The 72089-nt window shown below is 38.9% G+C and overlaps 1 non-coding gene across 1 annotated transcript; it reads left to right on the forward strand.

The window, feature by feature from the left end:
• The first annotated feature begins 47505 nt into the window (after positions 1–47505).
• LOC115032240 (small nucleolar RNA SNORA17) lies at positions 47506–47636 on the forward strand. The gene has a single exon (XR_003837894.1). It is a non-coding gene; the product is annotated as a small nucleolar RNA SNORA17 (small nucleolar RNA).
• The last annotated feature ends 24453 nt before the right edge of the window (positions 47637–72089 follow it).

Below are 72089 nucleotides of genomic sequence, written 5' to 3' on the forward strand. Positions count from 1 at the left end.
AAGGATTCATATTTCTCAGCTATATGAATTCTTGTATCATAGTCACTTTTTTATTGGATATTTTATTTATGTACATTTCAATGTTATTCCCTTTCCTGATTTTCCCTCCACAAACCTCCTGCCCCATATCCCCTCCCCCTGCTTCTATGGGGGTGTTCTCCCTCCCACCCATCCACTTCCACCTCACCGCCCTGACATTCCCCTACACTGGAACATTGAGCCTTCACAGGACCAAGGGCCTCTCCTCCCATCACGTTTTGCAAAAGAAACATGAGGTTTGTTTGGTTTTTTGTGATGCCATGTGCTTGGTAATGGATCTGAGAGAATGGGGTGCTTGGCAGCTTCTTGAAAAACATGTAGATGCATGACTGTACATCTCTCCACACAGGAAAAACAAGTGTGACAATAAAGACTGCTCAGTGAGCACACTTACACACATGCACACATCCATAGTCTCACACACACACACACACACACACACACGAACTGACATGCATATACCCACATACCAATACACACATGCACACACCCATACTCACATGCACAGACACATACATACATACATACATATATACATACACACACACAGACACACATACACTGGCATATGCACATGTACACACACACACAGTCATATACACATTTTTACACACACACTCATAAAGACACACATTCACTGACATGCAAATGCACACAACACACACTAAAAATGTGAGGTTGTCAAAGAGATACTTTGATACTGTAGATCATTATCTAGACTTTACACTTATTTTTACAAGGTTTTTTTTTTCTCATCTGTTTTTCAAGGTTGTTTGATAGGTATTAAAAGAGAGACTTAAGATTCACAGGTGTGGTGGCACATGCCTTTAATCCCAGCACTTGGAGGCAGAGGCAAGCAAATTTCTGAGTTCTAGGCCAGCCTCGTCTACAGAGTGAGTTCCAGGACAGCCAGGACTATACAGAGAAACCCTGTCTTGAAAAACAAACAAAAAAAAAGATTCACAGTTCCATTTACAATTTACAATGACATCTAGATAGGAGTCTTCCAATTTCTGGGGAAAAAAATCTCATTAATATACAAAAGGTAAAAAACTAAAGTGTAGCTACTGAAAGTTAAAATTAATAATCCATACATTTTCAAAGGCAAATCCATTAACTACCCATAGGTAAGGGATCATAGAACTGAGAAACACAGTGGGCAGCTTGCCCATTCATCAAACAACCTCATGCAGGGATCACAGATTTCCATTTCACTCCCTAACTGGACAGCATGTAAACAGATGCACCTTGGATATGTTGCTCTTGTTACATTAGCCTGAGCCACAGTCCATACCAATGTATAATTGGTCAAGCGTAGTGGAGCCTCTGTCTGTTTTTTTCCTGTTATCTATCATAATATATCCATGGTCTCCAAAACAGGAAGAGGCTGTTAGTGTAGTGATGGTGCTTAGTAACTGCTGATGGCTGATCCCATCAGGAAGTTTGTAGAAAGAGGTACAATTAGGGTAGAAACATAAAATCTTAGGCTTCTTACAGTGCCAATATTAATTATTACTTATTAATCCCTAATGATACAAAAATTCCAAACTACAGTAATTCATGCATTAAGACAGTCCACCTGCTATGAATAAAATAAAACACTTGGTGTCAAATAAATGCATCCTTAACAGTTTTAGAAGCCAAACTTAGCATTCTTTTTGAAAGACATAATGACTTGGGTGAATCAAGGGAGCAGAATAGCCATTTTTGTGGTAGCACAGGTGTAAATTGACACAAGATTTTATAATATTGCACTAGGAAGTTTCAAAATGAATCATTATGATTGCTTTAGAAATACAACAATAAAGTAATTACTATAAGCCATAAGGATCTTGAAACTACAAAGGTAAAGCCTTGGAAAAATCCTCTTTCCAATTCTTATTTAAGGGCATTCTAAATTTTCAGATGAGGCAGAAACCGAAACCTAGTCAGTGCTATTTCAGAGAAGCCTTGCTATGATGTTGTAGTCACTTAGACATATAAGCCAAAGGAACATTTGATATGAATTTAAATCCACAAACACTAGACAGTAGTTGTGGAGCCTTTCGGTCTACAGAGACGTATTCTACATGTTTGTTGTCATAATCTCTCCTTGTCATAATCAGTATCCTTGGCAAACCAGTTTACAAGGGAGAAAACCAAGAGTTTATTGGACAGAAAAAAAATCAAGAGAGTTTTAAAAGAAATGTCTCTTGACAGATTTAAAACAGCCTCCCTGTTTGATTATAATGAACCAGAAAGCATTGCAAATGATCAATAGAGAATAAAGACAGAAGTTATCATCTTGCAGACAGGGCTGCATCTTAAGTAGCTAGTCCTGAGTATAGTCAGTAATGGTCAGGCAGGAGAATCTTGTGACAGTTCCATGAAAAAGTCTGCAGAAACCAAGAAAAACAAAATGAAAACGGCAGGCGGGGAAAACAGTTCGAACAAGACAATCAAGCAAACAACAGCAAAAAGACCTAACTCTGTAATTTGTGTAGATGCCAGTGGTTTCATTTTTCTTGTAGGAAGATCTGTCTGCACAGAGGCAGCACAGGAGGAAGTGGAGATCTTGCTTGGGCACAAAAGCCCCCTGCTCAGTGGCTGGCTTTCATCCCTTTCCTCTTACAGCCACTCTACTCAAGTAGCTGCAGAAATGAACTTAGACTACAGCTGTTGCTACACTTACGACATTAATACACCTTCCTCCCTACCGCTATATTGGAAATCATAAGTTGCTTTTGCTTTGTGCATGCTCAGTATCCTTTGAATGTGAACAAATTAACTGAATGGCTTAAAAGGGACACGTGAGAACAAGCCTTAGTTTCAGCTTTTAAAGCTTCCAAGAATGAAAAGAATGGAAGGAAATCAACACCTTCCTTAAGTGTTCCTCTAGCACTTGACTTGGTTGTGAATGAGAGCATGCCTATAATATTGTTTGTTTTAAATTGCTTCAATTGTTTCGCTCTGTTTACTTTGAACTTCCTGGAATTCCAGATCTGTAAGCTGCATTCCAACCCAGCAGCGATGGACCTAATACTGAAGAGAAAATCCACATCCTAAGAATGAGATTACCTCGTTTTCCTGAGAGTTAAGTTCATTGGGAAACTTTGAAAGATGAAGGAATTTCAGAGTTATTTTTCAAGCACTTTGAGTTAAACAATTTAAGATATTTGACAACGTTCGTTTATTGAACATCTGATACAAAAGCAGCAGGGATGTATGTGTGTACTGTGCAAACTGCTACCCTTGGGAAACTCATGATTCCATGAAGTAGATGTCTCTACTCAAGCATAGTGGGAGAAGAACGAGTTAGTTCTCTTAACACTGAAGGGGTGTCAGTCAGCTAGGACAAAGAGACTAGGAAGAATTTATGCTTGGACCTGAAAGCCTTTTTGTGACAAGAGAGAGTTTACCAATACACTGAGAATGATAGGAAGAAAATTGGCCTGTGCTCCTTGAAGATGACATCATCAGGTTTATTGACCTGTGCTACTTATAGATGACTTCATCTAGCTGCCAGCTAGTCCAGCAACCAACTGAGCCAGGACATCTTGACTAGGAAGATACAAGCTGGGAAGATAATGTCACACCCAGCCCACCAACCAGTGCTTGCAGTTACAGCCAACCTAGATTTTGTATTACAGGAGGAAGTACAGCACAGGATTGCCAGTAAGCTCAGTCAGTGGCTGCAGCGAGAACAGGAACGTGAGACAGAAGGTGAAACTGGACTTCTGGACATGGAGAGTGGAAGGAGTTTTCATGGAGAGAGGAAGGCATCTCAACAGAGATGTGGGGGGTAGGAGAAGGTGGGTTTAGGGAAAGAAACTAATGGGAATAATTGTGGCACCCAGTTAAAGAATATCAGAAAACAAATAATTTCACTAAGTGTATTTTAGACTAACCATATGTTGTGAGGACACCAGAATGGCACCCTGTATGATGGAGTATGTAACCCCGTTTAAACTAAAATATTTATTCAAAGCTATTTAAAATATGGCAAAGGCAACATAAGCATACTTCCTTTGTGTATGTGTGCTAAAACTTTTAAATGTTTGCCTATGTTATCTTAATTAAAATATAATTACACCACTTCTCCCCTCCAATACCACTCATATTCCCAACTCCGTGTCAAATTAACAGCCTCTTTTCTTTGATTATGATTGTTATACATATGTAAATATTCATGCATAAGTATATAAATACAATCTTATTTGGTTCTGCTTCTTGGTACATTATTTCAGGGCTGACCACATTGTATTGGATAATCAATTTTGGAGGTTCATTCAAGGAAGAGAATAATGCTCCCTCAGTAGTCATTGGTTGATTGTAATTTTTTCATTTAGGGATAGGACACCCTAAGATTTCTCTCTCCCATGTTCATAGGCCTATTGATGTTCAGGTCTCATTCAGGCAGCTATATTGTTGTGGTATCATAAGTGAAGCTCCCCTGTCTTGTCTAGCAGACATAATCTTCCAGAAACCTTCTAATCCTCTGAGTCTTGCAATATTTCTACCCCACCTTCCACAATACTCCCTAAGTCTTAGGTGCAGGAGTTGTGTTGTAAATACATCCAACAGGGCTAGGCTACAAGCTCAATTGGTTTACACAGTTGTGGATTTCTGTAATGGTCTCCATTTGCGTAGAGAGAAGTTTCTTTGATGCTACACTTACCTTTTAGTGTAAGAGTAAGTTTTACAATATAGTTAGCAATTGTGCTGGTCTAGGAAAGCAACAATAGGTAGTAGATTATTCAATCAATCTATATTTCCTTGGGATCCTAGTAATTAAATCAAAGATTTAAAGGTATTAAAATCTGCATGGATCAGAATCCTTTGAATGTGAACAGGGGCAGCCTAGATACTGTTAGCCAGGCAAGATAATGATTCTAGAGGAGGCCATAGCACTCTAATGTCAGTATAGGTGGCTCAAGATGAGGATTACCAGACAGTCAGGTGGAGTCACCATGGTGAAATGTGAGGGAGTAGATCTGGGAGCAAAACTGCTGTGCTGATAATGTAATAAGCCTTCCTGAGTGATTTGTCATTAAACTGGCCATACATAAGATTAATAAAAGGAGATGTTAATGAAATAAGATTAAAACCCAACAAAGAGCTGGGTGTGGTGGCGCACGCCTTTAATCCCAGCGCTCGGGAGGCAGAGGCAGGCGGATTTCTGAGTTCGAGGCCAGCCTGGTCTACAAAGTGAGTTCCAGGACAGCCAGGGCTACACAGAGAAACCCTGTCTCGAAAAACCAAAAAAAAAAAAAAAAACCCAACAAAGAACTTGTTCCTATGAAGAGATAACAGTAGGGTAGTCTAAATGAGAAATGTTCCCCACAGTCTCAGACATTTGGACATTCTATCTCCAGCTGCTGGTGCAGCTTGAGAAGGTTTAGGAGGTGTGGTCTTGTAGGAAGAAGTGTATCACTGCATCAGGCTTGGTGTATCTATTATCTTACTCACCTCAGTTCACACTCCATCTGTTTTGTTCTTATGTTTCAAGATGTGAGCTCTCAGTTTTCTATTCCTGCAGCTATGCCTGCCATTTACTTCCATGTGATCTCACTGTTATGGATACTAACCCTCTAGAATTATAAGCCATAATAAACCCTTTCTCCTATAAGTTGCCTTGGTCATGCTATAGATAGTAACCCTCTTTTAAATCACTGTTTAAATTAAACTCTCTCCACTCAGCTGCTGGATAACCTCGATATTGAGCTTCACTACTTACCCTCCCTTTCTAGACCTAGTTTTGGAAAAGCTGACTAAACAGTAATCATCATTTGCAGAGAAACAGGTCGGACCACTGGTGGCCTGAACACTCTTCAGCTGTGGTTGCCCTTCATATGAGTAACCAAGGCAGGGATGCCACTTTAAGCATTTTACATCTTCATCCAAAACTACCACAAGCTTTTTATCAAAATACTTTGGCCATTGTAACTAACTCTGCCAAGCAAATTGTAAAATGTGAGCTGAATGAAGCTACACTAAGAAACTAAGACTATGCTATTGGGGATACCTGACAGCCAGACTATATGCTTGCTAACACACACACATTATATATATATATATGAAGTCTTCATCCATTAAAGAGTGTAGAGTCAATCAAATGGCAAAGGAGAGGATTACAAATATGTGTAATCCTACTGGAACTGCTTTGCCAAAACAGAATTTGAACATTACCAATGAGTGCCATGAAAAAAAACAAATGGTCCAGACTATTCATTGACAATACTTCAAAGGCAAGAGATGTAAACCAACTTACTTGAAACCCAAATGCTATAGAAAAGCAGTGCCTAGAAGGAAGCAGCCTATTGTCTGTCCACACTGAGTGCTTGCTTCTGTTGTTACATAAACTATTGCTGGGCTGGAAAGCAGGATTGCTGGAGAGGAAGTGCCCATGACTGTGGGCATCTCAACCGGGCAGCAGGTGAAATGCACAACAAGAGCTAAGTTAATGTACCACAGAGTGCCGCTTCGGCTGCGAGTGCTGGAAGGAAACCGCCCAGAGCTTTCAAAGAGAGAAAAGTACTTGGGAGCTTGTTTTAAAGCATCACAAAGCTCTGTCATCTTTTCTGCCCCTTTTATGTGCTCTGTGAAAGCACAGAAGGATTTCCATTTCCAATGTGGGTTTGTGAGTATTAGACCAAGAAAGCTTTTGAGGAGACAATGCTCTTCAGTACAGCCCATGCAATGGCCATTTGACTCTCTCAGCAATCTGACACCAGCTTCAAGAACTCCTCTCTTACTTGTGAGCTCCAGGTACTGCTGCAGACATATCCTAATGAAGTGAACCATTTCTTACAAACATTAGTACATGCTCCACATCCTTCCTCCTGTGGACTGTCTTCAGACCTAAGTTTAAAAACCTCTCTCTCTCTTTCTCTCTCTCTCTCTCTCTCTCTCTCTCTCTCTCTCTCTCTCGATCGCTCTGTGTATGTGTGTTTTTGTGTCTGTCTGTCTGTCGAATGACCAATATGTTTTCATCAATGAATACAGACTTTGGCATTTTCTTTAAGGTTGTTTGGGAAGAGTTCCATTGTTAAGCTTACCTTCACCTCTAAGTTATCTGAGCTGACCACAGTCCATTAAGGTTGTCATTTTGTCTGAGAACCAAGGGCAAAGGCTGACAGGTAAGGTTTCACCCTTATCTCTGTCAGATCAGAAGAGGAAGTCTAGCTGGTATCCCTCTAGCTGCAAGCTGATTATTGGCCTCTCAGTCACAAAAAGGGTGATGTCTTCTCTCCACACCTGAAGGCATGTGGGGATCAATTTGTGTGGTACTTACGGACTTGCTAAAAGGGATGACTGGCTATTTCCCTAATCTGAGTGTTTGCGTTTGTCCGTGTAGAGAATGCACAATAAACAAGGTGAAGCATAAGCTCCCAGGGGGTTGTGTTGGTCAAGAACAGCTGCTGACAAGATGAGGATAAGGCCATTGCACATCTGTACTTCACCACTCTCAAACATAAGGAGTTGTCATTTACAAAGGTATGGGTTGAAACTGACATGAGCAGGGGAAGGCTTTCCACCTTCTAAATTGAAATAGTCCATCTTGTTTAAAATATTCTTCCTCATTGGAAAACAATGTGATGCTCAGCATACAGACACAATTCAGCAGCCTATACTCACGGAAAGACACAAAGAGAACCTTGAAGATGGGCTTCGATTAGATTTGTCAGATTTGTAAAAGACATTAGTTTTGCTTGCTGAAATCCTGAGAAGAGTTGGCACTGAGGAAAGGAAGATCCTTTCAGCACAAGGATTTTCCTTTCTTGCCTATCACTCGCTGTTTTAGATACATGCTTTAAACATAAAATTTTGTGATTTTTCTCCCTTTACAAAAAATAGTTTTTTTCCTCTTACCTAGTTTATACTGGTTATGGTTTCTCTCTCCTCTATTCCTCCCAGCTCCTTCCCATCTGTGTCTACTTCATGTGTCTATCATGATAATAAAATAAGAAAAAGCAAAAACTAACACAGAATAGGAAAAACTAAAGTAAAAGAAGGAAAAGAGAACAAAACAAGTTGCAAGAATTGGAGACCCACCCATTTCCCCACTCAAGAATCCCATGAAGTACAAAATAATATATGTGCAAAAAAACTTGTATGGTTAAAAAAAAAGAAGAAGAAAATATGTATAATAAAGGAAACAAATTTAAAATAATACGATACAATTTAAAAGAAAAAGAAAGAAGCCTAACATGAGATTATGAGATAAAGAACCTCCAAAAGTGTCCTTGAGCTTGTTTTCTGTTGGCCATCAACTGCTGGGCATGCAAACTACCCTTAAGAATAATTTGTTTAGTCAGAATCCTTCCAGTTTCTATCTGCACCTGGAGCTGATCCTGTGCCACAGAGCTCTATACCCAAATTTCTCCCAGAGAGAACTGGTCTCCCAGGAGTACTAACACATAAGCTTGCAGGAGGGACAAGCTACAATCAGAGACAGCAAAACCAGCTAACACCACAGATAATCAGGAAGCAAGAGGCAAGGGCAAGAACATAAGCAGCAGAAGCCAAGGCTACTTGGCATCATCAGAGCCCAGTCCTCCCATCACAGGGAGCTCTGGATACCTCAACACACCAGAAAGCAAGACTGATTTACATTCACATCTCATGATGATAATAGACAACTTTAAGAAGGACATAATAAACCCCTTAAAGATATACAGGTAAACAGGTAGAAGCCGTTAAAGAGGAAACACAAAAATCTCTTAAAAGAGTTGCAGGAAAATACAACCAAATAGGTGAAGGAATTGAATAAAACTATCCAGGACCTAAAAATAGAAATAGAAACAAAAAGGAAGACAATCCTGGAGATAGAAAATCTAGAAAACAGATCAGGAGGCATAGATGTAAACACCACCATTGAAAGTCTTTTTCTTAACAGTAATATTTGGTTTTTCCCTGCGGCGCTGGGCTATCTAGTCTCTGATTGTTAGTCACCAAAGCAGTGTAAGGCATGGCTTCCAGGTGGTGGTGTGAGCTTTAAGTTCAACCAGATGGTTGGTTACTCCCACAGACTTTGTACCACATTGCACTAGCGTATCTTGCAGACAGGACACTATTAGAGATTGAAGGTTTTCTCACTAAGTTGGTGTTTACATTTCTCTTGTGGTAGCATGCACAGTACCTTCAAGTATCAATAACACTATCCTGTAGGTTTGAAGGCTCTTTGTAGGTAGCAGTTCGACTTCTCCATGTTCCCATGAGCTGTGTAGGTGCTGTCTTTAACAATGAAGCCTTGCTGTCAATTTGGAGAGAACAACCTATAGTCTTGGCAATAATTGTTTGGGGATTCTCATGGGGTCCCTTTGAACAATAACTCAGTTGGATGTAACCCAGTCCTGGTACTAAAAGCTTCATTTTTATGACAAGAAATTTCCAGTGAGTTCTGTTTCTCCCACTATTTGGCCATTTCATTTAGAACACCTGGAGATATCTATATATTTTAGAAAGCTTCAACTAAACTAGATTTCCTTACGGTCCTTCAAATGACCCTTAGGTTTAGCAGTTTCTCCATATTCCCCCTTTAATCTCCATCTTTTCTCCTCCTCTCCACTTGAGCCACCTGTTCCAGTCCCCCCATTCACCCACTGTTTACAAAAAAATGCTAATTAAGTTAATTTTCTTAATTCAGTTTTTGATAAAACCATTGTACTATGGGGCTACAATGTCCAGTTTTCAGACAATGAATATGAAATAAAAATTAAACTATATTTCTGGCTTGAATTACTAACATCATATTCCAATATCTGTACACTTTTATCGTATTTATTTAATAACATTACCAAAATAAAGTAACTACCATAATATCAATTATGTTTATTTCATTATTTTCATTTAATACAATGTCCACATCTTTCATAAGACAATATTTTATATGTATTCATTTATTAGTTTATTGAAACAAGGCATGTAGCACAGACACACAGCTGAGCTTGCCTACCTCGGGTTCTGGAGTGCAAAATAACCATGACCGCTTGTATCATTTATTTCTAGCAGTTACTAAACAAATATTCACTTAAGAACAGTATCAGAAAGTGAAAAAAAAGATATAAATACAGAGGAAAAAAACAATACTTTATCCCTTGATTTGTTTTCCTATGTGACAGTTCCAAAAATAGACCTAAAGGCTGAAGCATAAAAGAAGAAAAGCCAACTATTTAACCTTTTAAAGCATGTGTGACAAAGAAAGAGACTATAAGAAAGTAAATGTATCCTTTGTAAATTACTTTCTTGACCTTCAATAGACTTCTTTTATGGGAAGATTGTAGCAAAAGCTCAGAGTCCCCCTAAGCATGTGCTATATCAAATACTTAAAGTCAAGCTAAGAAGAAAGCATAAATACAACAAGAGCTTTGATTTAGGGCTTGTTTTCTATAAAATTACAGTTTATGTATCTTTTTATCCCAGTGGTAAATGCCAAATTTTTGTCTGAATAAAATGATTTCAATCAATTTTCAGTAACCCACTTTTCAGAGCACTTCCTATCTTATTATAAAGATTTGGCTTGTTAATTCTAAAACTGGAGACCCACAGTTCACACTAGCATAGACCTGCAGGAATAAAGTGTGGAACTCTATCAGGCGAGAGCTACAAGGACATCCCCTGTGGACAGGGCTTTTCAATAGAGGAATAGAAGCCCCCTTCACAATGAATTGAGGGGATCTATTTGTGGTTTCAGAGACACAGTTTTGAAAGCTCCCAATTGTGGTTTCAGTATCAAAATAATGAAGTGTCAATGGTATTTCTCCTCACAGTAAAGAATTAATTAAACAACGGCTGTAATGATCTGGCTTCTAATAATGCTGTTTCTGACACAAGACCCTTTTACCTTGGTTCTGAATTGTGTGAATCCTTGTGAATGCTTTGTTGTAAATACTCATCTTGCTTCCCCATGTGTGATATGAGTTTCTATGATCATAGGATTACAATTGTCTCCTTACTCCTTTCAGAGAATTTGTATAGCTCTATGAATAAGAGAAACGCAAAGAATTTTGCAGATACACTGTTCACCCGGGGCACTATGAACACTGATGGCCCTTATTTTGTTCAAATAGCAATATCTTTCAGAAAAACTGTCAGGCCAAGGAAAACTTCAAGCCATACCTAAAGACAAGGTACAAGGACACCAAAGAACTCACTTATGGAAGTCAAGTGATCTTTTCCCAATATGCCTTCTTTTATCTAATAATCACTTTAAAGATTTTTTTTTATAAATAAATGGTTTTCAAGTGAAATCAAATGTTAATGCACTGAAAAATATCTTATATAAAAATTTCTGATAATCTAATTACCAGCTTCTTAAATTGTGGGTTACAAACATATGGTGCCATGTAACTAAATGTGCACATTTAAAAAAAAGATTAACAACAGTTAAATATTTCTAGACACATATTAATCAAAAATTAAGCAACAGTCAAAAATGTATGTTGAATCTGAGGTGTTTGAGGCTGGGCTGGCCCATGCTGCATCATGAGGTTTCTATGTGTGAAACTGATGATCCAATTTGAATGTTTGTATCTCCCTTCAAATATCATATGTTGAAATCTAACCAGTAAAATTATAGTATTTGAAGGTGGAACCTTGAGAGATGATAAAGCTGTAATATGTCCCATTATTCTTTTCATTATAGGAAGTCAGAGTGAACTGGGAAACTAAATCTCTGGACATATAAGCCTACTAGAACCTCTAGCTTGAATTTCCCTGCTCTGAGAACTGTGGGTAATGAATTTCTAATACCTATAACCCACCTAGTCTACACAGCATTTTGTTATAGCAGCTCAAATAGACAAACACCCTTGTTATCTGCTCTTGGCTTAAAATGAAATGAATGTTTCGAAGTAGATGACTTCAAAGGAGATTCAGAAAACCATTTGTCTTTGCCTAGCCCATGGCGTGAAGCAGGGTTTTTTTTTTTTTGTTTGTTTGTTTTGGGTTTTTTTGTTTGTTTGTTTGTTTGGGGTTTTTTTCCCCTCAAATATAATTTTAAGGCTGAAAAGTTGAAAACAGAAAATTTTGATTTTATCTTTCTTCTTTTTCTGTGATTCTATATCCTTTACTCTGATTGCAAACATCATGTTTGAAAGATAAATTTAGTATGCTAGGCTTGTAAAACCAACATTATATTTATCTTGTCTAAGCCATGAGGAAGTTGTTCCTATCTTGAATGTAGCCTATCAGCTGGCCCAAGAAGGATCACTTCCTGGTACAGTTCGTGTGTTCTTTTAAAATCGCTGATTATTGCAATATAATTAACTGACTCAGCAATTCTTATGGGGTAATGGGTCACAAGATTAAATGGCATACCTGCTAAATTCTGCTTTTGTATGAAACTCTTATCTGGATATCTGTTGCAAAATCAACCCTTGCACTAACCCAGACAGGACATGAGTCAATTTGGCTCCCCCAAATTATAACTGTATGTTTTGCCTTTATAATCCTTTGGCTAAAAATAGCTGGGGCTTTACTTTAAGAACTCTCTCTGATTTGTTCCTGGTCAGTCTCTTATTAATATAAAGCCCCTAATTTACTAAAATCAAAACTTGAGTCCAACTGTTGAATCTGAATGATTGGAGACCCACAACATTTACCTTCTGATCTCCTGATCCCTCTCCCTGCTGTCTCAGAGGACCTTGTCACTGAAGGACAACCTGATGGTCCAGGTCAAAGAACAATTATGTTTATTCAGGTTAATGTGGAAAAAAGATATCTCCAGATTGTGTTGCAGTTTCCTCCAAAGATAGAAATATGCCATCCTACGGATAAACTCCTTAAGCTTGAAGGTAAATGACTCAAAATACCTTCAGGAAGTCCCTGAAACTGACCAAGTTCACTAGGGTCCTCCTTCCTAAGAGTAAATAAACCAAGCTGCAATGAAGACTTTCCTACAGGCTAAGCTACTGCGTGTCACTCTCAGATAAGCAAAGTTGCAAAGTAGACTCAGACCAAAAGGGTTTGCCTGGAAGAAGCAGAACACAGATGAGCTGCCTGAAAGCAGTTTAGACTGAGTCACTTGAAGGGACACTCTCCAACCTGTAGGCTGTGCAGTGTTTTCCAGGTTCCAAGCTCTTGTGAGCTGTCAGAGTTTTCGGGTTGGCTTTGGTGATGCAGTTGTCTTTGAGTCATTTCTGCTCCTCTAAGTAGCTCCCTACCCATATTTCTGTAATTGTTTTTATTATTATATTTTCATTATTTAAAACCATTTTCAAATTCAAATATACTTTGATCATATTCTTCCCTTTCCCCAAGTCCATCTTGATTCTCTTCCCTTCCCTACCCAAACAACTTTAAATTCTTTAATTTAAATAAAAAACAGAAATCCAGTGCAACACCTACTCCAAAACCAAGGAAACGAAATAAAACCACAGAAACTAAATGAAACCATATTTTAAAAAATTCACTAAGCTGAAACAAGTTAATCTCTCTCTCCTCTCTCTCTCTCTCTCTCTCTCTCTCTCTCTCTCTCTCTCTCTCTCTCTCCCTCTCTCTCTCCTTACCTACCTTCCTCCCTCCCTCTTTCCCTCCCTCTCTCTGTGTGTGTCTCCCTCTCCTTGCCTTTCTCCCTTCCTCCTTCCCTCCCTCTGTCTCTCTGTCTGTCTGTTTTTGTTACACACACACACACACACACACACACACAAAACAAAAACAAAATGTGAATTGTAGTTATATGATGGTCAACTATTCCCAGACATGAGACCTGTCCTGGAGTGGTTGATAGTCCCAGTGTTGCTTTATTGGAGAAAAATATGTAGTGATAAAAACAAACAAACAACAACAAAAACTCCTAATGATGTTCTGCCTTGTTCAACTACCAACAGAGAGGCATTCTCCTGCAGCAGATGGGAACAAATGCAGAGATGTACAGCCAGACATTACACAGAGAATGAGAGACCTTAGAAAACTCTGCCCTAAAAGGGATGTCTCCATCAAATTCCTCCCCTAAGAGATCAGAGAACTGTGAGGAAGAGGAAACGGAGAGAGTATAAAAGCCAGATGAGATGGTGGACATCAAGGGAGTAATATGAGATGATCTCATACAAACTCACCGAGACTGTAGCAGTGTGCACAGGGACTGCACAGATCTGCACCAGGTCCTCTGTGCATATATAATAGCTTCCAGTTTAATGTTTTTATGGGATTCCTGAGAGTGCTAACTAGTAGAATTCTATTTTGGTGTCTTATGGTCAGTTCTTTTGCTTCTGTTGGTTTGTCTTGGCCAACTTTAATGTGAATGTGTTCGTTTTTTGTTTTATCTTATATTTTATTTTGTTATATTTTCTAAAGTGAATGAATGAGTGAGTGAATGAGTGAATGAATGAATGAAAAATCTATCCACTAGCATAAAGGTTAACAACTGAATTGGTGTTTATATCTGCTGGGAGAGTTAAAATCAGTTTTCTCCAGTAGAATATATTAAAATAAAAATACATACATACATACATACATACATACATACATACATACATAGAACTACAACACACTCTACCAAACACTAACCTGGATATTTACCCAAAGGCAATGGACTGAACACTGGTAAAAATACTGCATTCCCATGTTTATTGCAGCATTATTCACAATTGTCAACATATGAAAGCAACTTAAGTGTTAATGAACAAATGCACAAGAAAACGCAACATACACAAAGACAGAGGAATAATAGTGTTTTGAAAGAGGAATCTGCCAGAAGACATTATGGTAAGTAAAATAACCCAGATTCAAAAAGAAAGTATTGCATGATATCCCTTAATGTGGGATTAGGAGACTTTTTTCAGATACATTTTAATGATGAAAATGGTTACAGTGGTCTGGGTAGGTAATGAAGGCCACGGGGATTAGGAAAACCATGGGGGGAAGAGGGAGGATTCAAGTGAAGAATAGCAAGTAGTACATGTGTATAATGAGCATTTTAGCTTCTGGCATATAACACTAGAAATAAAATCAGTAAACTCACATTCGTGACTTTTATTTGTTACAAAACCAACTTTACTGGTCATTGTCACACAAAAAGGTAAAATGTTAGCTGTAAGTGACTGGCTGTGATAATCCTGTTTCTGTTTGTAAGTTTCCTGTTGCACCATGCTGCAAACCTCAAACCCAGTAACATTTACTTTCTTTAAAAACACTGTTTTTCCATTTGAGAAAACATGAAGTTCAAAGCAGCCTTTTCTTTTGAATGTTGTTTTCAAGCTATAAAGGATGCAGGCTATTAAACCGAGCAGCAATATGAAAGGGAGAGGCCCCACTAAGTACCAGCTTTCTAAATAGGAGAATCACTCAAAGCAAGTGGGATGAGTGGGTCTGCATTTCTCTTCCACATCGGGATCTGCCAGGAAGAGAAATCGCTGACTTTTTCTCAGATTTAGAAAAATACTAATACTGTATTTTAGCAGGGATTTATTTACTGTGAAAGGCTTCCAGTTGTTTTTCTTACTGCTTTAGATGTGTTGTCTTTACATGGTTCCTACTTTAACCACATAGCATTGCTGAAATAGTTAATGAATTACAAGGACATATGGTTTGACAGTGTGTAAAGCTTGTCATGGTGTTACCATGTAACTTAGGACAACCTTGACATCAAGAAGTTATTGTGTTTGTCATTGATACTAATTTTTTCTATTTATGGTTTGCCACATTTATCACATATGGATATTACAAATGGCAAAGCCCCTGAGTCTATATTTAGTGAATAAACTGACTGTTCTTTAAAACATTAAAACATCTTGCTTTTGTAGGTGAGCCTCATGAGAATATTGGGTGTTTATACTTCCAACTTCAAGTTAAGAAAGAAAAGAATTTTCTAGAAGGTTCTAGAGAAATTACACAATTTTCACTGTTAAAAATTACTCATTTTTGAAGATTACCTACATGTGTTTACTTATATAATGGTAGTCATGCCTTGAGAGTTTTTAAATTGCAGTTTTAGAGTTTAGTCACTAGTATGCATTTTTTTTAAATCAAAAATAAGCCTTTGGCAGTAGCTGTGTCAGCATCAGCTGTGAGAGTGACCCCTACTCTGCCTCAGGAAGAGCCTGCCCACTGAAGGCAGACCTTTGGGTTTAGCCTTGCAGATGTTTCTTTTCAGTTCAAGGGACGTGGGGAATTCAGATTCTGTAGGCTGGGCAGATTAAAGAAAGTCTGGGAAACCCTTCTTAGCTGAAGGAATTGAGTGAGACTTGATGCTTCATTTCCACACTGAAAATAATCCATGTCTTTTCCAGACATGCATGGCCAATGTTGTGTGTGTGTGTGTGTGTGTGTGTGTGTGTGTGTGTGTGTGTGTGTGTGTGTATGTGCTTGTGAGTGTGTATATATGTATATACACATGTGTGTATGTGTGTGTTTGTATATATGTTTATGTAGGATTTTGTACATGTGTGTATGTGCATGTGTGTGCACACATGTGCATGTGTGTGTGTTTGTGTGCATATGTCTGTGGGGTTTTGTGCATGTATATGTATGTATGAATGTACAAGTTGGAATTTGAACCTGTGGGTCATCAAGTAGTAGATGATCACTTGCTATTTTACTGCACTTGATCTTGGCTAATAAGCCACTTGGTTTTCTGACAGGGAAGGAATAAATGGCATATTCAAGTTGTGTGATGAGACATTAACAAAATGATTATTGGCAAAGGAAAGGGCAAGGTGAAGACAAAGCACAATGGACAAAATCAGTAAAAAACCATAAAGCTCCAAGCAAGTGTAAATCCAAATGTTTGATGGGATAGCTGCTGTGCTGCTGAGACAAGAGACGAATACTAGGTAGGAGCTGCAGACTTCAGAACAGATGGGTTGGCAAGCCTAAAAGCCTGCTCTTTTTTCTGAAGGAAAATGGAAGAGCAGTGGATCTAGGGGAAGACAACAGAACTTTAATTTTTAACAGGTGCCTCCAAAATCCACTCTCTGCAGCAGTTTCTATTTTTTTTAAAAAAAAAAGATAGTATTCTTGCTCCTCCAATTGACAGCAAACCACTTCTCATATATTTATATATAGATATAAGTATAGATATAGGTAGATATATATATAGATATAGATATAGATATATATAAAGAGAGAGAAATATATCCAAAGCAATACATATATTTTCCAGTAGTGATTAGTATACAATGATCTTAAATTTCCTTTTATTTTTATCTAAAATAATAAACATTTTACTTGATCAATCCTACTCCCCCCCCCTCTCTTCTCTCTTCTGTATGTTTTTATCTTCCATAATGCTGGGTTTAATAAAAAATTATTTTTCAAGTATTATCTTGAGACATGGTCCCACCATTTAGCTAAAGCTAGACCTAAATTTACAATTTCTGTGGCCCTGAGCTTCCTGAGTGCTGGAATTATAGATGTGTGCAACCATGTCCAGCTACACATTTAATGTGTTCTCCATATAGTCTAGATGATAATTATTTTTGGAGAATTTGTACAGTATGTTCCAATCACCATTTTCCCTTTCCCATCTCCTCCCAAATACACCCCCACCTCTTCACTCACCGTAGTCCATGACTTCTTTCTCTAACTCTTTAGAGAACAGAGACAAATAATAAAAGTTAAAACAATAAAAAAACTAAAAACTGTAAGAAATATGCATACAAATTCAGACACACACAAAACAAACCCCATAAAAGCATAAAGTCAGAAACTATAATATTCAAACAAATAACCAGTAATAGTTTTTAAATGCCCAAACAAAGCAATATGAGACCAAAATAATCTACAACAATATCATTGAGTTCCATTTGTGTTGACAATATTCTCTTGGTCATGGGGCCTACCCATAATGTGGTTTATATACTCAAAACAAATTTCTCATTTGTTAGTGGTTGTTAATGGAAGATAGCATCTTTGTTAGGGAAAGGAGTTCCTTTCTACTTCTTCATCTCAGTGCTGGGATGCTGCCTGGCTTGAATTTGTACAGACCCTGTGTATGCTGCCATCACCTTTGCAAATTCATATGTGTGTCTATCTGTTGAGTCTGGGAGATACTATTTCCTTGGAGTCATTCATTTACTCTGGCTCTTAAAATCTTTCTGCCTCCCTTTCTACATAATTTTCTGAGCTCTGTGAGGAGGGATTTGATGAAGATATACCATTTATGACTGAATGCCCTGAAGTCTCATGGCTACATATTGTCCACTTGTGGATCTCTTTATCGTTACCCGTTTACTAAAAAAGGAAGCTTCTCTTATGATGGATGAGACACTGATCTATGGGTAAAGCAGAATGTCATTAGAACTCAGTTATCTTCTCTTAGCAGAACATTAGTATTTGACTTTCCCCTAGTCTCATGGCCTACCTAGTCTCAGGTTCTTGGCCACAAAAGCAGTGTCAGACATGGGTTCCAGCTTGTGGAATAAGCCTGAAATCACTGAGATAGTGGTGGGTTACTTCCGCATGTACGTAGGTCACCATTACTGATTGTATGGTTTCTAGCTGAGTTGGTAGTTACCTTTAGCCCCTGAGAGCATGCATAATGCCGTCTTGTTCTATAAACCCTAGAACATGTTGGGGGGGGGGGGGAGTGAGAGGCTCTAGTTTGGCATTGGTTTGACTTTGGTCTGTTCAATGAGATATATAAAAGTGTTATTATCAGCAATAGGGCCTTGCCATCAGTTTGTGGGGAGATCAACCACTAGCCTTGGAATTATCCTGAGATGCTTGGAGGTTTCCATGGAACTCTTCGGTCAACAACTTGATTAGATGTAAAGCATTACAAGTACTGAAAGCCTCATTTGGTGAATAGAGATGTCCAGTGGGGACATTTTCTCCCCAGTTATTTGATGAATTCATTTAGATGTCTTTCATATCTGTATATACTTTAAGAAATTTCTACAGTAGGTTTCCATATGATCCCTCAAGTGGTCTTAATATTAGTTACCCTTCCCCGTATTCCTGCCCTTATGTCTCTCTTCTCCAGTGATATTCTCCTGCTCCACTCTTCCCATCCCCCCATTTCTCCATAATATCTATGTTATTTCACCTTCCTTGGGAGATAGTTCCATTTCCTATAGTCCTTGGATTTATACCAAACCTTGATAATTATATACATTGTAACATGCCTATTACAGGCTTAAAAGCTATCATCCATATATCAGAGAATATATACATTTGTCTTTTAGCATCTAGATTACCTCATTCAGAATGATTTTTTTCAAGAATTATCCATTTACCTGCAAGTTTTATTATTTCATGTTTCCAAAAGCTGAATAATAATCTGTTTTATAGATATATTCTGTTTTCCTTATGCACTCATCTGTTATTGGACAAGTGGGCCATTTCTAATTTGTCAGGAGCCATCATAGGAGAAGCTATTAACTAGCAAGTGATCTTCTTGAGATTAGTTCAGCTCTGGTAGGCAAGGCCCAAGAGAAATCCATTTTAAGGAAGAGTCTTGCTATTAATACAATTTTCTTGTTATTATTAAATGTATATAACAGTCACTAGGTACTAACCCATCCTTTTGAGAAGATCTCTGAAGACCTATAAAGTTGTACTATCTTGTAGTGATGCTATATAGACAAATAGATAATAATTATATAGAATTCCTGATTTGCTCCAAATAACTTTAGGTAGAAAGTTTTTAGAGATGGTCTTCGTTGCTAGAAAGATGTAATAAAGTTAGAATCAAGAATAGAATGTGTCCACTCCTCAGAACAGTAAGTAAAGGCCACATAATAAGAAATACAATGAGCTATCATAATCACACTAAAAGAGAAATAGACTTGGGACAATTTTGTGTTCAAGGAAAAATAGGTCCCAGGATAAAGTCACAGGTGTGCGCTATATAAGGCAAGGCCACATAAAAACTGTTGCTTTGAACTTTTAATGAGTATATTATAATGAAACACCACTTTGAACTTAATATCAACATCTTTCTCTAACTCCCATTTTATGTAACACTTTTACCTCTGAGATAATTTTCTAAAGAACTCTTTGTCTAAGAAGGTATTAAAAGACCAAAAAAGGAAATAAGGTGGCTTGTTGAATGGTTTGGCTTGAGGAGCTTTGCCCCATGCATGCATCTATTTTTTCATCCATCCATCTACCCATCTATCCAAATGTGTATGCTTGTTTGTCTATATGTTTGTGTGTAAAGTATTCGTGTATATGTGTAAGCACGTATGAATACTTGTGGAGTTGATTGTGACAGACGGTTGTGTCCGACCAGAGTATGGGTGTATGAAGGATTGAATGTACATGTGTCTGTACAAATTGACCTGAATACAGCATCATATATTTCCTTTCCTTCCTCACTGGTTTACAAAGAGATAATCAGCCAGGCCAGGAAAGGGCTTCTGAGAGCCTGGCCAGAAAAAGGAGTACTAGCAATAAATTCTTTCACTGAGTTCCCTGCTGCTAAAGAGTATGTGTTAATTGCCAGACATTAGTGCTTATTAAAGCACAAGAAATAAAGAGTTACATCTGTAGCACTTAATGAAGCAAACAGTAAGTTTTCCTAGTGCTTATTTAACAATAAAGAGGTGAGTAAATCATAGAGAGTTATAATATTTAATAAAGCACAGAGTTAGAGAGAAAAGAAGCCAGTGTTTTTAAATCATAAAATAACCCAGAAAGTTTTTAGAATCTTTTAGACATTATCAGCAGGCATTCAGTATAGTTAGAGAGCTAGAAGGCCAGAGACCACCAATCTTTAAACCTACATCTGGAGACCATGAGTCTTTTTTTTTTAATTTTAACTTTAATTTTTCATTTTTTATTAGATATTTTCTTTATTTACATTTCAAATGCTATCCTGAAAGTTCCCTACATCCTCCCCACACCCTGCTCCCCTATCCACCCACTCCCACTTCTTGGCCCTGGTGTTCCCCTGTACTGGGGCATATAAAGTTTGCAAGACCAAGGGGCTTCTCTTCCCAATGATGGCCGACTAGGCCATCTTCTGCTACATATGCAGCTAGAGACACAAGCTCTGGGGGTACTGGTTAGTTCATATTGTTGTTCCACCTATAGGGTTGCAGACCCATTCAGTTCCTTGGGTGCTTTCTCTAGCTTCTCCATTGGGGGCCCTGTGTTCCATTCTATAAATGACTGTGAGCATCCACTTCTGTATTTGCCAGGCACTGGCACAGACTCATACAAGACAGCTATATCTGGGTCCCTTCAGCAAAATCTTGCTGGCATATGCAATACTGTCTGAGTTTGATGTCTGTTTATGCGATGAATTCCTAGGTGTGGCAGTCTCTGGATGGTCCTTCCATATGTCTCAGCTCCAAACTTTGTCTCTGTAACTCCTTTCATGGTTATTTTGTTCCCTATTCTAAGGAGGAATGAAGTATCCACATGTTGGTCTTCCCTCTTCTTGATTTTCTTGTGTTTTGCAAATTGTATCTTGGGTGTTCTAAGTTTCTGGGCTAATATCCACTTATCAGTGAGTGCATATCTAATGACTTCTTTTGTGATTTGGTTACCTCACTAAGGATGATATCCTCCAGATACATCCATTTACCCAAGAATTTCATAAATTCGTTGTTTTTAATAGCTGAGTAGTACTCCATTGTGTAAATGTACCACATTTTCTGTATCCATTCCTCCGTTGAGGGACATATGGGTTCTTTCCAGCTTCTGTCTTTAAAGCAACATCTGACACTACAACCCATACAGGCCAGGCAGGCTCCCTGCATCACTAATTTCTGGCTATTATGAATTAAACAGCAATGAACATGGGTGAGCAAGTGTCTCTATAGTACCATGTAGAGCCCTTTGGGTTTGAAACCAAGAATAGTATAGCTGGAATTTTTTCAATTCTTTAGTCCACTCTTTATCCCCCTCCTGGTTTACTTCCAACTGTCCCACACTCCACACCCTCACCTCCTTCTCCTTCTCCCCCTCCCCTGGTCCCAAGAGGATGTCTCCACCCCATCTCCACCCCATCAGGCCTTCCCACTCCCTGGGGCTTCTAGACTCTCCAGGGTTTAGGTGTATCTTCTCTGGCTATGCCCAGACCTGGAAGTCATCTACTGTATATGTGTAGGGGGCCTCATATCAGCTGGTGTATGCTGCCTGGTTGGTGGCTCAGAGTCTGAGAGATCCTGGAGGTCCATTTTAGTTGAGACTGCTGGTCTGCCTATAGGGTCACCCTCCTCCTCAGCTTCTTCCAGGTTTTGTCTAATTCAACCACATGGGTTACCAGCTTCTGTCCACTGGTTGGGTGTAAATATCTGCATTTGACTCTTTCAAATGCTTGTTGGGCCTTTTGGAGGGCAGTCATGATAGGTCCCTATTTGTAAGCACACCATAGATTCAGTAATACTGTCAGACCTTGGGGCCTCCCCCTGAGCTGGATCCAACTTTGGGCCTGTCACTGGAGCTCGTTTTCCTCAGGCTCTTCTCCATTTTTGTTCCTTGAGTTATTTCAGACAGGAACAGTTCTGGGTCAGAGTTTCTTGACTGTGGGTTGGAAACCCCATTCCTCCACTTAACTCCCTATCTTTTTACTGGAGGTGGACTCTACAAGTTCCCTCTCCACAGTCTAGGGCATTTTATCTAAGTCTCTCACCTCCCAGGTCTCCGGTACGTTCTAGAGAGTCCCCCTACCTCCTACCTGTTCCCACCCTATCTGCTGGCCATCAGGGCTTCAGTCCTGCCCTCCCCTGTCACCTGCCAATAGCTGGACCTTAAGCAGATCTAGTCTGCTTTCTGAGGAACTTCCACACTGATTTCCATAGTGGCTGTATATGTTTGTGCTAAGTGTTCTCCTTTCTCACATCCTCACCATCATGAGCTGTCATTTGTTTTGTTGATCTTAGCTATTCTGACAGATGTAAGATGAAATCTTAAGTAGTCTTGTAGTGCATTTCCCTGATGACTAAGTATCACCAGACTGTCTTGACTGGCCAGCTCCCAATAATGACACAGAGATCTTTTATTATTAATTAATACTTAGTTAGGCCTTATAGCTTAGGTCTGATCCCAATTAGCTCATACAACTTAATAACATATTTATACTAATCCATCCTTGCCATGCCTATTACCTCTAATTCAATCCCAATACATCCGATTTCCTCCTGGTCTGACTGGCGAATGCCTCTCACCTGATTCTTCCCCAGAGTTCCTGTCTCGGCCCAGAAGTTTTGCCTCCCTTTTCCTACCTAGCTATAGGCCGTCAGATTTTTATTAAAGCCCACCAGAGAATGCTTTAGGCAGAAGAGGAAAGACAGAGATAAACAGTGTGCAAAAAGATTATCCCAACAACTGAGAATGTTGAACTTTTCTTTCAATATTTCTGTGTTCCTCAGCCATTTGTGTTTCATTGAGAACTCAATTTTTAGTTCTGTACCCCAATTTTTCATATATTTAATTTTTTTACTTACTCACTTTACATCCTGCTCACTGCCCCTCTCCCTGTCATCCCTCCCATAACCCTTTTCCCTTCTGCCCATTCCCTTCTCCTCTGAGCAGGTGAGACCCCTTGGGTATTTCCCCACCCTGACACTTCAGATCCCTGGGAAGCTAGACAGTTCTTCTCCCACTGAGAACAGGCAAGGAATCCCAGCTAGAAGAACATGTTCCATGCTGTACCCCATTTTTGATTGGGTTATTTGTTTTCCTGATGTTCAGGGCTTTTGGTGGTGGTGGTGGTCTTTATCTATTTTAGATTAATAATATCCTATTGGATTGGTTGAGAGAGATCATTTCTCATTCTGTAGCTTGCAACTTTGTCTAAATTATGGTTTCCTCTGCAAAAAAAAAAGCTCAGTATCATGTGGTCCCATTTATTAATTTTTGATCTTACTGCTTTTGATATCAATATACTATTCAGAAAGCCTTTTACTGTGCTAATAGGTTCAAGACTATTCCTCACTTTCTCTTCTATCAGATTCAGATTTGTGTGCGTGTGTGTGTGTGTAATTCATATACAAAACTGCATTATATTACCCAGAACCTCTGCACTTCAGAGTACACTTCATATAAACTCCTGTATCACACAAAGATAAAAAGGATAGGACTCGTCACTGAAGCATGTTTTGGAATAGCAAATACTTGCAAAACTAAATATGCTTTAACATAGAGCTGTGATAGAATATCAGAAAACTTTTGACAGAATGTGAATCAAATAATTATTTTCCTTTAAATGTGTTAATTTAAAAAAAAAACAAGTGACAGAGCAGTTTATAGAATATGTTGTCATTTGGAGTTTTCTACAGCTTGGGTTCTTTTCTTGAGGTAAAGTATTACTGTGTGTCCCCATATTGTCTAGAAGTCACAGATTGAACATTCAGCAAACCCTCAGAAAATGCACAGAAAGAGACATGTATGGCAGCCCTAAGAAAGAAGTTACAAACTGTGATGATTTGAATATGTTTCACCCAAGGAGTGGCACTATTAAGAGACATGGCCTTGTTGGAGTAGGTGTATCACTGTGAGAATGGGCATTAATTCCCTCATCCTAGCTGCCAGGAAGCCAGTCAGAACAAGAGGTAGAACTCTCAGTTCCTCAAGACCCTTGTCTGCCTGCATGCTGTCATGCTCTCACCTTGATGATAATAGACTGAACCTCTGAACATGTAAGACAGCCCAATTAAATGTTGTTCTTATAAGAGTTGCCTAAGTCATAGTATGTAGGCAAACACTTTTTGCAACCACGTTTAATACGGGTTCATCCTCTTCTCTGGACCACCACCCAGCAGAGGGTGAGGGAGAGAAAGGTTATTAGGCTAGGGGGGAAGTGGCCCTATACAGCAATAGTTCTGTGAAGATGAGCTCAACCTTCTTTCTCAGCAGTTCAGCGGTGTCTGTTCACAGCAGTAAAACCCCGAGACACAAACCAAGCATGCGTGGAGATGGATTTGACACCCTATGCTCATTGCTAACTTGTATTGTCACCCATGCTAATAAATGTTACCTTGAAAGATTAAAGGATGAATTATAATCAGGCTTTGACATAATAAAGAACTTAAGGTTCTCTCTCTCTCTCTCTCTCTCTCTCTCTCTCTCTCTTTTACTTTACAACAATGAAAACTAAAAAAGCTAAAGGAAAACAAATGCCAGTTATTTTGCTTGTAATTATTAGAAAGATGAGGTCACAGGGAAAATCACTGTCCCTGAATGTAGACTAACTACGGAATAGAGAAAAGCAAGCAAGCTCAGTTAACCTGAAACCACAGTTGATGGTACCAACATTAGTACTTAAATGATAACTTTGATAAGCTTCTGGGAGTGAAGTGTGGACTACTATAAGCATTAAAGACCTGAGCACTATGGTTTTAAAATCCCACATTGAACTCCAGAAACTTCACTGAATTCTCACAGGAAGGAACAAAAAAAATTTCAACTTTACTGCATACCACAAGTTTTTATTTCCCCATCTATTCTAATGTTCTATCATTAAGTGAGTACATATTAAAAACAGAATGTCTTCTTGGACAAATGACCCTGCTTGTATTTATTATCATTTTCCTTGCTCTGATATCTGGTTTATGTGGAACCTGTAGCTTTCTTCTGTATATTTCTGCCTTCAAGTAGCAGTTGCTCTTTGTTGGAAATATTAAATTGTTTGCATAGGTGGATGACCTAATCCCATCTAAACCTGAATTTTGAAAAGGCTCGGGGCTGGTGAGATGGCTCAGTGGGTAAGAGCACCCGACTGCTCTTCCGAAGGTCCAGAGTTCAAATCCCAGCAACCACATGGTGGCTCACAACCATCTGTACCGAGATCTGGCGCCCTCTTCTGGAGTGTCTGAAGACAGCTACAGTGTACTTACATATAATAAATAAATAAATCTTTAAAAAAAAAAAAAAAGAAAGAAAAGGCTCTATTTTCACTCAGATCCTAACAGACTAAAACATAAATCTACCTTTGGAATTTCAGAGGAAATATATCAGCCCACAGCTAATATGGATAATTAAATAAAAATGACCAATATCCTTAAGGACAGAGAGGAAATTTATATGGTTCAGTAAATTCATGAAAAAAATTCATCAAAATTCAGTATTATTAGTTTTTTTTAATTCAGCAAATTTGTAATAAATGAAAAATTATTCGACTTGATAAAGAATACCTCTAAAACAATATAAACCACAGCTGTTACAGATAATGGTGAGTGGCTGAAAGGAGGCTGTGAGGTTCTCTCTCACCACTCAATGCAACACTATAGTTGGCATCCTAGCTAGCTATTTTAACAGGCGTGAAAATGACGTAAGTTTTGTGTAGATTGAGAAGGAAGTAGTAAAACTCATTTGCAGATGGCAGGTCTGAATGTTTTTTAAAGTCTTAGGATCAACCCCCATCTATAACTAAAAGACAAGTATTGGTTGTATGTCACACGGCATAAATCAATTGCTTTCCTATGTACCATCAATGAAGACCTGCAATTTGAAATAAATTAAAAGAAAAATAGATATCATTCTTATAGGGGACAGAAAAGGAGAGGGAGAGAGAGAAGACTATGATAAACCTAATAAAGTGTAAAAAAAAATCTATATGATATGAAACAGGTAAAACAAATCAAACTGGAGAAATTGCCTGTGATAATTATTAAAATATCAGTTTTCCTAGCTTGGTTTACAGATTTTGATCTAAATAAATAGTCAATCTCCAAAAGATATATTTTATATGCTATACTCTGTGGATACCCTTCAGCCTTTTAGCAGTTCACCTATTTCACATCTCCTAAGAAATTTTTGCTCTCTTCTAGCTCTCTACTCCACTAAATCTACCATTCTTTCAACAGGTATTACTATTTTATGTCCCACTCACCCATCCTATATTTTATCTCTCCCATGACCAAATCCCGGCTCCCTCGCACATTCTCTTACCACCAATCAAGTGCACCTAAGGGCTCAGTCCAAGTAATTCTGTGCCCATTACAGATAGTTTCCATGGTTAAGTATGCTAAAGAAAAAAGTCTTCCTAAATCCACAATCCCTATATTACACAAGCTCAAAAAAAAAGGTGCTTAATGGTGGGGCTGGGAAGAAAACTCAGTTGTCAAGTTCTTGCCTAAGCACCAAAAGTATCCTTGGGTTTCACCTCTATTACATCATGCACTCACATGCACACACACACACACACACTTTTTTCTGTTAGCTCTTAATATTTCATGTGCCATACAAAAATATTTGGTCAATAAAAATAAACAAGTGCAGAGGATGCTATCATAGGTAGATTGGTACCCATGGAGATTCCAGGTAGATATGGACTACAGCTCTCAAAATGACTTTGATGTAGAAAGAGTCCAGATGCTCAGTAAGCCATAGACTAGCATGAGTTCACTCTACTACTGCAGCAGCACATGCTATGAAATAAAATAAATGAGCTCAAAGCAAAAGAGAGAATTGTTCTTCCTCTACTTAAAGTCTCATCCCTTAGAAAGGACACAGTAGCATAGTAGTACAGTGTGGTGAGAGGACAGTGATGTCAGGAGTTGGGGACCACATAGTGCCAAGACTGCACAGTGGGAGAAGTTGGGCCTTCGGTGGTGGCCAGCCCACACAGGGACTACCTGAGAGTGAACCCCCATCAGTGCAAGGCTGTGTTGACTTCTGCATATAGATATATAATTTGTGTCTAAAGTTAGAAAGAAGAATGGTTTAAAAAAAAGAAAGGAAGGTAATGCTGAAGAGAGGCCCTTTGTTTCATAAAAGGGAGGAGCCACAGAAGCACATAAGAAGAAAGTGGCTTCTAGCAGAGAGGGTTACACAAGTTCCAGGTGCTTCAAGGTCAACAATAAGTTAATGTGCTTGAAGCCAAATATCCACACAGAGAATTGTAAGAAATTTGAAAATCAGGTGGTGGCCTGGGATATGTGCTTTCAAATCCCAAACTTACATTACTCTCGGAGTAGAGTTCCTTGAATAATTTTGTAAAATTTTATTAGAATTGGCCTGATCCAGTTCCATCCATACCCATTTATCTCGATATCATCTGTGCCTGTTTCCCTTACAATTGAAGGATTCCTTAGTTTTAAAATAGGCTGGTATGGTCTTTGGTGCCATTTATATAATAAGTTCACTGACTTCTGCTGTTAGTATCTAAAAGATGTCAGCATATTTCTTATTTGCAGAGCAACATACAAGCATGACAGAATTTTTTTCTTAACATTTTATGAATTACAAATTTTGTTAATAAAACTCAAGAATAAGATGAATGCTAAGAGTTTCTTGTTGTTATTGTTAGAAGCAATATCAGAATTCTCTTTGTATGTTTTGTGGACATCTGCCCCTTTTTTTTCTGATGGAGTAGCTAGCACAGCAAAAGAATGTTTGAATTAAAAAATAAAAGCTACCCAGAATGCCAGTCACTGAGGAATGGAATGGTCCTTGAAATTAGCATGGTTCTTTTGTTTTTGCTGAAAGCCCAGCTTTAGACGAATGTTACCTAACCTGGCACCTTAATCCCTTTCTCGGCCATTCTTAAAGTCAGCCTTCTTGTTGGCTTGAATTAGACCATGGTAACGAAAACAAAGGCTTTGCTCGGAGCTCCCAGAGATGAGTTATGTGACAAGGCTAACCAGGTAATTCTGTGTTTTGTCTGCCAAGGTTTGCTTCTGACACCAGCAATCAGGATGCAATTAACTCAAGGGATTGATGTTGTTTCCTTTCCTAAGTGCAGCATTCATTTATTAAAACATGAATAAGCCTTTCGAATTCTGTTTAGGATTTGTTGCCTTTAAATCCTCAACCTTTAGTTGCAAACAAAAGCAGAACAGATGAACAAAAGAGAAAGAAGAATGTCATCAGAAGAAAAACTTCTAAATAGGATCAATACAGTGCAGCTTACGTTTTCTCTATCCCCCACTTCGTACAAAAATAAATTATTTTGATTATTTAACCCTCTTCTATTCATGTGGCTATTTGATGAATTGAGGTTTAGTTTTATAATCTTTTTGGATTTGCCCCATGTACTGTCCTCCATATCTGTACTTTAAATTCATTTCCATCTTTTATTATTCAATTATAGTTTGTTTTATTATTCTTTTTCTTGTTATCTTACAGATTATAGCATATCTTCCTTCACAGTTTGAGTTCACTGAACAGAATATAGGAAAATCCCAGAGCAAAGAACTGGAACAACCTTGTGTCACATGAAGAATGAAGCTTGGAACCATATGTGACAAATGTAGTATGGAGAGGCACACCTGCATTAAAGCCATGTTTTCCAAGAATGTGTAAAAGCTTGGGGAATTTTATGATATAACATTTTAAAGCAAAATAAAACAGACATTAGAAAACATAGAAAAGCTGTCCATTTCATTATACTTATTGTGTATGTTTGCCAACTCTGCCTAAGAAATATATTTTTAGATTTATTTTACTTTCATTTCAGATGTTTGTGTGAGCTCTTGCATATTTGTACAACATACATGCATACCTTGTACCCTTGGAGGCCAGTAAAGGGTGTCTGATTCCTGGAAACTGGAATTTTAGGCATTCTTAATTGTCACATGGAAACACAACCTGTATCTCCCGAAAGAGCACTCAGTGTTCTCTCAGTCATACAGCCATCTTACCAGCCCCCTAAAAGAGTTTGACATCTGTCATATTATTTGCATTCAAGTAACTCATTTATCTCAAAAATGCAGAAAGTTGTGCATTTCTATATCAGATGTGTGGACAATGTTTTTGGAACATTTAGGGACTGTGAGGGTGAGTCCCTACTGCACTCAATACATATCTGTAACTGCTGCATTTAATGTGACAGAAGTCAGAGGCCCTTATTATTCCCCTGAGTAGTTGATATGAGAACCTCTTCTGCAACTCAGGCCCTCTCACCTATGAATTTTCCCATTTGATGTGGAGCCACTAATGCGCAAGATGCTAAGGCAGATACTTAGCATACACTGAAAATAGGTACTCATGAAGTGGTCAGCTCAGGAACGTTGGAAAATCCAGCAGACCCCTCCCATCCTGGAAGAGAAAGATCATAGAGCACACAGACACCCCTCACCCCCAGAAGGGAAAGGATAACTACATTCCTCAGACCACAGGGGATTGGGGACCGTCCATCTGTCACCTGCAGGTGGGGGAGGCCCAGAAAATCTAGACACATTATGTGACCATTGGCCACCTACAGACAAGGGAAGTCCTTGCCACCTCCTTCCCTAAAGACCAATCAATTTAAAAGTCACACTGTTCTGCCAATCACATTGTACTTAATGGCTGCTGCTCTGAAAATGGTATAAAAACTTGCCGTATGGGCTGTGCGGTGTTGTTCTCTCCCTCCTTAGTGTGCAGGGCAACCCTAACCTGCTGGATCAATAAAATTCCTCTTGCTTTTGCATTGATCCCTGACTCTGCGTTGTTCACTAAGTTGAAGCTCTTCAGTCTTACACTCATCCTCAAACCAGAACAAGGTATGCTCATTAGGTAAACAGTCACAATGACTGTTAAGGGCTACAAGAGGGATACATAAGTACTGTTAGTCAAGAGGGAACAGTCAGGGAGAAAAGAAAAATATGACATTCCATTCAAAGTATTTCACAGGCTTTCCAAGATCTTGCAAGCATCAGGCTGGTACTCAATGAAAAGTATTCCATATACCAAGCAAATTCTCACTCACATTTCCCCTGAGTATTCCGCTGCATCTTCAGCCATGCAGCCTGCTTTCCATTTTTCTCTGATATTACGAACTTAATGTGGAGCTTGATAAATAAAGCATGATATGTGGCCTTCCAGGTCAGGCCTTGTCATCAGTCGCAAACCAAAGGTAATACTAAACCCCTGAAGGCTGAATACATCACATCCTTTGGGGGATGCCATTAGAGGACTACTGGATACCCAGACGGAACATCAAGCCAGTCTTGTGACAGGCCCAGAGGGCAGTGTGCCTGGTGCATAGATTTACAGGCAACACAGGGAAAGCAGTTGTGATATGAGTGCCAGGCAGCAGCGGGTTTTCATATGAAGTTTCATTAGCTTTCTGTATTAGATAAGCTGTGGAGTCTTGGAACCATAAAATGTCTCTTGAAAGTTAATTCCCAAGACAAAATGTTCTTTAAGTCTCTACCTGAAATGGAAACCATAATTAAAATGTTTATAATCCATAGAGTATTCACCCCTGCATTCTAGAATCTTTGGTACAGTAAGGTACTTGGCATGCTACCAAAAGAGAAACATAAACAGGAAGTCAGCCACAGACCTCTTGTTGTACACTGGTGTCCTGCCTGCAAGATATGCTAGTGCAATAATGACACAAAGCTTGGGAAAGTAACCAACCAATATCTGCTTTGACCTAAGACCCACTCCATGAGAAGCAACCCATAGTCAGCACCATTTAGCTGATCAAGAATCAAAGACCAGACAGTCTAAGGACCTAGAGTAAAACTAAATACTACTGTTCTAAAACAAGACAAAATGAAAAAAACATAGCAATCAGATGACATTCTGTTATTTTCCTAGTTCAGTGTCTTGCTCAGCCACCATCAGAGAAGCTTCTTCCTGCTGTAGATGGGGACAAATACAGAGAACCACAGCCAGATGATATGCAGGGAGAGACCTTGGAACATTAAACGCTAGATGAAATGCCTCCATTGAATCCTTTCTCTCAGAGCTCAGAGAAACACAAAGAAAAAGGAGACTGAAAGAGTGTGTCAACGGGGATGGAAGACACCAAGAATACAAGACCCCCTGAATCAACATGATCAGAGATCATATGAACTCACAGACACTGAGGCAGTGTGCACAGGGTTTGCATCGGGACCTCTGCATACATCTTTTTAGTTCCAGTTTAGTGGATTTATAAGATTCCTGAGTGTGAGAATGAGTGGGTCTCTGAATCTTGTGCCTTCTCTTTAGCACCATCTCTTCTGTTTGTTTGTCTTATCCAACTCCGAGTGTTAGTTTCATCTTACTATATTTTGTTTTATCTCAATGTTATCTCTTAGAAGACTTTTCTAGTAACATAAAGGGTGTGGATGTGGATGGGAGAAGAGAGAAGAAACTATGAGGAGTTGGGGGAGGAGAAATTATAGTCAGGATATATTATGTGAGAAAAAGTATCTATTTTCAATAAAAGGAAAATCATCTTATGTTAAAAATTATATTATTATATATTATGACATAATAATAAAAATCAAAGGAAAGATGGCCATCAGTTTGATAAGTTGTGGGACATGGGAGAGCATAGAGGAAGGAGACATGATAGGAGTTGGGGAGGAGAGAGAACTAGGGAAGAGATGTAATTATATTTTAATTAATAATATTTCTACAACCATAGTAGTCAGAAGCAACTCCCTGTCCATCTTTCTCTGCTGTCCTTTTATATTTTTGTGCAAATGATCTCCAACACACTGGACTGGACACACCTTTATATCCTACTGACCTGTCAGTTCTTTGAGGCTGAAAATATGTTGATACACTTATTTTTTTTCCCTGCTCAGCACATCTTCTATGAGAATGAATGTGGAGGCATCTCACTGGAAGAATCCATTGGATAAAGATGTCTACTAAGGAGGCAGGGGAATCCCATGGAACTTCATTGCAGTGTGAAGGAATTGTATTTCCAGCCATTTGCCTCCTGCATTTCTCTCAGCCAAAGATGGGATGGCTTCAACAATCCAACTGCTCATCCTTTAAAGAACACACTGCAGTTTCTGCTCCTTTATCACTTAAGCAAACATGTAGTATTAACTTTATATGGTGCTAACTCTGGCCCCAATTCCATATGTTCTTCTAAATCTGAGACCCATCATTGACAACCCCAGTTTCTGTTAGCTCTTTATGTCCCCAAGAGTAAGAATATGACGTCACTGATTAGTTATAATCAGACTAAGCTAATAGAGATCCAAACACAAAAGAGATGATTTTGATCAAAATAACTCTTAACAATAAAGTATTAGGAAAGTTTTTGTGAGTTTTTTTCCTTTGATGAGTACTTGATTCTTTTAAAAGCCTTTAATAATATTTTCAAAATAATATTTTTAAAATTTGCTTCTGTTTCACTAGGTATTAGATACTCTGGCCTGTGGATGATCTTCTCTGGTCATCTTCTGCCTCCTCTCAGAGTATTTCTAGAGGCCAGTAAATGCAGAAGGCAGGGGTACTTCTCTAAAGACTTGAATCAAGGGACTCAATTAAAAGGTAATTTGCTGAAAACAAACAAAGGAAACAATAAGACAATATAATCAAAATATATTAATTAAAATGCAGCTTAGTAATAACTTGTCAGTCTTATTTTTTCAAAATCTAACTCTGATTCAGTGATAATTTCTATATTTACAGTCTCTATGTTATTTATGTCTACCCTATTTACTATATGACATGTATATGCCTGTATATGTTTGCTCTATTTTTATACATAGTCTATCTTAGGTAAAGTAGTTATAGTTATTTACTCACCAGCTATTTGCATCTTTGTTATTTCTTCCTTATACTAGCTTTAAACTTAACTTATTCTTCTCTTTCTAGAAATATAACACTAAGCTGTTTGGTTTTTTTTTTTATGACATCAGAGCATTTTCCTTCCTTGATAAAGGTATTCGATGCTATAAAAAAGAAAAAAACCTCTCCCGTAGAAATCTTTTTGTTCTTAGACTTAGTTTTGCTTAGAACTAGTTTTGTCAGGGTATGTTTTCATTTTCGTTTGTCTCAAGATAATTTCTTATGTTCCTCTTATTTACTCTTTGGTCTATTGGTTGGTTATTCAAGAATATGTTGTTTAATTTCCATGTGATTTGTGAATTTTCCAAATCTATTGATGGTGGCCAACTTCATATTATTGTAGTGCTTGGTGTGACTTTGATCTTTCTCAATTTGCTAAGATGGGATTTATGGTCTAATATATGACAGAACACTCAGCCTGAGCATAAGGAGAATGTGCATGGTTTTTCCTGGGAGATAAAATGTTTCATGTGTGCCTCTTGAGCCCATGAGGTCTACAATGCAGTTAAGTCTGGTGCTTTCTTGTTGACCCTACATCTAGCTAAGCTGCCCAGTGCTCAAAGTGAAGCACGCCAACCATCAAGTAAATAAAGAAAGTGTGGCACATATACACAGTAGACTACTCTTCAGTTCTCAAAAGGAATGAAATCCTGTCACTTGCAACAATATGAATGAACCTGACATTGTGTTCAGTAAGATAAGTCAGGCACAGAAAGAAATACTCTGTTATCTCATGAGTTCTAACAATTATATAAGCTAATCCATTGAAGCAAATAAAGAAATATATATATATACACACTGGAAAGATGGCTCGATCGTTTAGAGCACTTGCTGTCCCTCTAGAGGAGCAGAGTTTGGTTCCCAGAACTCCCACTGGCACCTCACAACTTCCTGTGACTCTAACTCCAGGAGATCTGGCATCTTCTTCTGTCTTCCCCAGGCAAAACATACATACATTCCCTCTGTCTGTCTCATATACAGAGATATATAATTATGTATAATGTTACATGTAATATTTATTTTGCATATAGGTTGAAGATTACTTATGCAAAAGTCTGAAGTCTAATCTACCCTAAGTTCAAAGTTTTGTGAGCACTAACCTGACATTACAATGGAAAATTGCACACTATGAAGCTATCATGTGAAACTATCATGAACAAAATTAACAATATGTGAATTAAGTTCAAGTTATATCTCTGTATTTTAAATAAAATAATCTATGTTCATGTTTAGAATTAATTCATTCCCTTTTATCTGAAGTATCCCAAAATCTGAAAAAAAAAAAGAAATATCTGAGATACTTTTAATCCCAAGCATTTCAGATAAGGGATATTCAGTATATATAAAAGATATGAGCCTTTACTTATATGTGGGGGTGGGTAAAGGGCAAGGGTGGGTCTAATGATAGGGAAAATATAAGTCAGCAAGTTAAAGTGTGGGGAAGGTCTCTGTTGATTCAGGGAGTCAGTCACATACCAAGGAACACAAATTGCATAGGAGTTGAGAAAGCACCAATCAGTCAACAAGGAAACAGGGACCCAAAAAATCTTGCAAACAGTTTCTTCACCACAGCATCCATATAAGAACTCAGTTCCACATGGGACTATCATGTTGTCCTGTGAAACTGTGAGCTAAGATATTAACCAGGCCACCAAACATCTGACTGGCATGTTGGCACTGTGAGCTACTGAATACAATTACTTTGAAAAGCTACATGTATAATAGAAAACTAATAAAGACTTTCAAGTTTGAGAATCATGATACTAGGTGAATGAGATTAGTTCCAGCATATAATCGGTAAGTATTCTCATTTTCCTTTCCATCTATTTCTTCTTTTTGGTTGCTGTGCAATAACCTCCCTTCTCTCCCCAGTTGCAGATTGGGACTAACCTGACCTTTCAGTTTTCAGAAGTGAGCAAATGACCCAAGCCTGGCTGAAAGGTGTCTGTGTGGAGACTTCCTTTGCAAGTACTTGGAAAGGGAAGACAGTCCAAGGAGAAAGCCCTGGGCAATGGGCTACTTCCAGAGACTAAAATGGAGAGCCTTTGGATGGTGAGGTTTTCTCCCACTGCTCTGTTGCATGAGTTACGACATTTTCTCGTTAGCTCATCAGTTTTGAAATTATTACTTGTAAGCAAAAAAAAAAAAAAAATCTGGAAGAAGCAATGCATAGATGCTTATGATAACTTAAATATTTTATTTTCTGAGTAATATAAAGTATAACACTAAAGGCAAACATGCACCTTCTTTTTATGAGAGTCTATAGTATTTAGTTGCCATGTCTGCAGAGACACTACAGATGACACTTCCCATTGGATCAACCGCAGCTGTTCTGTGCTTTCTTTGCAGTTAAATCCTCCTCCCATAACAAGATGTGTGTCTGATGCATTGCATCTATAATGAAAGATTTCCTTATGTAATTGCATATCTGATGACTATCTTCCTAAGGCGCTGTGTAGAAAAGGACTGATAAGTCTTGCTTATCATCTTATCCCCTCAGACTGATACACGAGAACTTCCCAGTGTGTTGCTGGTGAATGCATGAGATTATGAGGATAACACTGCAACCTACGTTCACAAAAGAAAAGCACCCTTTCTAAGATCTGTGTGAGAAAATCCCTGTATCTTTGCATCTGAAATACAACACTTGCTTTTAGTGTGATTCTGTTTCATCGCTATTCTTAGTATAATCTCAAACAAATCAGTTTAGATTGTCATCTACAAATTTAATTGAAAGTTAAGAGGTAACATGTGTAAGCCATGTTTAAGCAAATTACAAAGTGCTTTTCATACACACTAGCTCCCATAATCCTTACAAAAATTCCCAGTCTGAGGAGTCAAGGCTCAAGGGCGCTGTTGAGCCTTATGAAGTTTAGACACTAACCCTCTGCTAGACTGCAAATGTAGTGCCAACATCTTAAAGAAATGAACACATTAACATTTAAAAATTCCTATCCTTTGTTCCTTAAGCAAGGTATTACTCATTTCAATACTTAGAGCTCCATCTATACACAATTTCTTAATCCAGATATAAAAAACAATCTGACAAGTAGGAACACATTAACATTTAGTTGATTTAGAAGGTACCATTGTATCTTGTTTGAGTCTGATGCATAAAGCTAACATTTACTCAAGTATGAGGGGTGTTGGGTATGCATTTGCACGTGGTTCAGAGTGTCTGTGTAATTTTATCTTTATTAAAGAAAAGAATATGTACTTATCAAGCTCAGTCAGAATTTCCAGTCATGTTTTGTCCCAAGAAAAGTGAAGTTTGATTTTTTGTGGGTTTTTTTTGTTGTTGTTGCTGTTATTTTTTGCTTTTATATAAATAAGAATATTTTGCCATGTGCATTGTAAAAATTATCATTTAAGAGAGTTACTTTCGTGTAACAAGCTGTTGTTTTCTTTAAGATGCATGGTTGAAAAACTCTTTATGGGGTGAGGCTTGTTTTCTTCATTTTGTAATTGTCATAATCCACCAGAAATGATATCTAATGCCATGTAACTCTACGGCTGTCTCACACATGGACGGTATAATATAGCACTGCTTCCTCCAAGGGAAACCCCAATCCTCTACTTCTGTTTCTGTACTTGTCCAAAGTCCCTATAATTGTCACTTGGTAATGTATACGAGCATTCATGGACAGAAAGGGAATGGGGCATTCTCATGTTCTCCTGCCAATACTGTGTGCTGCCTGATGTCATAAACAGTAAATCCTTTATGCTGGAAGCCTGCTCATTTTCACACCATTCGCTTGCTCTCTTGCAGTTGTCCAGATTTTTAAATTCAGCCTCTTACATTAATCCTACAACTGCTGGTCGAGACAGGTGCAGGGATCAGAGCAGCTCTGTTAAGCAAAACATCTGGCTTAAAAAGTGATAATGGGCTCTTTTTACTCCCTCAAGTCATAGGGGAAATGTGAGGTCTTCAAATGTTAAAACCACATAATTAAGCTTTAATATTCACTTAAACATATACATCCAACATGCCCTCCAATATACACACACATACACATACACACACACACACACACACACACACACACACACTGCATTTATATGCAGACAGACACACAGCCTTGATGGGTGTTAATGTAGCACTAGTTTCTTTATAAAACAAGACCTCTGGTGAATAAAAGTCAATGAGACAAGAGGATCTGCCTCTGTGGCAACCCCTTCCTCTCTGAGCCTGACCAAGTACTTACTGGCACTCTTGTTCTCATAAAAGCCTAAAGATAACTCTTTGCAGGAAGAATATCTCTCGGCTCAATGACACTCTCAGATTTTATAGTTTTATGAGTTCAAAACAAATTATATGTGATTCAAGAATAGAAAGATGAAGCTGAGCATGCCTGACAGAAGCCTTCCCACTTAGATTCTACTTCTGATAGGAGCTGAGCATGATAAAACACTGAAATTTATAAGTCCTCCCATTTATAAGAGAACTTTCCAATTTCATTGCTGTGGTCACTGAGTTGTTGTCCAGTTCTCCATAGGAAAACATAAATATCACAATGATTCCTGGTTTTCTATAAATTTGAGAAACTCAGCAGGAAATAAATTCTCTGATAGCAACATTGCATTGATTTCAGGAGTCAAATACAATTTCGTGCATTCACTGCCACAACTATGCACTAGAGTTCTCATCATTACCATCACCTAGCACAGAGCATTGTTCCCAAGACGCTAGTTCAGTCATGTTTGATGAGGCTGTCATCAACCAATGTTTGGACATGTCAACAACCAAAAGTCTGGATGGTGTTTGTGTATAGGCAATAAAACAGGAAGAAGTTAGTATTTTTAGGGCTGACCTTCCAGACCTGAAGTCTGATACATACCTGTGAAATTCAATACAGAATAAATATGTACTTGTTTAAGGATATTAAGAATTACAAAATTACAATATTGGGTCTTGAGAAATTATGCAAGACGAGTGCTTGCTGGCCAGGTACACATGTCTGAATTTTCATCTTTAGCAGCCATATAAAAAGTTGGTCATAACAAATTCTTGCCTATAACCTCAGCATTATGTGATGGAGACAGAATAGTTGATGGAGCTTGCTGGACCCAGATTTGCTCCAGCTTCAAGAGACTGTCTCAAAGGATTAAGGCAAAAGGAGAGAATAATAGTAACAGTCTAGGTCAGAGTTCAGAACATGGTCTTTATCCAGAAGCACTAGCATCACCAAAAAAACTTGACAAAAATAAAAACTCACTAGATCCACTCAGACCTACAGAATCAGAGACTGGGGATGGAACCACTGACAGGATCTAATCACACCAAAGTCTGAACTACATTAAACCAGGAAATAGAGGGCCATGGTAAAGAGCTGGAGGGACAGTATCAAAACACTGACAGGCATGGCTGGCCAGAGGTGGTGATTCATAATGTGTAGGAGAATAAAAGTCTGGTACACTTCTGAAGTTTGAGGGCTGTCATTACTGCTACAGTGTGGTACCACTTAGTAAAAGAAGACAAGGAGGGTCAATTCCCAGCAAACAGGAGGAATTGCATTTGGGATTAAATATATAAATATGATGTCCTCTCTATCCATACCATGTTTCTACTTTCTGATGCTCTGAATCATTTAATCACAAATGGTTAAGGTATCATAAAATCAATATTAATAGTAGTAATAATAATCAGCATAATATAAAATAAATTTTAATTATCTAAGAATATAATATGTTGGCCTGTGACCTGAGTTAACACTGGGACACAGCTCTCTAGACCCAAATCCCACCTGGAGAAAGTTGGTCTCCCAGGAGTGCTGACAGACCTACAATTACAGGCTCACAGGCTCACAGGAGGGACAGGCACCAGTGAGAGACAGCAAGATGAACACGAGCGATAGCCAGATGGCAAGAAGCAAGCACAAGAAACTGAGCAACAGAAACCAAGGCTACTTGGCATCATCAGAACCCAATTCTCCAACTACAGCAAGTCCTGGATACCACAACACATTGGAAAAGCAAGATTCTGATTTAAAATCATATCTCATGATGATGATAGAGTTTAAGAAGGACATAAATAACTCATTTAAAGAAATACAGGAGAACACAGGTAAACAGCTAGAAGCCTTTAAAAAGGAAACACAAAAATCCCTTAAGGAATAACAGGAAAGAACAACCAAACAGGTGAAGAAATTGAATAAACCATTCAGAACCTAAAAATGGAAATAGAAACAATAAAGAAATCACAAAGGAAGACAACCTCAGAGATAGAAAACCTTGGAAAGGGATCAGGAGGCATAGATGCAAGCATCACCAACAGAATACAAAATATAGAAGAGAAAATCTCAGGTGCAGAAGATACCATAGAAAGCATTGGCAGAACAATCAAAGAAAATGCAAAATGCAAAAAGCTCCTAACCCAAAACATCCAGGAAATCCAGGACACAGTGAGAAGACCAAACCTAAGGATAATAGGTTTAGAAGAGAATGAAGATTCCCAACTTAAAGGGCCAGTAAATATCTTCAACAAAATTATAGAAGAAAACGTCCCTAACCTAAAGAAAGAGATGCCCATGAACATAAAAGAAGCCTACGGAACTCCAAATAGAATGGACCAGAAAAGAAATTCCTCCTGTGACATAGTAACCAAAACACCATATGCACAAAACAAAGAAAGAATATTAAAAGCAGTAAAGGGGAAATGTCAAGTAACATATGAAGGCAGACCTATCAGAATCACACCAGATGTCTCACCTAAGATTCTAAAAACCAGAAGATCCCAGACAGATGTCATACAGACCCTAAGAGAACACCAATGCCAGGCCAGGCTACCATACCAGGCAAAACTCTCAATTAACATAGATGGAGAAACTAAGATATTCCATGAAAAAATATTTCACAACATCTTTCCACAAGTCCAGCCCTACAGAGGATAATAAATGGAAAACTCCAACACAAGGAAGGAAGATATCCACACAAACATAATTCCACCTCTGACAACAAAATAACAGGAAGCAACAATCACTTTCTCTTAATATCTCTTTACATCAATGGAATCAATTCCCCAATAAAATGACATAAACTAACTGACTTGATATGTAAACAGGACCAAGAATTTTGCTGCATACAGGATATGCATGTCAGTGACAAAGACAGATACTACCTCAGAGTAAATGTCTGGAAAAAAAATTTCCAAGCAAATGATCCCAAGAAACAAGCTGGAGTAGTCATTCTAATGTCAAATAAAATCAACATCAAAAAAATATAAGAAGGGTACTTCATACTCATCAGAGGAAAAATCTACCAAGATGAACTCTCAATTCTGAACATCTATGCTACAAATGCAAGGGCATCCACATTCATAAAAGTAACTTTACTAAAGTTCAAAGCACACATTGCACCTCACATAATAATAGTGGGAGACTTCAACACCCCACTCTCATCAATGACAGATCATGGAAACACAAACTAAACAGAGACACCGTGAAACTAACAGAAGCTATGGACCAAATGGATTTAACAGATATCTACAGAACATTTCAACATAAACCCAGAGAATATACCTTCTTCTCAGCACCTCATGGTACCTTCTCCAAAATTGACCATATAATCTGTCACAAGACAAGCCTCAACAGATACAAGAAGATTGAAATAATCCCATGCATCCTATCAGATCACCACGGACGGAGGCTGGTCTTCAATAACAAAAAAAACAACAGAAAACCCACATACGTATGGAAGCTGAACTTGGTCAAGGAATAAATAAAGAAATTAAAGAATTTTTAGAATTTAATGAAAATGAAGGCACAACACATACAAACTTATGGGACACAGTTAAAGCAATGCTCAAAGGAAATCTCATAGCTCTGAGTTCCTCGAAAATGAAACTGGAGAGAGCATACACTAGCAGCTTAACAGCACATCTGAAAGCTCTAGAACAAAAAGAAGCAAATACACCCAAGTGGAATAGACAGCAGGATATAATCAAACTCAGGGATGAAATCAAACAAGTAGAAACCAAAAGACCTATACAAACAATAAAAAAGAAAGAAAGGAAGGAAGGAAGGAAGGAAGGAAGGAAGGAAGGAAGGAAGGAAGGAAGGCAGGCAGGCAGGCAGGCAGGCAGGCAGGCAGGCAGGCAGGCAGGCAGGCAGGCAGGAAGGAAGGAAGGAAGGAAGGAAGGAAGGAAGGAAGGAAGGAAGGAAAAGAAGAAAAGGAGCTGATTCTTTGAGAAAATAAATGAGATAGATAAACCTTAGCCAGACTAACTAGAGGGCACAGAGACAGTATCAAAACTAAGAAAATCAGAACTGAAAAGGGAGACATAACAACAAAACTTGAGGAAATTCAAAAAAATCATCAGACATTACTACAAAAGCTACTCAACAAAACTGGGAAATCTGGATGAAATGAACAATTTTCTAGACAGATACCAGATACCAAAGTTAAATCAGGATCAGATAAACCATTTTAACAGTCCCATAACCCTAAATAAATAGAAGCAGTTATTAAAAGTCTCCCAAACCAAAAAAGCCCAGGACCACATGGGTTTAGTGCAGAATTCTATCAGACCTACAAAGAAGACCTACTATCAATACTCTTCAAACTTTTCCACAAAGTAGAAACCAAAGGAACACTACCCAATTCTTTCTATGCAGCCACAATCATGCTTGTGTCTAAACCACATAAACACCCAACAAAGAAAGAGAACTTCAGACCAATTTCACTTATGAATATCAATGCAAAAATACTGAATGAAATTCTCACAGATCCAATCCAAGAAAACATTAAAACAATCATCTATCATGATGCAGATCATCATCTATCACAGGGATGCAGGGATGATTTAATATACGTAAATCCATCAACATAATCCACTATACAAACAAACTCAAAGAAAACAACCACATGATTATTTCATTAGATTCTGAGAAAGCATTTGACAAAATTCAACAGTCCTTCATGATAAAAGTTTTGGAAATATCAGGAATTCAAGGCCCATACATAAGTATAACAAAAGCAATATGCAGCCTTCCAGTCAGTGCCAGCACTGAGTCACCTTGGGCAAGGAGTCGGCAGACACCAGCAAGGTCCCCTAGAGGACTCTCCACACAATCTTAGGACCACCTGTGAGTGGAACACAACTCACACACTGGACATGAGACAGGATTAGAGAAGCAGGAAACCTGGCCTGACCAGGATCACAAGACCCTTCCGGTCGGCACCAGCACCAGGTCACCTTGGTGGCTGAGTCGGCAGACATGCCCAAGGTCTGCTAGAGGACTCTCCACGCGATCTTAGGACCACTGGAGGGAGGTCCAAATGCCAGATATCTGTGCACATTCCCTGTAAGAGGAGAGCTTGCCTACAAAGAGTGCTCTGACAACTGAAACTCAAGTGAGAGAACTAGTCTCTTTATCTGCTGATAAAGGCTATCAGAATCACCAGAGGAACAATCTCTAACCAGAGACAACTATAACAATTAACTCCAGAGATTACCAGATGGCGAAAGGCAAAGGTAAGGATCTTACTAACAGAAACAAAGACCACTCTCCATCATCAGAACGCAGCACTCCCACCTCGCCCAGTCTTGGCGAACACCCGAACAGCTAGACACCAGAAAAGCTAGACCAGGATTTAAAAGCATATCTCATGATGATGGTAGACGACATCAAGAAGGACTTTAATAACTCACTTAAAGAAATACAGGAGAATACTGCTAAAGAGTTACAAGTCCTTAAAGAAAAAAAGGAAAACACATCCAAACACGTGATGGAAATGAACAATACTAGACCTAAAAAGGGAAGTAGACACAATAAAGAAAACCCAAAGTGAGGCAACACTGAAGATAGAAACTCTAGGAAAGAAATCTGGAACCATAGATGCCAGCATCAGCAACAGAACACAAGAGATGGAAGAGAGAATCTTAGGTGCAGAAGTTTCCATAGAGAACATTGGCACAACAATCAAAGAAAATGCAAAATGCAAAAAGATCCTAACTCAAAACATCCAGGAAATCCAGGACACAATGAGAAGACCAAACCTACGGATAATAGGAGTGGATGAGAATGAAGATTTTCAACTCAAAGGACCAGCAAACATCTTCAACAAAATTATAGAAGAAAACTTCCCAAATCTAAAGAAAGAGATGCCCATGAACATACAAGAAGCCTACAGAACTCCAAATAGACTCCAAATGGACCTGGAGTGCATCATCCTGAGTGAGGTAACCCAATCACAAAAGAACTCACACAATATGTACTCACTGATAAGTGGATATTAGTCCAGAAACTTAGAATACCCAAGATATAAGATACAATCTGCAAAACACAGGAAACTCAAGAAGAATGAAGACCAAAAGATGGACACTTTGCCCCTTCTTAGAATTGGGAACAAAACACCCATGGTAGGAGTTACAGAGACACAGTTTGGAGCTGAGATGAAAGGATGGACCATCTAGAGACTGCTATACCGGGGGATCCATCCCATAATCAGCCTCCAAATGCTGACACCATTGTATACACTAGCAAGATTTTGCTGAAAGGACCCAGATATAGCTGTCTCTTGTGAGGCTATGCCGGGCCTAGCAAACACAGAAGTGGATGCTCACAGTCAGCTATTGGATGGATCACAGGGCCCCCAATGAAGGAGCTAGAGAAAGTAACCATGGAGCTAAAGGGGTCTGCAACCCTATAGGTGGAACGACAATATGAACTAACCAGTACAACCCCTGCCCCTCCCCACAGAGCTCATGTTTCTAGCTGCATATGTATCAGAATATGGCCTAGTTGGCCATCATTGGAATGAGAGGCTCATCGGTCTTGCAAACTTTATATGCCTCAATACAGGGGAACATCAGGGCTAAGAAGTGGGAGGGGAGAGGGAAGGTGGTGGGGAGACTTTTGGGATAGCATTGGAAATGTACATGAAAGAAATACGTAATTTTTAAAAAGAAAATAATAAAAAATAAATTTGAAAAAAAAAGAAAGCAATATACAGTAAACCAGTACCCAACATCAAACTAAATGGAGAGAAACTTGAAGCAATCCCATTAAAATCAGGGACTAGACAAGGCTGCCCAAGCTCTCCCATCCTATTCCCTATAGTACTCAGTATAGTATCCAGAGCAATTAAACAAAAAAAGGATGTCAAAGGGATACAAATTGGAAAGGAAGTAGTCAAAATATCATGCTTTGTAGATGACATAATGGTATACTTATGTGATCTGAAAAATTCCACCAGAGAACTCTTAAACCTGATAAACTACTTCAGCAAAGTGTCTGGATATAAAACTAACTCAAATAAATCAGTAGCCTTCCTCTACTCAAAGGATAAATAGAATGCAAAAGAAATTAGGGAAATGACACCCTTCATAATAATCACAAATAATATAAAATACCTTGGTGTGACTCTAAACAAGCAAGTGAAAGATCTATATCACAAGAACATCAAGTTTCTCAAGAAAGAAATCAAAGATCTCAGGAGATGGAACAATCTCTAATGCTCATGGATTGGCAGGGTTAATATAGTAAAACTGGCAATCTTGCCAAAAGCAATATACAGATTCAATGCAATCACCATCAAAATTTCAACTCAATTCTTTTTTTTTTTTTTTCAATTCTTGATAGAGTTAGAAAGAGCAATTTGCAAATTCATTTGGAATAACAAAAAAAAATTGCAGGATAACAAAAACTATTCTCAACAATAAAAGAACTTATCGGGGAATCATCATCCCTGACCTCAAGCTGTTTTACATAACAATAGTGATAAAACCTGCATGATATTGGTACAGAGACAGTCACATTGATCACTGGAATAGAATTGAAGACCCAGAAATGAAACCACACATCTATGGTCTCTTGATCTTAGAAAAAGGAGCTAAAATCATTCAGTGGAACAAAGACAGCTTTTTCAACAAATGGTGCTGGTTCAACTGGAGGTTAGCATGTAAAAGAATGCAAATTAATCCATTCTTATCTCCGTGTACAAAGCTCAAATCCAAGTGGATCAAGGACCTCCACATAAAACCAGACACACTTAAATTAATAGAAGAGAAAGTGGGGAAGAGCCTCGAACACATGGGCACACGGGAAAAGTTCTAAGCAGAACACTAATGGATTATGCTCTAAGATCAAGAATTGACAAATGGGACCTCATAAGATTACAAAACTTCTGTAAGGCAAAAGAGACTGTCAATAGGACAAAATGACAACCAACAGATTGGGAAAAGATATTTACCACCCCTACATCAGATAGAGGGCTATTATCCCATATATACAAAGAACTCAAGAAGTTAGACTCCAAAGAACCAAATAACCCTATTGAAAAATGGGGAACAAAACTAAATAAAGAATTCATGACTGAGGAATACCAAATGGCTGAGAAGCACCTAAAGAAGTGTTCAACATCCTTAGTCATCAAGGAAATGCAAATCAAAACAACTCTGAGATTCTACCTCACACCAGTCAGAATGGTTAAGATCAAAAACTCAGGTGATAGCAGATGCTGGCAAGAATGCGGAGAAAGAGGGACACTCCTCCATTTTTGGTGGGATTGCAAGCTGGTACAACCACTCTGGAAATCATTTTGGTGGTTCCTCTGATAATTGGACACAGTGTTACCTGAGAACCCAGCTATACCACTGGTGGACATATACTCAAAAGATGTTCCAACATATAACAAGCACACATGCTCCCATATGTTCATAGCAGCCTTATTTATAATAGCCAGAAGCTGGAAAGAACCCAGATGTCCCTCAACAGAGGAATAGATACAGAAAATGTGGTACATTGACACAATGGAGTACTACTCAGCTATTAAAAACAATGACTTCATGAAATTCTGACACAAATGGATGGAACTAGAAAATATCATGTTTAGTGAGGCAAAAAAGAAACAAAAGAACACACATGTATGCATTCATTGGTAAGTGGATATTAGCCCAAAAGCTCGGAATACCCAAGATACAATTCACAGATCACATGAAACTCAAGAAGAAGAAATAACAAAGAGTGGATGCTTCAATCCTTCTTAGAAGGGGGAACAAAATCCTCAAGGAAAGAATTATTAAGAAAATATGTGGAGCATATACTAAAGGAAAGGCCATCCAGATATGTCCTACCTGGGGATTCATCCTATATACAGACACCAAACCCAGACACTATTGTGGATGCTTGTTGACAGGAGCCTGATATAGCTGTCTCTTGAGAGGTTCTGTGAGAGCCTGACAAATACAGGGGTGGATCCTTACAGATAACCACTGGACTGAGCACGGGGTCCCCAATGCAGGAGTTAAAGAAAGGAATGAAAGGGTTTTCCACCCAGTCTTGGGCGCTCCCTGGCTCACCAGCAAGAACGACGCTGCAATGGGATCCTTCTGCACACGTTTATTGGGAGAGCTTGATTGCAGAGGTGAAGAGACCCCAAGCCCAGAACTGGTGCTGCTTACATAGGCCTAGGAGAGGCGTGTCTCACACCCGGATTGGTTGTGCTTGGGTTATGCTTACCACCTCATTTGCATGCCTACATCTGATTGGTTAACTTGTCTCTCATCTGATTGGTTAACTTGTCTCTCATCTGATTGGTTAACTTGTCTCTCATCTGATTGGTTAATTTTGGTTAATCCTCAAAACCTCATCTTGACAAAAAAAACTTTACTGCCTATGTATGCGTGGTGGCCAGTGGAAGCCAGCGCCATCCTGCAACGGCACATGTGGCTTCCCACACCATAGGAAGAACAACAATATCAACCAACCAGACCCCCCCTCCCCGCCCCAGAGTTCCCAGGGACAAAACCTCCTACTGAAGAGTACACATGGAGGGACCTATGGCTCCACATGCATACGTAGCAAAGGATGGCCTTGTCAGACATCAATGGGAGGAGAGCCCTTGGTCCGTCATGGCTCTATTCCTCAGTGTATTGTAATACCAGGTGGTGAGGTGGGAGCGCATAGGTGGGATAGGGAGAGAGACGATGGGATAAGGGGGTTCCAGGTTGGAAACCGGGAAGGGAGATAACATTTGAAATGTAAATAAATAAAATATCCAATAGAAATGAGTATAATGTGTTATGTTTTGTCTGAAATAATCAGAAAAATTAAGGTAAATGCTTTTCCACTAACATCTATTCCTTTATTACATTCAGATAGTCTAATCTACCCACTACAAAGGGAAATTTAAAATGCCCAGACGACCCTGTAGGTGTTGCAGGTGCAGCCACTGTGTCACTTGTGCGTCAGTAGATGGCAGGGAGAAGAAAGGCTATATCTATGCTCAGTGTTCTGACCTGTATAAATCTGAATGATCAGTATCCTAGAAAAAGCAAGCCTGAGATATCCACCAGTCTGGTACCAAGAAGGCCTCAACAGGCTCCCAAAATGGATAGCAAGCCAGAGTCTAGAAGAACCCCTCCTGAGATTGCAGGGCCCGCAGGCTTGAGTGAGTCCAAGACAGACAACAGACTCCTGGGCCTCCTATGGGGCCACTCAGGTGGGCCAAGGCTAGGAGTAAGCCTGAGATGACCACCAGTCCAGCTCTGTGCAGGCCTTGAGGGACAGATCAATAACCCCTACCTGGCAACATAATGCACGGGCAGGGCATAGCACTCCAGAGACCACTCCTGAGATGACCTCAGATACTCAGAGACTGCAGGCACCTCTAAGAGGAGCAAGTAAATAGTAGAGACATAAAAGAGATAAACAAATAAAAACAGAAGGATGTGGGCCCAGTGAAGAGAGGCAGAACTGGATGTTCCAGGGTAGTGAGGAACGGCACGTGTTGCTACCAGGGAGTCACATCTGCCTGGGTCTGTGGCCCTGAAGCAGCAAGGGTCTGTTATTACCAAAGGCTAGGCAGATATCCCTACTTCTGTGTTGATGTCTAGGGACATGCTGGTGTCTGAGGGCTGTGCAGAACAGGCTTCACTTCTCACCTGATCATTGTGGAAGAGTTAGTTCTAGGGGCATGAGAACAGGAGAGAGCTGAGGGCCTGCACAAAGCAGGGGTTGTGGATACAAGCCTGGGAGAGGTGGCCCTGCCACTCTTCTTCCAGACCATGGCATGGATGACAAAAGACATCCTCTTCTCCCTCGACTCTTACCATTTGCAACAGGTCCGAGACCTGGCCCTGGGTTTATAAGACAGGAAAACTATCCTTGCTTCTTACCAGATGCAGTACTTGGGAGAGTGGGCTTTATACTTTACCTGGGCAGCATAGTAGATCTGACCTTGGTGGCAGGGCCACAGGCAAGGCAGTTCTGAGAACATGAGCATGGGACAGCATGTCCTACTCTCACCCGTGTAGTGACTTGGGTGAGGAAGAGATCCACACCCTTGACCTTTGTCACCTACAGCAGGCAGGAGAGCTGACCCTGAGGTCATTAGAGCAGGAGAGCTATCGGTGACCTTCACCTGCTGCAGCAGTTAAGAGAACAAGTGGGCCCTGCATGTCGCTTGGGCAGCATGGTAGAGCTTACCCCAGATGTGGGGCTTACAGTGTGGGAAATCCAGCCCTGCCTCCTGTCTGATGTGCAGTAGCATAGCATGGAGGAGGGCAAGATGCCTTCCTCCCTTCTCTCATTCCTTGCCACCTATGGCAGGTGGGAGAATTGGCTCCAGAATCAGGAGAGTGGAAAAACTGGTCATGTCCCTCACCTACTACACCTCACCTGGGCAGCAGCATACAGGTGTCACTGATTGTGAAGGTTCTGGTAAGCTGGCCCCTAGGATGTGAGAGTGGGAAAGCCTCCTTGTAGACCAGCTCACATACCTCTAGGCCCCAGATCAAAGGCTTTCAATTGGCATGCCTTAACAGCTATACTACCAATGAACTGCTTGAGTCATGAAGGGGCTAGTTCTACAGATCCAAAAGCACAGGAGGTCCATGACACAGGGAAACAACAGGATATATAAGAGGAGTCCCAGGGAGGATCCAGTATTGATAGAAGCCAGAGGCCTGTTACCAGACAATGAACATTTGCAAGCAAAGAAGTGTGGACAGAAGATACTGCATGGCACACTGTGACACACTACAGCTTCCACAATATGATTTGGTTTTTCTCTGTAGAGCCTTGGGGGAGGTAGCAATGGAGGAGGGCAGGTATGAGGGGAGACCGAGATACATGGGATTAGGATGGATGATGTGAAATACACAAAGAACTCATAACAAGTTTTAAAACAGTACTAGAGTAGTTGGTAGTTGGAAAGACTAGTTGAACTGAACAGGGTATCAGAGCTATGGGTAAAGAAGAGAGGAGAAGGCCTAGTGCTCATATTATATTAACATGTATCATATACTTCATATAATGTCCATGTACAAATAAAATGATAAAACTAAATAACAAATAAGTATAAAATATTTTTTCAGAATATATATCAGGTAGAGCTTTTTTTATGTAGACCTTTTTAATAACTTTCACAACAAAATAAGTAAATCAATTCACACAGTGACATGAGAAAAAACAAATAAACAGAAACACATAATAAAAAGAAATATATCATATAACAGCAGCTTTTTTAATTTTGAGGTTCTGGGTTTGGTTTTCATTTTGTGTTGTGTTTTGTTGTTTGTTTTGTTTAAGACAGAGAATGTAGTCCTGGCTGTCCTGGACCTCACCATGTAGAGGAGGCTAGCCTTGAACTAACTCACAGAAGTCTTCCTGCCTCTGCCTCCCATGCTGAGGTTGAAGAAGACATCTGGCAAGTATACATTTTAAGTTTCCATCTCTAGATAAACTAGAAGAAAAACAATTAAAACACCATTTGGTGTCAGTAAGTCTGGAAAAAAATAGCTAAAATTATGGTGCTAAAGGCTAATCAAGTAACACCACAGGTTGCCATGGGGTAACTAGACCTCTTGTAAATTGAAGATGGGCAATTATGACCTTATAAGGCAGTTTAGTAGGTTTTGAAAATGTTAGGCACATGGAGATCATAGAGTTAGGCACAGCACTAAAATCCCTAGTCAGTTTTGTAACACAAAAGGTATATGTATATTAGAATATTAGAAATAAGACTGTGCCTATTTATCTCAGGGATTACCAAATCTTCTTTAAACTAATAAATGAGCTCAGGAGGTTCACACAACTATGCAAAGACCAGGTATTTTTCTAGAAATTGGCAATGAACAAAGGATGGACCATCCAGAGACTGCCCCACCCAGGGATCCATCCCATAAACAGCCACCAAACGTAGACACAATTGCATATGCCAGCAAGATTTTGCCGACAAGACCCTGGAAAATACAGAAGTGGATGCTCACAGTCATCCATAGGATGGAACACAGGGCCCCCAATGGAGGAGCTAGAGAAATTACCCAAGGAGCTCAAGGGCTCTGCAACCCTATAGGTGGAACAACAATATGAACTAACCAGTACTACCCAGAGCTTGTGTCTCTAGGTGCATATGTAGCAGAAGATGGCCTAGTTGGCCATCATTGGGAAGAGAGGCTCCTTGATCTTGCAAACTTTATATGCCCCAGTACAGGGGAATGCCAGGGCCAAGAAGTGGGAGTGGGTGGGTAGGGGAGCAGGGTTAGGGGAGGGTATAGGGGACTTTTGGGTTAGCATTTGAAATGTAAATGAAGAAAATATCTAATAAATAATTGAAAAAATATATAATGCTGCTCAAAATATGAAGTATTTAGGAATAACTCTAGTAAAACATATGAGGATTTATGCGCTGAAAGTGCCAGAGTTACCGTGTTGTTCATGGATCATAAGACCCCACAGAGCAGAGCTGTCAATTTTCCCCAAATCAATATACAAATTCAGTGCAATCTTAACAAAATTCCTATAAGATTTCTTGTAGCTATAGACAAGTTGTTTGAAAGTTAATATGAAAAAACAAAGAAACTAATAGCCAAAGCAAATTTTGAAAGAAAAGAGTTCAAATCGCTAGCTAGTCTGAATTCATAGCTACAGGGACAAAATTCATGTGTGACAGAGTAGAGTCAGAATAGAGAAATCCAACAGAAAGTCTAAAAACAGTTGCATATAAATGTGTGCTCGTTAACAAAAGTCCAAAAGCAATTCTATGGAGGAAAGATCATTTCGAGGTTTTGTTTGTTTTGTTTTGTTTTTTTTCCAATAAAACCAGAGATTTGGTCACCCAAAGCAAAATATTAACAATAACTCAAGTTCCAAATCTTCTAAACACTGTGATTTTTTTTAATGTGTTATGGAGTAAAATATGAAATCTAAAGTTATAAACCTTTAGAAAATACAAGAAACAGTCTTCATGACTGGGTGTGGGATCCTTTGTACTTAGAATTGACCCCCAAGAGCATGAGAAAAAGAAATGACGAATTAGACTTCATCAAAATGAAAATATTTGTTCCATGAGAGACCCTGTTAAGAAATAAAACCACTTTCTTTGCAAAGAGTAGGAGAAAGTCTTTACAAATCACTTAGCTAACAAGGAATCACTGTCTATAAAGCACATTTGAAAAGTGCTTAAAATAGAATGGCTTATGCACTCCAATCAAAAATAGACAAAGATATGCAGAGGCATTTCAAGATACAGAGTGCACAGACACCAAAGATTCACATTAATTAGGAAAATTGAAAGCCAAAATAAAATATCACTGTACATCTTTTAGCGTGCTTGGAAGTTTAAAATAGTGCCAGTATTATTGAGGGTGTGGGAAACATAATCAATGTTAGAAATGGAGAGTGGAACAGGTATGTGTAAACTCAACTGATGTTTTTAAAGAGCACCTCTACAACCCATGATCCCACTCATTTTCACAAACATTCATCCCAGGTAAGTGCCACCCTGTGGCCACAGAAAAGCCTGTGCAAACATCGTTTAGCATACTTCTTTATTCTAGCTCAAATAAGGAAACTACCCTGGTGTGCTTTGGTGGGTAAACAAACATCTGTGTGCCTATACCTGGAATGCAATAGAAAGGAATAATCTACTAAGACACATAGCAGAATGGATAAATCTCCAGAGAATCATATGAAATGGAAAAAACAAGACAATTCTTGATATCATCTGACAACATTTACACAATGTTCTTGAAGTGACAGTATTATAATGTTGCCAGGCAGACTATGCCATGGGTTTACATGTAGTTAAATGCTTAAAGGACATGAGCAGTTACTTAGAGCTGTCAAAGTGACTGACGGAGCTAAAACACTGTCTTCTGGATACTTGTGATTGTCAACTCGTGATTAACAACTGAACAGTTGTCGTCTCTGTGGCTTTCAACTGTGACTTGCTTTGTGTGTATGCATGGGACTGGGGAGCTGCGTGAGTGTGTATGTGTGTGTATGCATGCAGACAAGTGCTGAGACCTGAACCAAAGCTTCCTGTGAGCTAAGTAGGGTCTCTGCCACCATGCTTGATCTCAGCTGCTGCTCCTGCTTCCTGCTCATCCTCATCCTCTTCCTGTTCTTTGGCTTCCCCTTTCCTCTCCTCCCCTTCCTCTCTAGTGACTCTAACTTGTGTCAAGTGGTCACACAAAACCAGCCAGTACAACTGACCCCTTGTCAACATGACACACAAACATATCACTACTAAGGCCAACCCTTCCTTTCTTATTCAGTCCCAAGATCTCATATTAAAAACAAATAACTTTTTTGATATTTTTATTAGATATTTTCTTTATTTACATTTCAAATGCTATCCCAAAAGTTCCCTATACCCTCCCCCTGCCCTGCTCCTCTACCCGCCCACTCCCACTTCTTGGCCCTGGCATTCCCCTGTACTGGGGCATATAAAGTTTGCAAGACCCAGGGGCCTCTCTTCCCAATGATGGCCACCTAGGCCATCTTCTGCTACATATGCAGCTAGAGACACGAGCTCTGGGGGTACTGGTTAGTTTATATTGTTGTTCCACCTATAGGGTTGCAGACCCCTTCAACACCTTGGGTAATTTCCCTAGCTCCTCCATTGGGGGCCCTGTGAAAAACAAATAACTTTAAAAGCCCCAAAGTCTTTACAAATTAAAACACATCAAAATTTCAGTCTATTGAAGACATGTAGCTTGATATTCATGTGGGTCCTGAACAACTGGGGGTTATCCCAAAACCTGTAGCCCATACATCGAATGTGTTCTAGCTGGGCTGACTTGCCTGACCTCAGAGGCAGAGGATGTGCCTAGCCTAGCAGACTTAATGTGCCAGGGTGGTATATACCCAGGGTAGCCCTTACCTGCTCAGAAGAGGAGAGGAAGGGGAAAGCATTGTGGGAGGGGGTGACCCGAATGGGGGCAGTGTGCACATGTAAAGTGACTAAGCAAAATAAAATAAGATGTAAAACAAAAATGTCTCTTTAAGATATATAATCGCTCTAAAAATCCAAACTCTCTTTTAAAATTTCAAGGTCTTTCAGTTGTGAACTGTAAAAACCAAAATTAAATTAAATACCTTCTTCAAGAGGGAAGAACCAGGACACAGCCACAATATGAACCAAGTTGTCTTAGTCAGGGTTTCTATTCCTGCACAAACATCATGACCAAGAAACAAGTTGGAGAGGAAAGGGTTTATTCGGCTTACACTTCCATACTGCTGCTCATCACCAAGGAAGTCAGGACTGGAACTCAAGCAGGTCAGGAAGCAGGAGCTGATGCAGAAGCCATGGAGGGATGTCCCTTACTGGCTTGCTTCCTCTGACTTGCTCAGCCTGCTCTCTTATAGAACCCAAGACTACCAGTCCAGGGATGGTCCCACTCAGAAGGGACCTTTCCCCTTTGATCACTAATTGAGAAAATGCCTTACAGTTGGATCTCAAGGAAGCATTTCCTCAACTGAAGCTCCTTTCTCTTGTGATAACTCCAGCTTGTGTCAAGTTGACACAAAACTAGCCAGTACACAAGTACAACTAAACTAAACTCCAACAGTATAAATAACTCAATGTCCAATGCCTGGGATCCACACATGATCTTCTGCGTTCCTCCAGAGGGCTTGGGTTACTTCTCCAGCTCTGCCCACTGAAACACACACAGCTTATCTTCTAGGTTCTGGCTGGCTCGTACTGGCATCTCCACAACTGCTGGGTTCTTCTGTTACAACTGGGCTGCACTTTTACCTGTAAGCTCTTGTAGACTCTGTTACTAGCACCAAGCCTCAACTTCTTTGCAATGACTCCATCAGACCTAGGCCTTCAATAGCCACCGAGGTCTTCACTGATGGCCTCTCCTGATGCCTCACAGTGTGAAGCCTCAGCTTCTCTCCATGACCCCTTCATACTTTAAACAATCAGTATAGATTGTGACAGAACACATATCAATTTCTCTGGTAAATTATGCAAAAGCATAATTTAAAATATGCAAAGCATAATTTCCCTATTTGCAGATACCATGTTGAACTAAATCTACCTCAGTGAATTCTCTTAAGAACAATCCAGGGACATTTACCTCAAAACTGTCAGATTAAAAGAAAAATGGCACCCTCCAAACTCAGAACATAAATTAGTTCAAATGTTTTTTAAAAGAGACTTTTACTCTATTTGAGTTTATTTTTAAAAATCTTTAAATCTTTTTCCATGGCTATCTCGGGTATCTATGTAGACATAGCTCAGTATAGCTTTGCTCCCATGATAGGGAAGAATATGACCTCACTTTTGGATTACTGCGTATTCCTATAGGACATATTTATTCTGTTCTACAAAGCACGTGAAACCTGGGCCAGTTTCTGAGCCATGAAACAATAGACTCACAGAATTACCAAGCATTTGGAACTGGAACAAATCTTAGGGGTCAGGAGTTTATTGTGTTTGTTATTGTTCATGTCTAAATTCTAAATGAGCTGAAATGTCCTTGTTTAAGTGAAACTTAGATAATCTGATCTTCAGGCAACATGAACTACTAAATCATGCATCTGTCATATAAATTGATTATAATGAGTCAAATATCAGACACTTGGTTCCATTCTAACATTATTTCCATGAAATTAGAGCATATAATCCCCACCCACCCCCCCCCCCCTTGGTAACTCAAGGGTCAAGGAGGAAAACAATGAGAAGGGGTTCTAAGTTCTGAATATCACTCAGTAGTTTAACTGGAATTCCTTACTTGTGGCACCCTGGGGAAAGTGGCTCTTTGACTGAGGGAACAGGAAATAGCTGAGGGAGAGTGTACCAAAAGCAGGAGTCCCTGCAAGAAAGTCTTTGCCTCTCTCAACTGTGTGTTTTTACTTAAAGTCAGAGAGATACAAAGAAGCAAAATCTTTTTCATTAACTAAAATACCATTTATCTGGGAGCTACTATTCATTTTATACATCTTAACAAAAATAGTTTATTGTACATTTTTAAAAAGAAAATGTTATTTCTAGTGGAAGGCGTCTCTTTTTTTTCTACCTTATTTACTTTAGTAATAAAAAATAAACTCTTTTCAAGTGATAGCAATGAAACTCAATTACATGTACATACACATGCATATGCACACATCTGAAGCAACCCTCTGCATCGAAAGTGGCCCTCAACATTACAAATGTGCTAGTATTCTTTTTCCAAGCAAATGGTCCGAAGAAACAAGCTGGAGTAGCCATTCTAATATTAAATAAAATCGATTTTCAACCTCAAGTTATCAAAAAAGACAAAGAGGGACACTTCATACTCATCAAAGGAAAAAAAAAAACTGCCAAGATGAAATCTCAGTTCTGAACTTCTGTGCTCCAAATGCAAGTGTTTCCACATTCATTAAAGAAACTTTGATAAAGCTCAAAACACACGTTGCACTTCACACAATAATAGTGGAAAACTTCAACATCCCACTCTCATCAATGGATAGATCCTGAAAACAGAAACAAAACAGAGACACAGTGAAAATAACAGAATTTGGATTTAACAGATATCTATAGAACATTTTATCCTAAGACAAAATGATATACCTTCATCTCAGCACCTCATAGTACCTTCTCCAAAATTGACCATTTAATCGGTCACAAAACAGGCCTCAACAGATACAAAAATAGAGAAATAATCCCATGCATCCTATCAGATCACTACGGATTAAGGCTGGTCGTCAATCAAAACATAAATAATAGAAAACTAACATAAACGTGGAAACTGAATAACACTCTTCTCAACAATAGCTTGGTCAAGGAAGAAATAAAGAAATAAATTAAAGACTTTTCAGGGTTTAATGAAAATGAAGCCACAACATACCCAAACTTATGGGACACAATGAAAGAATCCAAAGAGGAAAACTCATAGCTCTGAGTGTCTCCAAAAAGAAACTGGAGAGAACATACACTGGCAGCTTGACAGCACAACTGAAAGCTCTAGAATGAAAGGAAGCAAATTCACCCAAGAGAGGTAGTCAGCAGGAAAGAATCAAACTCAGGGCTGAAATCAACCAAGTGGCAACAAAAAGAACTATACAAAGAATCAGCCAAACCAGGAGATGGTTCTTTGAGAAAATCAACAAGGTCGATAAACCATTAGCCAGACTAACTAGAGGGCACAGGGACAGTATCCTAACTAACAAAATCAGAAATGAAAAAGGAGACACAACAATAAAATCTGAGGACTCCAAAAAATCATCAGATCCTACTACAAAAGGCTATGCTCAACAAAAATGGAAAACCTGCATGAAATGGACAATTTTCTAGACAGATACCAGGGACCAAAGTTAAAACAGGGTCAATTTAAAGATCTAAACAGTCCCATATACCCTAAAGAAATAGAAACAGTCATTACTAGTCTCCCAACTTAAAAAAGCCCAGGACAAGATGGGTTTAGTGCAGAGTTCTATCAGAACTCCATAGAAGACCTAATTCCAATACTCCTCAAACTATTCCACAAAATAGAAACAGAAGGTACTCTACCCAATTCGTTCTATGAAGCCACAATTACTCTGATACCTAAACCACACAAAGACCCAATAAAGAAAGAGAACTTCAGACCAATTTCCCTTATAAATATTGATGCAAAAATACTCACTAAAAAATGTTGCAAACAGAATCCAAGAACACATTAAAACAATCATCCATCATGACCAAGTAGGCTTCATCCTAGGGATGGTTTAATATATGGAAATCCATCAACATAATCTACTATATAAACAAACTCAAAGACAAAAACCACATGTTCATCTCATTAGATGCTGAGAAAGCATTTGACAAAATCCAACACCCGTTTATGATAAAAGTCTTGGAAAGATCAGGAATTCAAGGCCCATACCTAACATAATCAAAGTTATATACAGCAAACCAGTAGCCAACATCAAACTAAATGGAAAGAAATATGAAGCAACCCCACTAAAATCAGGGACTAGACAAGGCTGCCCACTTTCTCCCTTCCTATTCAATATAGTACTTGAAGTGCTAGCCAGAAAAATTGGAAAACAAAAGGTCAAAGGCATACAAATTGGAAGGGAAAAAGTCAAAATATCACAATTTACAGGTGATATGATAGTATACATAAGTGACCCTAAAAAATCCACCAGAGAACTTCTAACCCTGATAAACAACTTCAGTGAAGTAGCTGGATATAAAATTAACTCAAACAAATCAGTAACCTTTCTCTACACAAAGAATAAACAGCCTGTGAAAGAAATTAGGGAAATAACACCCTGCACAATAATCACAAATAATATAAAATACCTTGGTATGACTCTAACTAAGGAAGCGAAAGATCTGTATGATAAGAACTTCAAGTCACTAAAGAAAGAAATCAAAGAAGAACTCCGAAGATGGAAAGATCTCCCATGCTCATGAATTGGCAGGAAAATATAGTGAAAATGACTATCTTCTAGAAAGCAATCTACAGATTCAATGCAATCCCCATCAAAATTCCAACTCAGTTCTTCACAGAATTAGAAAGGGCAATTTGCAAATCCATCTGCAATAACAAAAAACCTAGGATAGCAAAAACTATAATCAACAATAAAAGAAGCTCTGGTGGAATCACCATTTCTGATCTCAAGCTGTACTACAGAGCAATTGTGATAAAAACTGCATAGTACTGGTACAGTGTCAGACAGGTAGATCAATGGAATAGAATTGAAGTCCCAGAAATGAACCCACACACCTATGGTTGCTTGATCTTTGACAAAGGAGCTAAAACCATCCAGTTGGAAAAAAGACATCATTTTCAACAAATGGTGCTGGTTCAACTTGGGGTTATCATGTAGAAGAATGCGAAATTGATCCATTCTTATCCCCTTGTACAAAGCTGAAGTCTAAGTGGATCAAGTAACTCCACATAAAACCATTGACACTGAAACTTATAGAGGAGAAAGTTGGGAAGAGCCTCAAAGATATGGGCACAGGGGAAAAATCCCTGAACAGAACAGCAATGGCTTATGCTATAAGATCAAGAATCAACAAATGGGACCTCATAAAATTACAAAGCTTCTGTAAGGCAAGGGATACTGTCAAAGAGTCAAGAAAGCAACCAACAGATTGGGAAAAGATCTTTACCAAACCTAAATCTGATAGGGGGATAAGATAATATCCAATATATATAAAGAACTCAAGAAGTTGGACTCCAGAAAACCAAATACCCCTACTTAAAAAATTGGTTAAGAGATAAACAAAGAATTCTCGACTGAGGAATACCAAATGCCTGAGAGCCACCAAAACAAACAAACAAACAAACAAACAAACAACAACAAAACCAAAAAGGTTGAACATCCTTAATCATCAGGGAAATGCAAATCAAAACAACCCTGAGATTCCACCTTACACCAGTAAGAATGGTTAAGATCAAAAACTCAGGTGACAGCAGATGATGGCAAGAATGTGCATATAGAGGAATATTCCTCCATTGCTGGTGGGATCGCAAGCTGGTACAACCACTCTGGAAATCAGTTTGGTGCTTAGTCACAAAACTGGACATAGTACTACCGGAAGATCCAGCAATACCTCTCCTGGGTATATACCCAGAAGATGCTCCAACTTGTAATAAGGACACATGTTCCACTATGTTCATAACAGCCTTATTTATAATAGCCAGAAGCTGGAAACAACACAGAGAAATGGATACAGAAAATGTGGTACGTTTACACAATGGAGTACTATTCAGCTGTTAAAAACAATGGATTCATGGAATTCTTAGACAAATGGATGGATCTGGAGGAGATCATCCTAAGTGAGTTAAATCAATCACAAAAGAACATACATGATATGCACTCACTGATAAGTGGATATTAGCCCAAAAGCTCAGAATACCCACTATACATACAATTTGCAATACACATGAAACTCAAAAAGAAGGAAGACCAAAGTATGGATACTTCAATCCTTCTTAGAAGGGGGAACAAAATCCCCATGAACAAAGTTACAGAGACAAAGTTCAGAGCAGAGACTGAAGGAATGACCATCCAGAGACTGTCCCACCTGGGAATCCATCCCATAACCAACCACCAAACCCAGACACTATTGTTGATGCCAACAAGAGCTTGCTGACAGGAGCCTGATATAGCTCTCTCCTGAGAGGCTCTGCCAGTGCCTGGCAAATACAGAAGTGGATGCTCACAGCCACCCATTGGACAAAGCACAGGGTCCCCAATGAAGGAGCTAGAGAAAATACCCAAGGAGCTGAAGGGATTTGCAACCCTATAGGAGGAACATCAATATGAACTAACCAGTACCCTCAGAGCTCCCTGGGACTAAACCACCAATCAAAGAAAATGTTTGGTGCGTCTCATGGCTCTAGCTGCATATGTAGCAAAGGATGCCTTTGTCGGTCATCAATGGGAGGAGAGGCCCTTGGTCTTGTGAAGGTTCTATGCCCCAGTATAGGGGAATGCCAGGGTCAAGAAGGGGAGTGGGTGGGTTTGGGAGCAGGGCAAGGGGGGAGGGGATAGGGTATTTTCAGAGAGGAAAATAGGAAAGGGGATAACATTTGAAATATAAATAAAGAAAATATCTAATAAAAATAAAAAAGTAATTAAAGACTACTGATTGTTGGTTCCTGTTATTTTTGTTGTTAGTGGTGATGGTATGTTTGTGTGGTTCTCTTCTGTACTGGCTGATTTTGTATCAACTTGACACAAGCTGGAGTTATCACAGAAAAGGAGCTTCAGTTGAGAAAATGCCTCCATGAGATCCAGCTGTAAGGCATTGTCTTAATTAGTGATCAATGGGGAAGGGCCCCTTGTGGCTGGTATCATCCCTGGGTTGGTAGTCATGGGTTCTATAAGGCAAGTTGAGCAACCCAGGGGAAGCAAGCCAGTAAGAATCATCCCTCCATGGCTTCTGCATCAGCTCCTGCCTTCTGAACTGCTTGAGTTCCAGTCCTGACTTCCTTTGGTGATGAACAGCAATTTGGAAGTGTAAGCTGAATAAACCCTTTCCTCCCCAACTTGCATCTTGGTCATGATGTTTGTGCAGGAATAGAAACCCTGACTACATCTTTTTTTGGGTTTGTTGTAAGATGATTAATTTCTTGAATTTTCTTGGGTGTAGTTTCCCTCCTTGTTTTGGAGTTTTCCTTCTATTATCTTCTGTAGGACAGGATTAGTGGAAAAATATTGTTCAAATTTGGTTTTGTCATGGAGTATCTTGGTTTCTCCATCTTTGGTGATTGAGAGTTTTGCTAGGTATAGTATCCTGGGCTGACATTTGTGTTCTCTTGGGGTCTACATGACATCTGTCCAAGATCTTTTGGCTTTTAGTCTGTTAAGAAGTCTTGTGTAACTCTGATAGTTCTGCCTTTTATTTTACTTGGCCTGTTTCTCTTACCACTTTAAATATTCTCTCTTTGTTCTATGTATTTAGTGTTTTGATTTTTATGTGATGGGAGGAATTTGCTTTCTGTTCCAATTTATTTGGTGTTCTGTAGGCTTCTTGTATGTTTATGTGTATCTCTTTCTTTAGGTTAAGGAGGTTTTCTCTGATTGTGTTGAAAATGTTAGGAACTTTTCTCACTTTTCTTTCTTTCTTTCTTTCTTTCTTTCTTTCTTTCTTCCTTACTTTCTCTCTCTCTCTCTCTCTCTCTCTCTCTCTCTCTCTCTCTCTCTCTCTCTCTCTCTCTCTCTCTCTCCCTCTCTCTCTCTCTCTTTCTTTTTTTAACTGTTTTGTCGATATCTTCTATGGTATCTTCTATGCCTGAAATTCTCTCTTCTATATCTTTTATTCTGTTGGTGATTCTTGCAATTTGTAACTACTGATCCCTTTCCTATGTTTTCCATCTCCAGAGTTGCCTCCATTTGTGATTTCTTTATTGTTTATATCTCAATATTTAGATCCTGGACGATTTTGTTCAGTTCCTTTGCCTGTTTGACTGTGTTTTCCTGTTTTTTGTTTGTTTGTTTGTTTGTTTGTTTTTAAGGGGTTTGTGTGTATCCTCTTTAAAGGCTTCTCTCTGTTTACCTGTGTTCTCTTGTATTTATTTAAGGGAATTATTTATGTCCTCCTTCATGAGACAAGATGGGATTTTTAGGTCAGAATCTTACTTTTCAGCTGTGTTAGGGTATCCAGGTCTTACTGTGATGGGAAAACTAGGTTCTGATATTGCCAAGTGACATTGGTTTCTGTTGCTTATGTTCTTGCACTTGCCTCTCACCATCTAGTTATCTCAGGTGTTACCTGGTCTTGCTGTCTCTGACAGGATCCTGTCTCTTCTGTGAGCCTGGTTATGATAGGCCTCTTTAAGTCAGGCTGTCTCTGAGTGTGGGCATAGGGTGCATGGGGTGCACTGGAGCACCAGATCCCTGATTTGCTCCCAAGGCAGTTGGGGACCAGAAGAATGATGTGTCTCCCACAGGGTGGATAGGTTGGGTGTCCAGTTAAACCAGGTATGGGGTTGGGGGTGTTTCACTTGTGAGCCTGGTTGTGACTGACCTCCTGGGAGTCAAGTTATCTCTGGATGTGGGAGTTGCTCTGGAGAGCCAGCTCTGCCCTGGGCCTAAATTTCTTTATAAAGTTTCTATTACTTCATCAGTAAATTAAAATTTTAATGGAAATATGCTAACTACTGCATTTATATCCAACAATTTTCTATTGTGCTCTTTGTCTTTGAGTATTTAGACTGAGTGTGAGACAGAGGTTTGTAAATTTTAGCAAGCATAGTGACTACACAGAGAGCAAGGCCAAGAATTTGGGAAAGAGTAGGAGGCACAAGGAAGGAATTGAAAGGGGTAATATGGATGATGGAAACCCAGTACTTAATATAAGTTCACACTAATATAAGTACACACACACACACACACACACACACACACACACATGTAATCTTGACTCAACACAGTTGGAAGAGATCAAAGAATTTCCATTTCAAACACCTTCCCAAGAGATACAGGTACTTAGTACCAAAGTGAGTACAATTGATCTAAGACTTTCTGTCATTATGAGACACTTGCTTATCTTTCTCTTTATAATGATTCTCTATGTAGAAACAATTCCCCCAGTATAAACTGCTCATAACCTTTCTCATAATAAGAACTCTGAAGTGATAATCAAGAAGCTATTATTCATTAGATATAGGTTATGAACTGTTCTTCTTAAGATGGATTATACAGAGCTATCTCTGAATTTGAATTTGTTCATTGCAACAAAATGGAAGTTTTAAGGCATCAAAAGAACTTTGCATTTAATTTCCTTTAGAAAAAAACCAATTGTCATTCAAATGTCCTTTAATGCTTGAAGTTCACTACTTAGAGAAGTTTCTAGTTCCAGGCTTACAGTCCCCATGACCCTGCTTTCTTGTCTTGTAAAAGCTGGAAGGAAATTGCATAGCACACATCTGATCTCTTTCAGGGTACTCAGGTGATTGTCACACAGTAGAAATGTAGTTAAACTCTATTTGTGTCTGTTCTTTTAGGGCAGACATTATGGTCTCTGGAATTAATTTAGTTTTTAGACATGAGCTATCCTTTCTGCTACAATGCATTGAAAACAAGAAAACAAAAATAACATGTTTTTAAAACAGTGGACACTTTTTATCGAAATTTGCAAATATGACAAACTACTACTTTGGGTACAATATTGAACTTATTCTTTGAGGAAGATGTCCTTTAGAGTCCTCTTTTTACCACTGGACAATCTGTTACCTGATGCTGAGTGGAGGAGGCTCCTTGTTCATTCAGATTTTTCTAAGATTCTTTATAAAATTTTACAGATGTTCTTCATTCCTATTAATCTTTCATCCATTCATTCCTCCATTGTTTTGGGAACCTCTGGCCTAAGGAGCATTAGCATTTATTTCAGTTGCACTCCATCGATCAGGATATATGGTTGGGGACATTGTTATAATGGCTATCTCTTTGCATTCTCTCCGGAGCAGCACTGTACATTACTGTGTTATCTTTCTTTATCACATGTGTTATTCTTGTACTGCCTAACTGTGCCTTAAAATTCCCTTTGAAACCTCAAATTTTAGTTTTCTCATTATGGAGCAAGCTGGGAATTTACTATGATCTCTATGAAATAGATCACTCTTCCCCAAGACCTTGACTCATAAAATAAACACAAAATTTTAATCTCCTTTTGTCAGCCTCAAGTATTTTTTAAAAAAGATCTAAAAATTTTTTATGTCCCTGCCTCCAAAAAAAAAAAGAAAGAAAAAGAAAAGAGAGAGAAAGAAAGAAAGAGAGAGAGAGAGAAATAGGAAGATAGAAAATTCTTATTTCTATGGATACATATCAGCCTTCTTCTTGAAACCCCAAAGCCACCTGAGTTCCACTCCCCTATTATCTCCATGGACAAATTGATACCTAGAGATTATCCTCACTACTTCCAGAAATACATTTGGGGGAAAAAAAGCAATCTCCACCATCCTGTACTATGTATTATCTGCCCTTTCTATCCTCTAGACAAGGCAGGCTCCAGGCACGCATATCTCCACCCAACCTATTCTGTGCTAGACAGGTTCCTGAAGTCAGTTGGAAAGTTCATCTTTCAGAACGTTATTCATATTTCATGGAACTCGAGCTGCACTTTTTTCAGAAAAGCTGATCACAAATAATGGTAAAACGTCAAAATGGAAAATACTATGTGTAAATAATGGACTTGGGTAAGAGTATGAGGTAGACCCAGAAATATGAATACTAAGGTTATCAGAATCCTGGGAATATAGTAGGATACAGGATAATACATTCATGTGGGCTTAGGAGGAGATAGAGACTTGAGGAAAAATAACCATAAAATGAAGGGAGGCCCAGAGAATGACCCGGGCTGTCCGGATACATTGTCATTGAAAGCAAAGGAGCTTGGGGTGAAAGCACACCATGTCAAATAATTTAGAGACTGGACAAACAAAATGACTTTAAGAAGCCAAGAAGTTTAGAAATCCGGACACTATTAGTAGCATCATTCAAATTTGGGTAATAAAGTATTCATGAGTACTCATAATTTGTTCTTTTTCACAAACTGGAAGGAAAGGAATGGTGATACCTAGTCTTACAGTAGTTAAAGAAAAAAAAAATTCCTAAATTATCTGAGTGAAAGAAACAAAGAACTGAGACAATTGAGTAGATTTTTGCTACTTTTAGGAAATGATGGACTCTTTTAGGATGCCCTGACTGACACCCCAAGGACACAGATGTATCTGCCTGTTTCCTTGGGACCCTGAGATGCTTCTCACACTGCCCTGTAATCTGTGTGTGGCTGATCAGCCTGGACTCTAACTATCTTAGAGCAAGAGCCTAGCACTTTTTTCTCTGTGTACATCTAACCCCATTTGCCACCTGGAGAAGATATATATCAAATATTTATGTAATAAAGAATAAATTAAATGCACTGTGGATTGGATTAGAGGAAAGTAAGACAACAAAACTCATTGGCTGATTGCAGTGTGTCTTACCAAAAGCCTTTTTAGTCATAATATATTCATTCTCATTGTTGGCACGATGACACTTGCTCAAATATATAGTTTCTTATACAAAAGATTTTCATTTACACACACACACACACACACACCTTACACATCAGTTAGTGTGGAGACTGATCAGTCTATTCTCCCCTGTTAACTGACAGCATTCACAGTCACTTTATTGTATAAAATAATGTTGTTTCTTCTTCCCTTTATCTTGCTTGTGTCTGACCGTCCATTAAAAGTTGCTTAGGAACTGCGCAGTGAATGGTGAGGGGTACTCCTCACTGACATCTTCCTTTTGTGACTTCTCAGCTATTCTGTCAGCCCGTTGCCTTTCCAGAGGCGTTTTAAGGCTTCTTTTCATCTCCTTTCAACAGGCAAGACTAAAGCCCAACATTCTCCCTGCATTGAAAGGAAACATCCGCTGTGCCTGCAGCTTCACTGCACACAAGAAGCCTCCACACACCTGCCAGCTGAGTGGGGTAGATTAACAGGGCTTCCACAAGCTTTTGATTTTTTTAAATGGCTTTCTTGCAGTGTGCTAACCAAGTCATGAAGTCGCTTCTCTTTTCTTTTTTTCTTTTAATGCTAAAAATACAAAGTTTGTTGTGCTTGCTAAAATCAACATAAGGTTGGTGGAGCATATAGAATAGGAAGCCCTGGATCTTCCTTCTACAAACAACAGAAATTGACCCAAACTATCCTGCAAATGTTGTCAAGATACAATTCTAAACCAGAATTCTCCAGTATGGAAAGAGTTGGGCTCCCAATACATGTAATCTGTCATTTCTCTGTGCTTCTTTCATCTTAGCATCTTCACTGATAGGTCTTAGGGGCTGAACTATACAAAACAGACAGCCCAGAAGAAGGCAGCACAGTCCAAATACATTAACTAACATCCCAAGAGTTCTGACACTGTGCTGGGATGGAAAGGCGGGAATGAAGCAAGATAGAGCAAATGTGCTATCCCAGGTGAATTGTCCTGGGAGAGGACAGGAGTAAAGATGTACAACAGCCTTCCTAAAACCTTACCTTGCTGAGGTGGTTCTAAGGGAACAGTGCTGTTCAAGCTGTGGGACTAGTTGCATTGATTACACTGGAAGGGGGAGAAAAAAAAAAACTGAAAGAGTAACAAAAAGCTCAGAAAGAGAAGGAAGCCATATTACATTTGCACAAAGGACGTTCCATTAGTTCAGAGGCAAGGGGAAGGCTAAAAGTAGATGTGGAAGGTAGAAGAAAGGCCACTGTTTCTTTATGGTTTGCACATGACACATTGGTTTATTGTCCTGATAGCTGGCCATTGATTGACTCTGCCAGGTAAGCAAGGTGCCAGATAAGTCCTCTTGCCTGCTGTTATGTCATGGGAGTAAATCTATCTGCTATATTTATGTTGTTGGTATTTTTCTGATACCTGGAATAGAAGAAATGATATATAAATGATATTTTCCTGAAAAATCTGTGAGGATGTTTATTATTAAACAAGGATGTGCTACATATTATGCCCCTTGAGTCAAACTCAAGAGGGAATTTCCTCCTGATCTTGACATTAGCAAGGAGTGTGCTTCCCCTGAGCACTTGGGTGCTGCCTTGCATTTTCTCATTCCTTTCCCCAAAGTTTAACATCAACCTTGGGTTATTAGGAGCAAGTGCACCAGATCCACTCACAGACTGCCAGCTTTCCATGACCTTCAATTCCACATCACCACAGTCAACCAACTATGACAGAAATGTTCTTCAAAATCTTCTCTACTGGCCATGCACAGTCACTTTCCTTGCCCTTATTCGCTAAGCTCTGAGAGCAGGCATCCACTCATCACGCAGCTTTGGTAGGTATTAGTTTCTACCTGTGGTATGAACGTGATTTAAAGTGTACACAAGGGTAGACTTTGAGTATAGGCAATTGAGCACTAGGGACCTGGGTATCTGAAGGTATGAATGAATTACAAGTAAAATCATATGAACCTGATGAATCACATTTATTCAAAATGACTGCATTCCATTATTATATGCTGAAAAATAATTAAACAAAAGTGTCATAATATCTTTGCTATTTTTTTATTTCCATGATATCAGTAAAACTGAAAATTTGAGGCTAAAAGGTTACTTTTCATTTTACTGCTATATAGAGAGATTACATTAAATTTTCAGTTAATTATCAAAAGAGAATGTTTAAGAATCTGTTTGAGTATATGAATGAGCATTGATAAACCCTGATTTTTTTTTTTACTTTGGTTATTGTACATCATAAAAACTGTCTTTGAGAAGCCATGTGTGACAGCACATACTCATGAAATAAAGGCAGGAGGATTGCTAATAATTATAGGCCAACCAGGACTCCCTAGCTAGAATCTGCCTTTAAAAAGAAAAAAGAATATCTCTTGTGGGGTTCCAGTATTATACAATTCTGTTATATATTGATATTTACAATTTTGTCATTAATTAATGTTTTAATTATTATTTAATGTTTTGTCATTATTTAATGTTGAAAACTGAAAAGAATTGAAAACATAAATTTCAAAAATGGGAAGACTTTATATATCATTGTCTGGAATGAAGTAAGATCTACTTTTCTTAAACTACTGCCATACAAATGTTCGTTCACCTCTCACATCTTTCATTCATATCCCAGCCACAGCAAGACATCTATCAGGGCCTACAGCCTCAGAACATAAGTGTGCAGAGCAACCCCCTGGATACAAATTGCCGGTGCTTTCAACATGTAATATGTTTTTTTTAACCTTCTTGCTGAAAAGGAGAAGGAAACAGCTATTCATTAAGCACCTACCACAGGGCAGGTGTTTTGCAGAGTACATTGTATACACTCTCTCTTAATCCTCGTGTAACCCTCTGAGGACGGCAGCTTTATCCCCGTTTCATGGCTCACAGATCAGTAACTGTCCCTGGTCAGTGAGCCTTGGGTGGATTATGACCTTGGATCTATCTGCTCCCAAAGCACTTGAAACTTCCACCAAACTCTCAAAACTTCACCTAGTGAACACCTTGCAAAATATTTTGATTCTCTGGTGTTTTAATGATGCTTATAGATTTTTGAGTTAAATAAATTTTCAATTAGGAGTCTCTTCTTGAATTTATACTTTTTGAACTTTATCTTAAGGCATTTTTATCTTGGAGGAGAGAGTTTTCTTTCATTTTAGAAAGCTTTATATAGTTTTACAATTTATTTCTAGGGTAACTATAACCTAATTTAAGAACTTTAATAAAAGGTATCCTTAACATCTTTAAAACAGAATAACAAAATGTAAGGATATGCAACCTTCCTTCCCCTCCTTTTCTGGGTATCTATGGCTGCGTAGCAAATTAGTTTGAAACTTAGCTACATAAAATAAAAGCTCTTTTACTGTATGTCATAATTTTTGTGGCTCAGGAGTTTAGTCAGGGCTTAGCTGGCCAGTTTTCCTGCTCCATGTGGACTGGGTAGCATACTATTGGTTGATTGGTCAACCTGGGGAGTCCAGGGGCAGGTGCCCCCAGATCCGGGTCATCAGACTGGGCTCAATTAGGCTTGCTAATTGAGCCCAGTCAATTAGGCTTGCTAACTGAAGCATGGCACTAACCTCTTGAACATGGTGGACTAGCTGTGGTTAGACTCTTAGTCCCAGAGAGAATGCTCCAAGATGGAGAAGGTGGAGTCATTGCCATGAAAATTGGTGTAGTGCTGTTTCTATTGTATTCTGTGGTTCTATAGGGAAGGACAATCTACTTCATTTCTGGACAGATGAGAGGACATGACGGCAGGCTACTTTTCTCATTGATGCTATCAAACACCTGACAGAAGTAATTCTAGGGGAGTAGTCCATGGGCCAGAGTGTCAGGCACTTGCAGTAACAGCAGCCAGGAAGCAAGGAACTAGTGTCAGGAGTAGGGTGGGGATGTAAGCCTCAAAACCCTCCATTCTCTATCTCTGTCAATCATGCCTCCTGACCCAAAGACTCCACAACCAGGCCAGAAAACATTGCCATCTGGGACTATGAATGTTGAGGCACATATGAGCCAGGGTCAGGGGGGTGGGGAGGGCATCACATTCAAACCGTAATCTAAGGCAGCATTTGGGGGGTCAACCTGTTGATGTATAAGATATTTATTTGTGGAAGACCATCATATACCACAAAGTTGAAGCTCATCTGTTTTAGACCACACTGTAAAGTTTTTTAACCTAATTACAAACTTGTTAGAATTTTCAATGAAGCAACAAGAGAAGGGAAATTTGAAAATGAAAGGAAACGTGAGTAAATTCTGATTATAAGAAAATCTACTGGGATTGCAACCTTGTACAACCACTCTGGAAATCAGTCTGGCGGTTCCTCAGAAAACTGGACATAGTACTACCGGAGGATCCAGCAACACCTCTCCTGGGCATATATCCAGAATATGTCCCAACCAGTAAGAAGGACACATGTTCCACTATGTTCATAGCAGCCTTTTTTATAATAGCCAGAAGCTAGAAAGAACCCAGATGCCCCTCAACAGAGGAATGGATACAGAAAATGTGGTACATTTACACAATGGAGTACTACTCAGCTATTAAAAAGAATGAATTTATGAAATTCCTAGGCAAATGGATGGACCTGAGGGCATAATCCTGAGTGAGGTAACCCAATCACAAAGGAACTCACACAATATGTACTCACTGATAAGTGGATATTAGCCCAGAAACTTAGGATAGCCAAGATATAAGATACAATTTGCTAAACTCATGAAACTGAAGAACGAAGACCAAAGTGTGGACACTTTGCCCCTTCTTAGAATTGGGAACAAAACACCCATGGAAGGAGTTACAGAGACAAAATTTGGAGCTGTGACGAAAGGATGGACCATCTAGTGATTGCCATATCCAGGGATCCATCGCATAATCAGCTTCCAAACACTGACACCATTGCATATAGTAGCAAGATTTTGCTGAAAGGACCTAGATATAGTTGTCTCTTGTGAGACTATGCTGGGGCCTAGCAAATACAGAAGTGGATGCTCACAGTCAGCTATTGGATGTATCACAGGGCCCCCAATGGAGGAGCTAGAGAAATCACCCAAGGAACTAAAGGGAACTGTAACCCTATAGGTGGAACAACAATATGAACTAACCAGTACCCTGGAGCTCTTGTCTCTAGCTGCATATGTATCAAAAGATGGCCTAGTCGGCCATCACTGGAAAGAGAGGCCCATTGGACTTGCAAACTTTATATGCCCCAGTACAGAGGAACGCCAGGGCCAAAAAGGGGAAGTGGGTGGGTAGGAGAGTGGGGGTGGGTGGGTATGGGGGACTTTTGGGATAGCATTAGAAATGTAAATGAGGAAAATACCTAATAAAAAATATTACACAGAGAATATATATATATATATATATATATATATATATAACAACCTCACAACCATGCCACCAAAATAAAAACCTAAACACACACACAAAAAAAAAAAAAGAAAGAAAAGAAAAAAAAGAAAATCTACAAAACATCATGATAAAAATGTTCTCCAGGGCTTGGGTGATGTCATAGCATTCACTGAAGCCTTGGAAGTGTGGGGATCTAATTTCAGTCCCCCAAACTCAAATGAATGCTCAGTAGTGTGGGGGCATGAAGCACTTGGAATCTTATTGCCAGAGAGATAGAAAGAAGGCACAGGCTGAGTCTCAATGGCTTTACTGAGCTCTCAGCCAATAAAAGACCACGTGCCAAAGGAAGTAGATGGCATTCCTCCAGCCTCCACACACACGTACACATGCACATGTAGACACATACATACATGAGTATACATACATACATATTGAAAAATTGTTCTCCAGCCAGGTGCTAAAGGCACATGCCTTTAATCCCAGCAGTTAGGAGACAGAGGCAGGTGAATCTCTAAGTTTGACGCCAGCCTGGTCTACAGAGTGAGTTCTGGGAAAACCAGGGCTACAGCCTCTCTCTCAAAAAGAAAAAAAAAAAAGTTATCCAATTTTCAAACTTGGTTCAGTTTGAATAAACAGAAAATGAGAATTTATCATTTTATTCAATATCAGGACTCCAGTGCTAGTTTTCTGTATGCTTGTTTGTTTTCTATTTTAGTCTAGAGCAGTGACTTACAAATAAGATGATAGCCTGATATGACTCTTTCTATAGAATTTTCCAAGACTCTTGATCTAAGAAATACTAATGTAATTTAAAAAAAATAAAAACCTCTTGCAGCAGTGGCAGAGAATGCTAGCTTAGGACAAAAGTTGGTTCCTGTCCTTTCCATAGTAACAGTCTAGGAGCTGGACATAGGATGGTGTAAGTCACAGCCTTGTAAGTTAAAGCAGCATTCTTTGCTATTGCCTTTGCCTGCTTTTACCTTACTAAGTAGTGTAGGATCTGATCTACAAAAAGAAAAGTATTTACTGCCTGACCCTCAATGGAAAGAATTTGTTGACCTCTGTTGTAGGTCATGATTTCCCAAGACATCTATGTAGTTAATCTTGATATAGGACCAATACCTCTCCAAACAGCAGAAATAGAAAACCATTTAATCCTGACTTCTGGAGAAAATGGGAATTCTTCAACTTATTAATAACCTGACCTAAAAACAATCCTCCAAGAGCACTGGTTTCTGAACAACCATACAGAAGAAAATGATTCATCAATTTCCATCAACCACCCCCAATTATTACATGAAAGACAAACTACCAACCTACCGTCACTAAAGTTGTATTATTTTCTTTATTAAAATCATGAAATCTCATTCTACCTGAGTCCTATTCTATTTTATTCACAATCTGAGCCACTAATAAAACAGATAAACTTAGCATTATAAAATGATCAAAAGTATGAGTCATTAAATCTATTTTTGTTGTAAATGAAGCATAGCATTGGCAATGGTAATGAAGTAAAGAATGGCCACCTAATTCATTATTTTGATTATCCAAGTAGAATATTAGGATAGTCTCATACTATGTCTTTAGGAAATGGTTTATAGAATGAGAAAGAGATGAAACACAAAGTTGTAAGCAAGTTTCACTTTGAAAATCATCTTATAGATCAGACATACAACTCATCCTTCCAGACTTGGTAAGTAGAGGCAAACCAAAAACCCA

This window comes from Mus caroli, unplaced genomic scaffold (genome assembly GCF_978045245.1).
Source record: "Mus caroli unplaced genomic scaffold, Mus_caroli_1 scaffold_9, whole genome shotgun sequence".
In the NCBI taxonomy this organism is placed as follows: Eukaryota; Metazoa; Chordata; class Mammalia; order Rodentia; family Muridae; genus Mus; species Mus caroli.